This window comes from Onychomys torridus, chromosome 2 (genome assembly GCF_903995425.1).
Source record: "Onychomys torridus chromosome 2, mOncTor1.1, whole genome shotgun sequence".
Taxonomy (NCBI): Eukaryota; Metazoa; Chordata; class Mammalia; order Rodentia; family Cricetidae; genus Onychomys; species Onychomys torridus.
In genome coordinates this window covers 85,996,209-86,068,297 of record NC_050444.1, presented here as the reverse complement: position 1 = coordinate 86,068,297, position 72,089 = coordinate 85,996,209, and positions in this window count along the sequence as shown.

Below are 72,089 nucleotides of genomic sequence, written 5' to 3'. Positions count from 1 at the left end.
AAAGAATAGCTGGTAAATTGTCTCCCTCATTTTATGTATACTGTTTTTTACAGTTTGTTAATTATTTCTTTTTATATATAGATGATTTTTATTGCTAAAATTCCCCAGCAAGGATGAGTTTATGGGAGTGTTTTAAGGGAGGAAAGGGAGTGAGAAACTGCAATTATGTTATAACCTAAAAAATTAAAAGCTAGAAATTTTAAAATCCCATTTGTCAATTCTTAATTCTTTTTCTAATGTTAAACCCTAAATGTGAAAAATGTTACATCTTATATTATGACCATTCATGGATTTTGAATTGCCCATTTCTCCATATTTTAATTTTGATTGTTTCATACACTTACATAATAAATTTCAGGTATTTTTATGTCCCTATTTCTCTTCTTTGTCTAATTTCTTCTCCTCATGGAGTCTTTCTGCTCTATGAGTCTCACTCCCACTCCCATGTCTTTTTTGAGGTGTGGTTTAACACTTTAATTAGAATCACTTGACTGCGGATGACTGGGAAGTCAAGGATTGAGTGTCAGGATTTTTAGTAGACATCTAGTTTTCCCAGAACAATTTCTTAAACGTTTTATCTTTACACCAATAGATGCTTTGGCATCTCTTCTACTTTTTATCGTTCTATTATACTCCATTGGGCTTCAGGTCTAGTTTGGTGCCAGTCCTATGATATTTTTGTTACTATAACTCTATTATATAACTTGAAATAAAGTATTATGTTGCCTTGAACACTGGTCCTTTTACTCAGGATTGCTCTGGCTATCCTTGGATTTGGTGTGTCCCTATGTATTTTAGCATTATTCCTTCCATTTCTGTGAAGAAAAGCAACATTTATTCCATTGTATGAAGTGGTGTTTATTCCTTTATAATATAGCCTTTTTTGTAATATTAATTATACTGATCTATGAACTTGGGACACATTTCAATTGCCTGCTGTCTTTCTCAGTTGCTAGCTTCAGTGGTTCATAGTCTTTTTTTTTTCTTTATTTTATTTGTGTTTTAAATTTACATATCAGCCATGGGTTCCCCTGTCCTACCCCCTTCAACCCCCATCCCCACCTTCCCTCCAGGTCCTCCCCTCCATCCCCATCTCCTCCAGGGTCAAGATTCCCCTGAGGATTTAGCTCAACCTGGTGGATTCATTACAGGCAGGTCCAGTCCCCTCCTTCCAGGCTGAGCAAAGTGTCCCTGTGTAAACCCAAGGTTCCAAACAGCCAGCTCATGCACTAAGGACAGGTCCATGTCCCACTGCCTAGGTGCTTCCCAAACAGTTCAAGCTATTCAATTGTCTCACTTATCCAGAAGGCCTGATCCAGTTGGGGGCTCCCCAGGTTTTGGTTCATAATTCATGTATTTCCATTAGTTTGGCTATTTGTGCCTATGCTTTTCTCGACAATTGGATTCCTGGAGCTCCAACTGGGGCCTGGCTGAGGATCTGGTCATAGATTTTAAAGAAGAGATATTTTATTTCCTTTGTTATCTTTATTTTCTGGTAATTTTGAGAAAATTGTGAGTGAACTATCTTTCTGGTCTTTCCCAGATGTTTCATTATTGATTTGCAAAAACAACAATAAAAAACTACTAATTTTGCTATGCTGACTTTTTATCCTAGTATTTTGTAAAGTGTTTGTCAAGTCTAAAAATATATACAATCTTATTTTTGTGTCTTTTTGGTGTAATATTATATTGAAAAGGAGGAATAATTTGAGTTCTTCCTTTCCTTTATATTTACAGTTTAACTCATTATTATGGCTAATCATTCAAATACTTTGCTCAATTAGAGTGGAGATAATTGTCATTCTTTCTCCTTGAATTTACTGAAGATATTTCGATTTCCTACATTTAGTATAATTTTAACTACACCCTTGTCATATCTTGCCATTATCACCTTAAACAATGATCCTTTGATTCCTGATTTTTTTCATAGTTTTTTTTTTTTTATCAGAAAAAATGAGAAATTTTGTCAAAGACATTTTCTAAGTCCATTGGGTTGATCATGCATTTTTTTAATGTGTTCTAGATTCTTTTTACATGTTGCATTACACTTTCTGATTATAGTTTATTGAGCCATCCTGGTATGTCTGAAGTGAAATAAAATTGACTGTGACATATTACTTTTAAAATCTATGACTGAATTTGTTTGGCAGGTGTTTTATTTTGTACATCTTCATGAGTATCAGCTATAGAATATCTAAGAATCTATAGCAAGATGGGCAAAACATCTAGCCCAAGCCTTGCCATTTTTCACACTTACCTGGGTTAACTGATTTGAAGGTAAGTTTTTTTCTGAATGTGTTTTGTTATATCAAAATTTCATACTTTGAATTAGGTTGGCAATTACAAATCTTGTTCTTTAGATTGAGTATATAAAAATTGTCTTTTAAGTATAAAACACATTAAATGCTACAATGTCTAACCCTGGATTAAATCTTGCAGCAGAAAATTACCAATGAAGGCTATATTAGCAATATATGATTAAAGCCAGTGATTATTTAATAAAAATGTGCTGTGCCAGTCTCAATGTCTTAATTTTATTTCCAGGCATAATGACATAGACCTATGAGCCCAACACTTAGATAACCAAGGCATGATGATGTAGAATTCAAAACTCTTTATCTCTCACCATAAAAAAAGTTTAGTTTCTTAGTTTTATTAAATATTTAGATACAGTTGGGGTAAAGATGAGAATGGAAATCTGTCTGAACACAGTCAAAGTAAGGACGCATGGCAAACAGTGTCCTGGGGAAAGGTGAAAGAGGCTCTAGGACAAAAGGCAGAGGGCCTTTTCCCTGAGGTGCACTTTGTTTGCTTGATTGTTCTTGGACATTATTTCATGCCTACTCTGTTACACATTTACATTCAATTTATAAGACATGTTTATTCTTGTTGGATGTCAGATCAGGAGGATCTCTGAGAGTTTGAGGCCAACCTGGTCTATAAAATGAATTCCAGGACATTCAGAGATGCCACACAGGGACACCCTGTCTCTATAAACAAACAAACAAACAAACAGAAACATTGTGATAAGGAGGCTGAAGTATAGCTCTTCACAGTTGATGGTTTCTGGCAGAGGTGGGAATAGAGAAGAGTTCAGCAATCTTTAAGAGGTTGGCCACTGAGAGTTTGACCATGCTCCAGGATGTATATGGGCAACACAAATTGGAAATGTACTTTTTTTCTTTCTTTTCTGTTTTTGTTTTGGGGGAAGTCATAAAGGTGGAGGTGAACCTGGGAGGCCTGGAAAGTGAATGCGATTGAGGAGCACCATCTGAAATTTTCAAATAATCAATAAAAACATTAAGATAAAAAATGAAATTTGAATTAAATAGTAAAAGGAGAGTTCCAGAAGTCAAGTACTGTGGTTATATGAACACACTCATAGGTTTGAGGCCCTCAGCAACACAGACTCTCAATTACATAAAAGAAAAACAGGCTTCTCACTCCTGGAATAATGATATTTAATATTCATATTACCAAACATTTGTTGTAGACTCAGTGTCCTTTTCCTCATGCTCAACAACGTTTCTGTGTCTTTGATGTGCGGTGCTGATAGTGTAAGATCATCACAGTGAGCTAGGCCAGTGCCAGTGTCATAGATGAAAGGCATTGGCATTCTTTTCATTACCATATTCATGTACTAAGAATGTTTGTAAAATAGGAAAAAAACCTAATTTTATGCAGAAGGGGCTCATCTTTGTGTGTTCAACCTAAATGAATGGAATAGCCAAATTTATTTTTTTTATTTGTCTCTTATTTTCTCTATCCCAGTGTCCAAGCTTGATTTTTCTCATTACTTATGTCTGTCTATGCTTTTCCATGTGTGCTGGTTGGTGTAGGAGGAAGTTTCTGTCCTTTAATATGCTTCCAAGTAACCACACAGAGGCTTAATATTAATTATAAATGCTTGGCCAATAGCTCAAACTTGTTACTAGCTAACTCTTACATTTTCAATTGATGCATATTTGTATCTACACTTTGCTACATGGTTTGGTAACTTTTCTTAGTAAGGCATGTTGATTTTGTGTCTCTCTGAATCTCCTTGGTACTCCTCTTACTCTATCCTTCTTCCCAGCATTCTGTGTTTGGCTCTTCCCTAACCTTATCCTGTCCAGCTATTGGCCAGTCAGATCTTTATTAAACCAATCACAGTGACATATATTCACATAGTGCAAAGGAATATTCCACATTTCCAAATTTTGTCTAATTGAAAAGTAAGGTTTAACTTTAATATAGTAAATTTATGTAAAACAAAACACTTATTAAGCAGGAATTACAGTTACAATAGTCAATCCATTTGTATTTGGCAAATTTAGAGAAAATGCTCTATTATCTTTGTGTCTCTAAAGTTTTATACCTAGTTACCATTTATCATAACTAAGGAAAACTTTAACTGTGGCTATCTAGTCTTCAGCTCTGTCAAAGACCCTCAGAATGGTAAAATGTAGCCTAATGCCAGGCACAGTCTGGCAGTGTTTTCTGGATAACTCTGCTCAGTCTACCTCCAGCATCCAGGTTCCTGGAACCAAGAGAGCACCCACATCTGGAACTCAGGTCTTCAGCATCCTCTCTCAGCCTTGTAGGTGTGACCATTACCAAAGCCTCAATGGGGGTTGGAACTTCCAGGCCAAGGCTGGAATGGCTACCCACTACACATTTATCTATCTAAATATAAATGTTTATGATATTGAAAACATACCTACTGTGAATGTAAGTTTGACTATTAAAGACAGCTGTTAATTTTTATTTCTTGAATTTATATTCTTAAATGAGTTGCATAAACATAATACCCTAAATAAGAGTAGAAACATTCATACAATATAAAAAAAAAATTAACTTTAAATTTATATCAATAAACAAAAATTCCACACCAATATATAATACTTTGAAATTGATTGTTATTTTGGATTAAAGTAGATTTAATAATCTATACTTTCATCTCATCACTTCTATTTTTGTTGTTTGTTTGTTTGTTTGTTTGTTTATTCTTTTTTAAAATCAAGACCAATGACAATTTGTAACCAACCTCACTTAAATGGCAGTAACATCCATAACCTACTTTTGGGATTATGGGTGTTATTCTTTAGAGTACTTCCTGTTGTTTGGGGTCACTGTCATTTTTGGGGAGAACCATGAGAAAAATCAGGATAAATGTTAACTCTTGGCTGAAGTATTTGGTGAGGCTGGATTATCTCACTCAGCAGGCTTGAAGCAGTTCTGGATGCTGGATGAATTGGGCCAAACTTTTTATTGTCTGCTACCCTTATTTTGAAAATACATAAACTTTTAAAGATAACATACATATCTGTATTAATATGACTATAGACTGTGTATTGTATACAAGTCAGCCAATGATGATTTTCTGTAGAATAATTTCTAAACAGTCGTATTAAATAAGAAACACTGAGCCAAGCATAGAGATCAGAGAAATAGGGATAGCCACCAACTAAGCTTAGCTCACCAAGCTGCTATAGTTCCCCAAGTGAACCAGCTTCTTCCTCTGTAACCTGTGCCTTTATTGCCTTGCTGTTCTGCCTTCTCGTTGGCTCTTAGCCCAGCCACCTCATTTCCTCATCACTGACAGTCTGTATGACCTCCAGGTCTCTATGGTTGGCACTGGGATTAAAAGCATATGTCACCATGCAGGGCTGTGTCCTTGAACACACAGAGAGATTCTGCCTGCCATGTGATCAGATTAAAAGTGTGTGCTACCACCACCTGACTTTTATTTATGAATGGCTATCTATGTTCTCTTCTCTTTAGGCAAACTTTATTTATTAACATACAAATAAAATATCACCACTTTTCAGCACAAATAAAATATCACCACAATTTTCTGTTTTATGTTTGAGCAGGTAAAATATACTTCAAGTGTCTTGTAGTTCTTCTATGTTTATTTCTTTATGTTTGTAGGCAGGATTTTCAGGAGGTCTTCCCTAATCAAACTGATGATCTTTAACCTGGAATGAATCCACAGGCCCTCATTTATTTGAAAATCAAGGGATAAACTATATCCCAAAGCAACATATCTTTTGACTTACATTTTGAAGTCAAGACATTTTTAAAATATATAGGTTGGTTTATTCCAGAAGTTTTCATAACCTAATGTGTCTTAGCACCTGTCATTTAATAGCAATCAGAAAATCTAAAGACAACACAATAACATGAAGAATCTGGACTCTTTGGATATTTTCCATATTTATGTGGCTAATTATATATTTTTACTCTATTCCTTTTAAAAATGATTTTATTTTTTAAACTATTTTTTAATCTATGACTGTCCCTACTCATTGTCTTTTCTTTTTTTTAACTGTCAAATTATCTTTATTTGTGAATTATGATTGTATAAATAAGTAATCTTAAAATTTTCACCAGGAAATTACAGTTCATAAACAGTTTCAATTAAGTAATAGAATATAACAATCAATACATAAAAAAATCAGCACCCTTCTAATATGCAAATGACAAATGCATTAAGAAAGAAGTCAAGGAAACAGTATCTTTTACATAGCCTCAAAAATAAAGTAAAATATCTTGGGGTAACTCTAACCAATCAAGTGAAAGACTTATATAATAAAAACTCTAAGACATTGAAAAAATAAATGAAGAAGGTATCAGAAGATGGAAAGATCTCCCATGTTAATCAGGAGGATTAATATACTGAAAAAGACCTCCAAAAGCAATCTACAGATTGAATGCAATCTCCATCAAAATTCTAGCACAATTCTTCATAGAATTTAAAAGGATAATTTTCATATTTGTATGGAAACATAAAACACCTGGGTTAGCTAAAGCAATCCCAAATAATGAAAGAGTGGCTGAATGTAGATGAATGCAAATATATCCATACTTATCACCCTGCATAAAACCCAACTGCAGATAGATCAAAGACCTCAAGATAAGGATAGATACACTAAATCTCACAGAAGAGAAAGTGAGAAAGTCTTTTTTTATTTCAAATTTTATTTTATTTTTATATGGATATAAGAAAGACACAGGGATCACCCAATGACAGAGAAATGGATGAGATCTACATGAACAACCTGGATATGAGTGGGGGTAATAAAGGGCAAGGTTTGAGGGAAAAAGAGTTTAGGGGAGCAGGAGATCCCAGCAGGATCAAGAACAGAAAGGGAGAACAAGGAATAACAGACCACGATAAATGAAGACCACATGAGAACAGGAAGAAGCAAAATGCTAGAGAGGCTCCCCAGAAATCCATAATGACACCTCCACTGTAGACTACTGGCAATGGTCGAGAGCAAGCCCACACTGACCTAGTCAGGTGATGGGATGGCCAAAATCCCTAACTGCTGTCCTAGAACTCTCATCCAATAACTGATGGAAGTGGATGCAGAGATTCTCAGCCTGGCCCCAGGTGGAGCTCCAGGAGTCCAATTGGCGAGAAAGAGAAGGGATTGTATGAATGAGAATTGTTGAAACCAAGATTGGAAAAAGCACAGGGACAAATAGCCAAACTAATGGAAACACATGAATTATAACCAAAAGCTGTGGAGCCCCCAACTGGATCAGGCCTTCTGGATAAGTGAGACAATTGAATAGCTTGAACTGTTAGGGAAACATCCAGGCAGTGGGACCTGGACCTGTCCTTAGTGCATGAGCTGGCTGTTTGGAACCTGGGGCTTATGTGGGGACACTTTGCTCAGTCTGGAAAGAAGGGTCTGGACTTCCCTGCAATGAATCTACCAGGTTGAGCTGAATTCCCAGGTAAGTCTTTGCCCTGGAGGAGATGGAAATGGAGGGGGAGGGCCTGGGGCGAAGACAGGGGTGGGAGTGGGGTGGGGGGGGGGTGGGAACAGGGGAACCCATGGCTGATATATAAAATTGAAACTCATTATCTTTTCTATCACAAGCCTATGTATATTTTTAAAATATACTGTAACTATTCTAGAGGTATTTTCCATCTGGATCTGTCTTTACTGAGTATAGATACCCTTTTCTGTCTGAATGAGGAAAACCCCAACCCCAACATGCAGTGTGCTGGAGGAGCTCATGCTGGCAGCTCAAGTCCATGGGCTGCTGCTACATGGCTTGGTAACTTGGTATGGCATGTCTATCTTATTTCTTTCTGTGTCTTCTCCTTATTCCTCTAACTCTGAACTTCTTCCCAGCATTCTCTGTTTGGCTCTCCCCCCTAACCTCATTCTACCCAGTTATTGGCCAGTCAGCTTTTTTTATTAAACCAAACACAGTGACATATATTCACACAGTGTAAAGGAATATTCCACATGATAGTAATTTCCTTTATGCCAGAGGCAGGTCTAGCATTTCTTCTTTCCTTAGAAGAAAAAAATCTTACTTATCCATGTTATTGTTAAACTATTAACATTAATGCTTCTATGAAGCATTTCCTATCATCATTTTTCTTTTACTTTGAAAAATCTTAACATCATGTTAATGTATCAAAAATTAACAGTTAATTTCAATGTTTCAAATTATTGTTTCTTACCTTTCACATGTTCCAGTAAATAGGAGTATATATAGGCGAGAAAGACACATTATGGTCATAGTCAATCAGATAATTCAGTCTCCAACCAAACTATTTCATTGGTAAAATGGATAGTAACATTTAGTTTGTACAGCTCTACTCTTAATGTGAAGCATACACAAAATTATCTTCCCTATTATTGGTTGGTCCTCAATATTTTTCAGTTTCCTCCTCATGTCTTTCACCATTTTATTTAATAAAATGCTTTAGAAATGATAAATTTAAAATAATGCCTAATGTGTACAGAGCTGTTCTCAGTTAATACACTCTTATAACAGTCTTGTGCAATAAGTATTCAAATTCATTTTTATCCTTTGAAAAGGTGAGGAGATCCCAAAAGGATAAATATCTTACACAGACCTGAGAATTTATCAAAAAGTCTGCTGGCAAAGACAGGAACTTGTAACCAAGTTTCCTCTCTCAAATTTCAATAAGCTTACAATAGGTGTTGTATAGGTTTTTTTTTTTGTCCTCAAATCAAAAGACCTACAACTTAGTAGCAGTGTAGCAATGGAAGAGAGTTAAAATATTTCTTCATGGAACTTAGTGACTAGAGCCTGGGAGGATCACAAAACTAAGCAATTATGAATAGGTCCATTGGTGTTGAGGCCACTCATTCTCACAGGATGAAGTGTTACTATGATTGATGGGCTAAGATGAGTCAGTAGCACCTCTAATAGACATAGCTTTATGATCAGCACTACTCATGGACAGTGTCAGTGGCACGAATGAAATTGACTTACCCTTAAGTCCATCAAACCTGTATCCTTGTCCTCATTAACACATGTCAGAAATTTCCAGAAGCTAAGCTGTTTAAAATTGCTATAATTATAAAATTTGTTATCATCACCTTTGTCTTTCTCTTCAAAGAAAAGTGATTGTTTGGTCCATAATTTTATTTTTCATTAGGCAAATATTTATGCTGACTTAGAAATGTCTCCTCCTGTGTTTGCATTTTGAGATGAAGTAACTATAGAAAATGCATATATGGGTATCTTATACATATATGTCTTCTACCAGAGTAGTACATTACCACCCTTAGAATGTATTCAGAATATTATGAGCTCCAGGTTTTCCTCAGCCTCTTTGAATTTCTGTATTTGGCCCCAATCAAAGAAACCTTACATTCTCACTGACATCCATACCCTGTCTGTGACTCTCAGACCAGCTTCCTCCACTCTTCTGGCAATGCTCCCCAATCCTAGGAGGAGGAGGAGTGAGTCCTCAAAGACGCATGACTTGAGGCAGTTACTGCTTGTTCCCTACTCTCACTTCTTTTTGCTTATATCTACACATGTTAGTTATATGAATTGTGCATGACAATGCTCATTGCCTTTGAAGAAATATGAATTTATTCAATAATTTCCCTACTTAAGATGTATTATATCCATGAAGTAGAATGACCATGGCACTTAGTGTAGCAGAGTTGTTGAAAACAAAATCTAGTATGATGACAGAGTCCATCTAGCTTTAGGATTGCTAACCAATGACCCTAAGCAAAACTTTGAATTCCTTGTAATCTCTAGGAAAAAATGGTGGATTTTAATTTCCATTCTGAATTTCTGGAGCAATTTAACTAATAGTAATTATGAAGAAACAATGACAAAAAGATTGGTAATTTTGTAAGTAAATAAATATTGATAGTTTAGAACTTATCTCCATAATTAGGAGACCCTCTTAGCTTGTTCTTAATTTTTCTGTGGTTTTGCTCTAATTAATTAAAGGATTTCTATGTGTTTTATTGCATACAATTTGATTTCTCTAAGCTCTCTTCTCAATTTAAGTTTTTCAACAGCAGTGTGTCTGTGAATTAATCCCATAATTACCATATAAAATGAAAAACAAACAGCTAGCTATGATTATATTAGTATATCTGGCTCAACTTTATTTAAGATTTATTATTTTAATTTTTGTTTCTCTTATTATTTAGAACCTGAATACGTAGTGAATATTGACACAACTTATTTTGTAAGTTGTCCCAGAACATTTGGATCATTCAAAGAGCAAAATTAAGATGTTCACAAAAGTATCTGATCTCACTCTTGAACCACTACATAATACTGGACAATTTTAGTTAGTTTTATCTTTAGTTGAATATTGACGATGGTGGTTGTATACACATCTAAAACAGGGGAAATGTAAATTAAACTAGGATAGCACTTATCTTTAAAACCAAACATCACTGAGAGTAGTTTAAGAGTGATGGTGTGGGGCTACCAAGAGACTTTAAGCAGCAGTAAAACCTGTTTATGCAACTGAGTCAATGCCACAGCAGAACAGAGCCCCTGGAGATTCCTGAGCCTATGTCTTAATCAGCACACTTGGAGATATGGCACATCATTGGCCCTGCACAGCTGGTGTGTTTTGTACCATGCTGAGAGGGAGAAAAATAATCATTTTGTATCCCACTCAGTTCTTCCTGGCTAGTTTGCCCCATAATAGCCATGTAGATTCACAGAATTTAAAAACAAAAACAAACAAACAAACAAAAACAGGAAATATCCACAAGGATCACAGGGACTTGACAGGTTCCTTCAGGAAAACACTAAAGATAATTTTAGGTATAACAAAGTACCAGTATTAGAGCCCACCCCTGAACTGAAGGAGACTTGTTGTGACTGATTAAATACTTAAGGGGAGTTTTCTTTCACGTCCATTTCTCATTGTTGTCCAGCAAGACTCTTTGAACCTCATATTCACTATCAATTAAATTTAATTCGTAATATTTTATTTTTGCTCCTGTACTCTATTGCATAGCAAAGTCTATCTTTTATATTTCAAAGATGAATTACACCATTAATTTTCATTCACTGTGTAAATTTTATAACTAAACACATTCTTTATTTACAAACATGTAAGAAATCAAAGAGAATATTTTTAGAGTGAATGAAAGGATAATCAGAACATGAAAAGCAATAACAACAATAATATATTTGTATGAGTTTGCTACATATAATTGTATTAAATTCCAAATGTTAAGCTGAAAAGAAACATTTAAGCCTGGTATAGTAAAAATAAAATATGGAAAATAAAGAAGAAACAACATTCTTTTCTCTATGTACTAGGTTCATATTGTTGGTATAACAAGGTAAAATAGGCTTAGTTGCCTGTAACATGTATATAGTAACATAGTTTATGAGAAAAAAAAAGTCATGAAACATTTTGCTAATATAAGATCAATCTGTTATTATGGTTGTATTTCTTTTTAGAACCTCAAAGGGAAAATGCATTCTCTTGCTTGTCAGCTCTGAGAGCTGTCACCTTTTTTGAGTTATGATGTCTTTCTATTTTAAATACAAGTGCTGGACAAATAAGTCATAATCATGTCCTCATCTTTCAGGTTTTGAGGCTCAAACCCCTTTTACCATGGACTGACCATGATCCATACAGCAGTCACTGGATACAACCAACCAAGTCACTAAGGACATTTTCTTTAGATTAACAGATCTTCTTAGAAATATTAGGATGATTCTAAGCTATCTTGTTTGAAAGATATAATTTATTGTTTAGTGATATGTGTATGTATATGTCTGTGTAGGAGTGTATCTACATGAGTTCAGGTAGGCAAGAATGTCAGAGGCATTCGATTTTCCTGAAGCTGGAGGTTCAGGTTGTTGCTAACCACCTGATGTTCATGCTAGAAATGAAACTCATGCCTTAGACAAATGCTCTATCTCCAGCACCATCACAATCTACCTTAACTCTTAAGTCTTTAACAGTTATAAAACCCACAGACATGTTTACAAGATCATTATCCTGTTGGCAACAGCTAATTCAGTGGAAAACTACGCATGTCAAATTGACCATGAGGAAAAAAAAAACTGTATGAAACTTTTGTCCTCAAAAATCCCTCTTTCAATCTGTCATATGGATGATGAACCTCTTTCCCAAGTGTAACATTGAGTGACTGACTCCCTCTCCATAATGCTTGTTGTGATATCCTTGTGGGCATCTGTTTCTTTATTTTTGAGTTTTCATCCAATAGTTTATTTATATATAATATACAATATTATATATAATATACTGGTCACTATAAATATTGTATAATGAATTCATAGGCTTTCATAATATATTTCTTCCTTTAATATCTCAGGCTCTTGATAATAATTCATTTATGAATAAACAATAAGATACATTTTTCATAAATTCTTTCATTTTTGGTAGTCATTGTTTTTCTATAAGTTTTATTCATAGCAAGATCAGGGGGGATCCTCTGAACTTGTATGTGAAAAACATACTCATGCACATATTTACATAAGGAACTGCTGTAGGGCATGCGGTCCACACTTGTATGATTTTTTTTCCAGATTAAAGTATGTTCTCTGAGTATACAAGGACCATGTTCATGTCCATTACTAAATCCCTAGTCCCAATATATTCCTTGACAACAAACACTTATTGAAATAACACTTTGTGTTGTTAGTGGGAATTTGTTTTTATCTTCCATTTATATGTACTAGAAACCAAGTGTCTTGTCAGAATGTTACCTGGTTCATTTGTGTGGGTACAAATTCCTCAACTGTCAGAGCTTGGCACATTGAAAGCATTATAACTAAAAATTCAAATTCTTCCCATCTGTCTGACTTAGGCTTCCACCACTTCTGCCTGCAGACATCATTCCCTCCATCCTCTTTATCGTACTATAAAGACAAAGGGAAGCATAATTCCTGAAATGAGTAATTGGTCTTTGTACAGAGCAGCTTACCCTACTCTACTTGTTCTCTTAATTTTCTCGGTTTACACTAACTGATGACAGAATCCCATTGTTTTGCTGAAACATTAACTTCACAAAGTCATTCTGCTTCCATCTGCAGCACTAAAATTAATGATTCCCTCTGCAGCATCTGTTTAATTAACTATCGGCACCATAGAAGAGGCATCCAAATACCCCTGTGACTAAATCAGGCTCAAATTAGGGAAATACAATGTTAAATTGTATCAAGGAGAAGTGGAGTTTATACTTCCGAGTGCTGGCATTCATTAGCTAGGAACTACCACATGCATCTTTATAATGAAGTAATGTCTGGGGTGCTTGGCTGTAATGTTCTCATTTAGGGGTGGCCCAGCTCCCTTCAGTCATGGTCACCATTGGAGAACAATGAAAAAAGGGCTTAGTGGGTCCAGAGGTGACACATCCTTCTATAATCTTTGTTCCTATAAAGAGCAATAAAGTTTCAGTTGGGCATAGGCTGACTGATAGATACTAGAAAACAGTAGTAGTGTGGTCAAAATGACACTTGTGAATCATTTCTACCATAAAAGTGCTCCTTTGTCTCTGAATCGTTTTTTGTATATTGGCATTACTGTTAGCAGTGTACAGATAAGTTTGTGTGTCCTCATCATACACTCCAGAGATGCCATAATTGATACATCTGAGTGGAATATCATTGTGTTTAAAGCATCATCCCAGGCACCAGAGAATTTCAAAATCCATGCAGATCTTGACCATTAGGATTTAGCCTAGGCAGAGGACCCTTAATATTAATAAAGCTTGCATATGTAAATAAATCATCTCACACCATCCTAGATTTTGGGTTAAGAATGAACAAGCTAATATTATGCTCCTCTAAGTAAGATTAGGATCTAGTTTGTGTACACAGAGAGTGAGAGAGGATGAGAAATTAAAATGGCAACTAAATATAATTATAAATTAAAAAAATTATAAGAACCATAGAGAGCAATGAGTACAGGAAATCAGGAGCAGAGATGCCATGTTTAATTTGGGGTCTATATAAAAGAAATAGTTGGGGTGTTGATTTCTCATGAGTTGCCTTTTAAAGTAAAATGTACATACATATCTACATGAAGAACAGTGAGTTTACAAGCAAGGGCAAAGAAAAAGGGAAGAGTACATATATAGTTTATAGATGACCATGATGTTTGAAGAAAGAAGTTGCTGCTTTCTCTGATCCTGTTACTCTGGCCTGAATTGACACAGAAAAAAAAAAAAAAACAAAAAAAAAAAAAAAACAAGATCAAGTTCACAGAGAGCTTTAATTCTCCAAGTCTACCTGGAGTCCTTATCCTTTATGTGTGTCACCCTGCTATGACATAGCCTTCCTACATTTCAAACATGTGTCTACCTTCCTCTCAACTCTGGACCTCATGTTCCACTTTAGCTGTCCAATAGAAGTTGATCTTGAAAGAAATGCAGCTTCATTAGTTGAATCATAATATCCTCTTTCAGATCTTGCCTGACTAAATTTCATATTTCTGTCTCTCTTCAATTGCAGCAATAAATTTTGGATGAAAAATATTTGAGTAGGAAAGGAGACATTGTTAAACCGATCTTCTTAAAATTTGGTTATTCTCAAAAATTGATTTTATTCACCATAGTATGATATACCAAAAACCATATTTGAAGTGGGGAACTAGAAGTGTTTCCTTCAGCAAGTGCTAAGCTTGGACCAAATGAAAATATTATGAAAAAAAGAGGGACTTGAGATGGGTAAAGGTTAAACAACAATCCTAAGGGACTCGGGTATAAGTTCATTGTGCAATGCACCAAAGACTTGTTGGAATAGATTTGTCCAACAATACATAAATTTGATGGCTGAATCAACAGTTTTCCACTTTGTAGAATATTTTTGTTGCTATGCTGACAAATGTGGCATGAAATTGCAAGTTTGCAAACTGTACTATGAGGGAGCTCTGGGAGTTCCAAGGGGTAGAAAATGGTGAGGTATATGAAGATGGCAGAGGAAATAGTAGAAACAGAATCATCAAAGAAGTCATGTATACGCATAGGAGCACTTGCACTAATGGGCTCCTCTGTGACTGTTATTGGGCACCAAATTGAAATGGGCAGACAGAGTTCTATATATCAAATATACACAGATCTGTCAATTAAGGAACATGGACTAAGAGAAAATTGTCATGCAAGGCTCTAACAGTAATAAAACTGATATGCTAATATCACTAAACCATTGACACTGTATATTTATTAATTTCAGAATTGAGACATTTTTGTTTTTCATTTTTTTTTTACTTATTCTTCTGCTCTGGAAAGCAGTGTGAATCTATGACTCAGTGCATTTGGTATCTGTTACAACTAAGTTGACCATCACACAGGATGTTTGGGGATCTAATGTCAACAGGACCAGGCTCCCAATCTAGGTATGCTGTTTATCCAGAGAATAAATTCTGAGACATTGGCCAATTATTTCTAAGCCTTGAGTTTTGACTGTTAACTTTGTTTTAATCCAAAACAATACTTTTAAAGTACTTGTCTCATAGGATTAGTATATTAAATGAAGTAAGACTCACAAAATATTTAACATTTGTCATTAGACAAGCACTGAATTCATTTTAATTGCTATGGGTAGAATCAAGTAACTTCTATAATCTTTAAGGGCTTGGGTGTTTATTTTCTATCCTTTCTCAATAAAATGAAAAGTCTTTCAGTGATTAATGTGAAGGGATAAATATGGAAAATGTTTAGAAACTAATTTATTTTTACCTTTCATCCATAATTAGGCTTATTTGCATCTCTGGATGGTACATCAGAAGTTCTGCTCTAGGACAATGACAGAAAGAATACTGTGTGGAGCATAAAGATAATCTCTGGTCATGAGAGAGATTGGTGACAATAAGATAATATAGAAGAGATGCAAGTGCCAGGAGGGTTTAGGAAGATTCACAGAGGAGAAAACAGACAGGGAACAAACTTGGAGAGTCTAGAAAATTTACCTGGAAGATTTCAAATTTTAGAATGGAGGGTGATCTTGACCTCCAGGCTGTCTACCTATAGTCAAATTTTACAACACTTTCAGAGCAGGTTTCTAGAAAGAGAGACAAAATTAATAACAAATAATTTGACCTCTCTCTTAGAATGAGAAATAGGCCTGGACTTGAAAGCAAGCAGAAAGGGAAGTCCACTGGTCATCAAATTCTAAAAGGAGATGAACTATGAGCCTTACTGTGAGAATGTTTCAGCAATGTTAAAAATGTTTGATTACCAGTGACTAAATGAAAAGTCTAATCCTACTGTTCTATCACTGTACAACAGACATCAAAAGCACAGACTTCTGACTGCAACCATTGTGCTATTTGGTTGGGGAGTCTCCATATATATGGATAGGTATATATGAATTCCCAGTAGTGTTGACAACACACTTTTTGGTTTAATATTAGGTTAGTAAAAGATAAAGACTAGGCCTCAGTTGCTTTAAAGTCAAGGTTGTCATTCTATAGCACTTTAAGATAGAGGAAGGGGATTTATCTGAATAATAAGGAGGAAACTGCACAAGTGCTATGAGCTCAGGTGTGCTCTTCCAGAAAGTCTGGCTTGACATTGTTTCTAAGAATGCTAGAGATAGTTCTTTTCATATTCCAACAGAGAGTGGGATTGAATCCAAAATCTGCAGTAACATGCCTATTTTGAAGTTCTCAGCAGATTATATAAGGTAAAAAAAAAAAAGACCTAAAGAAAGATATTTTTGCAATGCTATATTTTAAGTGTTTACATTTCATTTTTATGAATAAATTCTATTTGAAACTCACTTATATAAGCATGGGTATAATACCTAAACAGCCTTTATGCCAATATCACATTTTTTTAAATATTATCTATACAAAATTTATTATACTAGACTCTTTGTTACCTGAGATATCCAATGCAATGGTCGTGTATTAAACAGGAACATGGAGGAGCCAGGTATTGCATCTGACCATAAGTTAGAAGCTGTAAAATCACAGAAAGGATCAGAGTTCTATTCTCAGCAACCAAGTCAGATGGCTTATAATTGCTTGCAATTTCAGCTCCAGGGAAACTGACACCACCTTCTTGCCTCTAAGGGTACCCACACACGTGCATATAAACCCAGGCATACAAATAATAACTAATAGAATAAATCTCCAGAAGAAGCTTATTAGTTCTTTGGCTGGATCCTTATGAGGCAGGTAATTCTGAAGTGGTTCAATGCCAGAGTGTGGTCACAATTTTGTATAGCTTCCATCCTAGGACAGAGAGTTTAGAAGCCATGCCTTACTATGGTTTTATAGCTTCTAACTTACCCAATACCTGGCTCCTACATGCACCTGTTTAATGAACCATCCAAAACTAAGTTATGTGGTATGGAACTTCAGCCATATATTTTCTTCATGGATGTCTCTGAAGACTCCTCTGGACCTCCCACAGTCATCCTGTTCATTGTCACCGTGTGTCTTTTATCTTGAGCTATCTGTCTTAGTGAAACCCCATTTCAGGTTTTAAAGAGAAGCTTTTATTTTCTTTTGAGATCCCATCATGTGTCTCTGATATGCATGCTGCCCATTTTAAAGTTTTCCCACTTCAGTGCCTATTGCCCTACTGTCATGAGCCCCTCGGCCCTAACAAAACCTCATTTATGAATTATAACTTTTTGTCAGCACCTTTTCTCAAAGCAGCATCTGGTACACACTTTATTTCTAATAAAGTCTACCAACTTTTTCTCTGATATCTAAAACCCATGTTCCTGTATTCCCATACCTGGAAGAAACAAAGTCAGAGAGTATTGCAAAGGGGTAGAGGAATTTCATAGCATGAAGAAGGAACTGATTTCAACCGCCAATCTCAAGCAACACACACACACACACACACACACACACACACACACACACACACATTCATGCACACACACACCCCTGCATACACATACACACAAGCACAGAGAAGGAGAGAGAGACAGAGAGACAGAGAAGAATGGAGAGAGAGTTAGAGGAAAAAATAGTATAATAGGGAAAGAAAAGAATGTCTGAAATCCCCACTTGTCTTGGCTGCTGAGTGAGAAGTATGATCCTCTGAAAAAGCAATAAACAACTCTTAGCTCAAATTTTCTTCTTGATGAGAGACTTATTTGGCCCAAGCGAACAATACAGGACGTAGACATCAAAACTGGAGCAAACAGAAAACATACATCAATTTAAAGAACTTAAACAGTTATGGATTAGAATACAAATGTGTGCTCACACTCATAAACAAGGGGAAGACACAGGAAAACTGCAGCGATGCCTCAGTTTTTAAGGTTTCTTTTTACCCCTGCAGAGGTACCAGATTGAATTCCCAAAACCCATGTCTACTGGCTCACAACCACCTGTCACTCTACCTACAGGAAGATGAATGGCCATTTGTCTTATGTGACACCTGCACTGCTATGCAAATAACCTCACACAGGTACACATGCTTCCCATAAGTTAAAATAGTATTTAGAAAATAACACAGAAAAAAAAATCTTCTAGAAAACACACAGAATATACACACCAAGCAGAATTGAAAGTAGCATTAGACTACCATCAATCACCAGAGAGACATGTAGGAAAAGTAGCTGTGTTTTGCATCACTTTTTAAAAGTGCAAGTTTTATCTAGGGAAATATAGGGTGATCACTACAGTTTTGGTTCAGTCCAAGCTCATGCTTGAGTTATCATTGGCTAGTTCGTTTTTTCAGTATGAGATATTTTGGTCTGTGTTTTGTTTATGTATTATTTTATTTCTAGGAAAATACACAGAGTTAAATAGAAGATGGAGTTATCTGTTTGTAAATTTCACAGAAAACAGAAGTAGAAAAGCAGAAATAACTGTAGCCAAATCTTCCTAGAGAGATTTTTTTAGCCAGTAAATTAGGAGGTACTGGGTCTGATGTTATATAAAGGCCAATAATTCAATATAATAGGTTGTAAAATAAGCAGAACATCACTAAAAACATTGTTTTTAAGTTTTATTTTGACAGTTCTTATTTGCATTTAATATATTATGATCATTTTCTATCCTACATTATCTTCTCTTAGTCTTCGTTTTGTATCTGTTGTTCCCCATCATCTAAGTAGCTCTGCTCCTATTTTTGTGTACATGTGTGCTTGAGTGCATGTGTGTGTGTGTGTGTGTGTGTGTCTGTGTGTCTGTGTGTCTGTGTGTCTGTGTGTGTCAGTGTGTGCATGTCTACTACAGGTGAATAAATCTTTAGTTAAATACCCAACTTTACAAAGAAACGTTAGTTAAATACTTATATTTATACCCATAGACTTTGGAATTCTCAGCCTTAGTCAGAGAAGCCTGATTTTGAAGGTTGATGGCTAAAGCTTAGTTGGAAGTGGAACATTTGAATCATTCACTCTGAGGCCCATGAAAAATTGTGGAAAGGGAGAAAACTGTAAGAAATGGACATTTGTAGGAATATTAAACACTGTCTCTTGCATCTAATAAAGCATAAAATTTGTTTAGAAATCAGTCACGGTTATGTTTAAGATTAAGATCACAATTATACTGAGGTATTTCTAACAGGCAAATGCTTTTAGACAAACTAATTATCTTAGTTTCATTTCTGTTGCTGTGATAAATTATTCTGATGAGCAATTTAAGCAAGAAAGGTTTAATTTTGTCCACAGTCTCAGGTTATACTACTGTGGCAGGGAAGTCAAAAGATATCAGGAGCTTCAATTATCTGTTCACTTTATGTACACAGTGAGAAAAGAAAGCAATGAATGCATGTGTACTTGTCACTGCTGCCTAATTTCTTTCTTAATTAAAAAACACTTATTTTGTAATAATTACATCATTTCCCACCTTCCCTTTCCTCCCCTCCAACCCCTCTCATATCCACTCCTTGCTCTCCTTCAAATGCACGTCCTCTTTTTTAATTCATGTAATAAAGATAATTCTTTACAAACATTCTCAGAATCCCATTAATATAAACCATCACACTAATACTTGTAAATTTTATTTAATTCCAACTGACTCAATAGCTAATAATGAATTACTAATGGAAATGTTGTTGTCTTCAGATTTAATGGACATAAAGTGACATAATCATTCTGTAATCTGGATTTTGGTTGCACCCCATCTGGGAAAGGAACAATATATCTATATGGTTGATCATCTTTCATGAGATAGACAAATTCAAATAAGGAGAACCCAGGCATTCAACATGTGGTCCATATATTTCAATCATATTTTTCTTTTTAATCATCACAAATATTTTATGTAATATCTATGACTTTCTCCATTTTCTAGATTGACAAACAGTGGCACTGAGAATTATTTTAAGCTACTTGATTAGAAAGTGGAATGGTCTACTTAGTGTTAATATCGATCACTTGATTTTGATTGAGTATACAATATTCTTTAAAGTAACAAATTATTGAGTAATATTATTATGCAATAGAACAATCCCTAAATTGGGTAAGTTTTGTTTAACAAATGTTTAATAAGATCATTAGATAGGATTTTGTTTTTACCACAAGTAGATTAGGAAGACATATGTTAGATCATCAATCAACCAGAATTAAAAATGGTAATTTAAACTATATTCATTTTTCTTATAAACAGGGAACTTGTGGTTATAAAAATATTAAGCCTTACTCTCTGATTATAAAGAAATGAGCACTTTATGAAATGGGGGAGGAATGTTTTGTACCCGAAAGATACTCACTATTGAAACCTACTTGTGAGTGAGTCAAACTTACCAAACCATGGATTGCTTGAGGTCTGGTACTGAAATCTTTCTTGAGCTTTTCACTTCTTTCCTAAGTCAGGATTCACTGTCCCTCTGTGGTGCACATATTATTCAATGATAGGAACATTGTCTGCAAATGTCTTTTTGGACAGAATTTCAGAGTTAATAATCAAATGCCTGTTAAAGGATTTCTTTATTACAAAATGGGTTATTTTATGAAATTTTTCTATTATCCACTGATGTGCTCAAAGTAACAGGTAATACAACAAAACAATCCCTGCTTCATAATCCATTTTTGTAATGTTATAGATGGATTTTCTATAGATTGTATGAATTAGCCAGTTGTCATCTATACTCAAGTATTAATTACTCCAAAGTAGTTAGCTAAATGAGTTTGAATTTGTATGTGTCAAAATGAGGAATATGCCCTGATCTGCCCTCCAGTTTCCCATCCATTCTGTAGTATGCATTGTTAAAAATATCATGACTTCATTTATCATGGTCTGTTATTCCTCGTTCTCCCTTTCTGTTCTTGATCCAGCTGGGATCTCCTGCTCCCCTAAGTATTCTTTCCCTCAAATCTTGCCCTTCATTACTCCCACTGTCATCCAGGTTGTTCATGTAGATCTCATCCATTTCTCTGTCATTGGGTGATCCTTGTGTCTTTCCCAGGGTCCCGTGTTTCTAGGTAGCCTCCCTGGAGTTGTGTAGCAGTCTAGTCATCTTTGTTTTACATCTAGTATCCTATGAGTGAGTACGTACCATATTTGTCCTTCTGAGTCTGGGTTACCTCACTCAGGATGATTTTTTCTAGATCTGTCCATTTGCCTGCAAACCTCATGATGTCATTGTTTTTCTCTGCTGACTAGCACTCCATTGTGTATATGTACCAAATTTTCTTTATCCATTCTTCAGTTGAAGGGCATCTAGGTTGTTTCTAGGTTCTGGCTATTACAAACAAAGCTGATACGAACATAGCTGAGCAAATGCCCTTGTGGTATGATTGAGCATTCCTTGGGTATATGCCCAAGAGTGCTATAGCTGGGTCTTGGGGGAGATGGATTCCCAATTTTCTAAGGAAGTACCATATTGATTTCAAAAGTGGCTGTACAAGCTTGCCTTCCCACCAGCAGTGGAGGAGAGTTCCCCTTGCTCTACATCCTCTCCAGCATAAGCTGTTTTCTGTGTTTTTGATCTGACCTACTCTGACAGGTGCAAGGTAGTGTCTCAGAGTCGTGTTGATTTGCATTTCCTGGATAATTAGGGATGTTGAGCAATTCCTTAAATGTCTTTCAGCCATTTGAACTTCCTCTGTTGAGAATTCTCTGTTTAGTTCTATAGCCCATTTTTTAAATGAAGACCACATGAGAACAGGAATAGGCAGAGTGCTGGAGAGGTCCCCTGAAATCTACAATGATACATCCTCTATAGACTGCTGGCAATGGTCGAGAGAAAGCCTGATCTGACCTAGTGTGGTGATCAGATGGCCAAATACCCAAACAGTCGAGCTGGAACTCTCATCCAAAAACTGATGGAAGTGAATGTAGAGATCCTCAGCCAGACCCCAGGTAGAGCTCCAGGAGTCCAATTGTCGAGAAAGAGGAGGGAATCTAAGAGTGTGAATTGTTGAGACTAAGATTGGAAAAAGCACAGGGACAAATAGCCAAATAAATGGCAGCACATGAATTATGAACCAAAGGCTATGGACCCCCCAGCTGGATCAGGCCCTATGGATAAGTGAGGCAATTGAATAGCTTCAACTGTTTGGGAGGTATTCAGGCTGTGGGTCCGGGACCTGTCCTTAGTGCATGAGCTGGCTGTTTGGAACCTTGGGCTTACACAGGGACACTTTGCTCAGTCTGGAAGGAGGGGACTGGACCTGCCTATACTGAATCCACCAGGTTTAAATGAATCCCCACGGGAGTCTTGACACTGGAGGAGATGGGAATGGAAGGGAGGGGATAGGAGGAAGATGGGGGTGGGGGTGGGAGGGGGAAGGACAGGGGAACCCATGACTGATGTGTAAAATTAAAACACAAATATAATAATAATAATAATAATAATAATAATAATATTTTAAAAAATCGGGGCTAGAGAGATGGCTCAGAGGTTAAGAGCACTGACTGCTCTTCCAGAGGTTCTGAGTTCAATTCCCAGCAACCACATGGTGGCTCACAACCATCTGTAATGAGATCTGGTGTCCTCTTCTGTTTACATAATAAATAAATAAATCTTTAAAAAAATCATGACATGTGGATGTTATCAGAATTATTGGTAATAAAATTACTATAGAACCCCACTATCTAGAATTGACTGAAGTAAAAATATGCATATATAAATATAATATATATAACTATCTGTTAATTATTATTTAAAATATAACTTGGTTAAAATGTACTCACTTTTCTAACACAACATTTAAACTAAAAAAAAAAAAAATTAATTAGCCTTTACTGATACAACACTGAGACAGAATTTTCATTTCTTAAAGAGACATTTTTAATGAATAAGAATAAAACAGCATTAGCTTCTCATCTCTTGCAAAGAATGATGTGAAGTATTGAAGCATGAATGAGAGGGATCTGGGTAGCTGCCCATAGTCTGATGTTTGCTATTGGTCTCTTTTAAACTGTTGGGGACATTTTTCTTCCTGGTGGGAATTATAAAGCTGGCACACACCAGGGGAGTCATAAAATTCCCTCTAGTATCTTTAATCAATCATGACTAGTATATCTACCATACATTCTCCAAGTTTAAAATAGAATGAAGTCACAATAATCTTTCTCTCAGCAGCTAGACTGCTTTGAGCACAATGACCCACACTCTATGGCTGTATTAACAGATATGATCTATTCTTTAATGGAGCTCAGCATGAGGATTAGCTACCTGTAATGCAGTTTGGGCTGTCAAGCACTCTACCAAACTGCTAACACATTACAAGTTACAGGCATCAATTCTTTCTAAGTAAAAAGGCATTTCACATTCAAAACACTTCAAACCTCATAATGGTGAATTATCATGATGGATCCCCTTCACCAAGGGAAGGTAAAGAGATGGAGAGAAAAAGACAAGCACTCAATCAAAAAATTTATATCAATTATTTTTTATCTTCCTGGGGCAGATTAAACTGTAGTAGTGAATAAGGCTATCAGAAGCATCACAGGAGTTCAGTGTGGATCTGTGCTGTTTCTGTTTGATGGCAGGACACAAATCCTAATTGAATAGGAATAAAGTCTCAGAAGGAGATTGGTCTGCCCAGCCTGAGTGGCCTGACTGGCCCAGAATGTCCAGGTAATATACACAAAGCATCAGACTTAATTTCCCTCATGTGCAATGTTTCTTCAGAGCATTGCAAATGCCCAGAGAAATTGACCTGAAACTGATCCTAGAGGAGTTTCAAACTGGTAGGATCAAAGCTGCAACATCCTGTTTTCCCTGTGTGACTTCATCAGGCCTTCTATGTATGTTTAATGTCTCTTGTTGTTGCTTACAGAATAAAGTAGAATTCAGTAATGTTGAAATTATCCCACAGTATTCATATTTGTCTCATATATAGTCATTAGTATGTTTATTAGTCCAATTAACAATGTGTAATTGTATATTTATAGACAGATGTACAGAATGAGATGAGAGATTATTTGAGAGTCATATTGATGGAAATATTATAGGATTTTATCATTTTTGTCATTTGCCTTGATCACCCAACAGAACTTGATATTAACATCCTTTTGCTGAAAATAACATATACATTGGTTATAGCACATAGAGAAACCAAGTTGTTACTGACTAGTAAGGCTCCTTCTAGTGGCTAGATTTCATATTGGATTGTACAATGTAGGCTTTGGGGAATCAAACACATCAACAGTCTTACCTGGCTTTGTACCTTATCTTCTATAATAATGACTGCAATGGCAAGGTATGCCCATGAGTACAATAGTGGCACAAACATTATTGGGTTAATCATTCACTTTTTAATCATATTTACCGTCATCCAGGCAGAAGAAAACACATGTCTATGCATTATGTGTGCTTAAGAACTCATAGGCAGAGAAGACGGGAACCCCAAGTATCAACCGACTACTATTACTGTACTAAAGGAATATATCACCAAACTGCCCTCTAAATTCCTATCTCTCAGACCTTAATAGACCTTTTTTTATTTGTTTTGTTTTGTTTTGTTCAGTGCCTAGTAATTAAATCAGAACTCATAACTACTCAAAGTACATATAATAAATGTCTCTGGAGTACTCAGCTACAGAGGAGCAATTTATATCACCTCTCTATCCAAAATCCAGGTATTACCATAGAAATAATATCAAAAATTATAAAAGCCAGAGTTGGAGTAAAACATTGTCTTTTGGACATTGCAGGACTATTACATTCATGAATTCACAGCAGCTGTGGGTTGACTGCCCCAGATTAAGACAATCAATATTCTAGAATAGAGGTGGAAGGGATTCACTAGCCCAGATCCTAGCAAAAGAGGTATGGGCAGCTGATGGCTCCTGGAGGAAGGAATTGAGTTTCCCAGAAGTGTGTGGCTCCTGATAAGCTGACCAACTCCAGTGGGTGGCCCCACAACTAGAAGTAGAATGTGGCCCCAACAATGTGAGTTCCCTGCAATATTAAATTAAAAAGAAGAACATAGAATTCATGAGTATGTGAAGGTGAACCTGGGAGGAGTGGGGATTAATATGATAAGTATACATTATAAGAAATTCTCATAGTATTAATAAAAATATTTGAAAATAAGAGTTGTATTGAGGGGACTGGCTCAGAGACTAATCTCTGCTTAGTGGTTAAGAAGGTTGGACTGTGTGAAGTATTTGTATAGGAAATAAGAGAATCATGGAGAACTCCTGTCAGCCCTTCATGCCTCTAACTCTGGCATTGGCATGCTTAGTTCTCTCAAACCTTAAAAAGCCACTAAATTTTTGTCTCAGCATGTGATACAGGATGACCTGGGTTAGTCACTTCATCAGTCTTAATCTTAGTTTACAAAGTACTTAAAGGCATCCTACATGTTGTTTCCATATTATTTTATTTTAAAAGAAAGCATTTCATTAGGGATTGCTTACACTTTCAGAATTTTAGTTCATTATCATGGCAGGGAGCATAGCGGCTCACAGGCAGATATGGTGCTGGAGAAGTAGCTAAGAGTTCTACCTCTTGATCCATAAACAGCAAGAAGAAAGAAACATTGAGCCTGGCTTGAGCTTTTGAAACCCCAATGCCAATTCCCAATGACACACTTCCTCCAACAAGGACAAAACTTCCCCAACAAGGACACTCCTCCTAATCTTTCTAAGTACTGCCACTTGCTGATGACTAAGCATCCTTTCTTATATCTTACATGGGCACCAGGCTTGCATGTGGCACACAGAAAGGCATGCAGGCAAGATGCCCAAACTCACACACACACACACACACACACACACACACACACACACACACACACACACACACACGCACACGCATGCACACGCATGCACACACACACACTTAATTAATTAATTAATTAGCGATTGTTTAATTAATTAATTAATTAATTAACGATCAACATGATTAAAGGCCAAATACAGATTCATGAATTAGGGCATCCAATCTCATATTTAAATTTTTTGAAAGTACGATAGTAAAATTTTGAAGGTTGTTAAACAGAGGAGACTTCTTTATAGATAAATGTTTTAAAAACTGTCTTTCACAAGATTATAGCATTCCTATTTAGGACCATATAATAAAGAAGCGATGTAGGACAGCAGCTAATATACTTTCTGCTTTGCTTCTTTCAGGGATACATATAGACAGACATCAAAATATTAGCTTTTAGTTAGGATTAGACATATGGTGAGTTTTAAAGTGTAGAGATAGTTATAAAATTAGTGATGCACACATTTATGATTTTAAATATGGAACAAAACCCATTATTTATTTGTTTCTTACTCAGAGCATAGTGTTTAGCTTTCCTGTGAAGAATCTGAATGTGGGTCTTAATTAACTCTTCCAAACACTGTCAAGCAGTAATTACTATAAACTCTGATTTATCTGAGGGTGGAAAATGTACCCAGACATGCCCCATGGTTAGAAAAAAAAGGATAAGCTTAAGTTTCATGAAACAGAAGGAATAAAACTCAAGAAGGTAAACTGATAACTAAAAGCAGTCTCTTCACTGGCTGATTTATCTTCACACGGGTACTTTGGGATAGCCTCTGCTCTAAAGCTCTACTGTCCATTCTTGCCTACAGAATATCCTCTGTGTCTGCAATCTGCTGCTGAATCTTTCTCTTGATACACTAGCAAACAATGTAGCTGAGAAGAGACACTAGGAAAGAAGTTAATTTTACTTAGATCTCATTTTCTGAAAGGTCTTCATTGCTGAAACAGTGGCTCCATTTACATGTCTTATTCTGCCTGGAGCCTGAGGGGAGGACACATTTTCAGTCCTGTCAAAAGGGACTGAGGAAAGCATGGTTGTTAGTGCAGTTAGAGGATAGGCTAAGAGACACTGTTAAGACTGTCTCATTAGTCAGACAGCATTTGCACATTGATGACTGAAGGCAGAATATGACCTTAATTACATTATCATGCTAAATATGATGTTTTTCTTCAGGGTCAAAGCAACAAGGAGAAGTTATGATTCCACGATGCAAAATGGCAAGATGTTCTGTGACTAATAATTAAGGGAGAATGTGTGGAGTCATGGAAAAGCAAAGACAATAGCATGCCTTAAGAGTATTTTTCTTCTAGGCAAAAAAAAAAAAAAAATGTTAGTAAGATATATACATATATATCTGCACCTGCACATAAATATATACACATATAAATTTGTTCACAAAATTATGTATTTCTACACACATACACACACACACACACACACACACACACACACACACACGTGTGTGTGTGTGTGTGTGTGTGTGTGTGTGTGCAGTCAATTTGTCTGAAAATAGCCAATAAAGCAACAATCCTAATTTTTTGGAGTTTACAATAGACAAAAGAAATAGGAAGGCACCATTCTACTATTGTTTAAGGAAGATGAAAGTCAACCAATTTTGCTTCTTTTAAGTTCTAAAGCAACTGATAAATACAGAAATTAGACTAATAGAAATCATTATATTGCTATAGTTAAAATGCTATGGGGATCTGGACCAGAGGTCAGTGCCTGGGGTCACACCCAGAGAGGCCCAGCACCTAGGTCCCAGCCCTGGGCACCAGTCATTCCAGGGGAAGACCTGCCCAACTTGCCCCCAGTTCTGGCCATTTGGGCAGGAGCCCCCCAACCCCACCAGTAAGGTTCCCTTTCTCCAAGACCCCCAGTGGACACTACAAGCCCCCACACCCATCAGCCTGAGACCCCAGCCACTTCTGGAGACTTATAATCCAGCCCCTAGCTTCCATCCTGCCATGGAACTCCCATCTGGACAAGATACAGAGGTCCCAGCAACTTCCTGAGACTCAGAGACCAGTCCCCAGCTCCCATCCAGGCAGCACTCCCATCTGGACCAGAGCTTCCATCAGGCCCAGAGCTTCCATCTGGACTAGAGAGAGGCTCCCTAAATTGGTCAGCTCTGTCTGGACCAAGTGTGCTGATAAGACCAAAAATGAATCCTCGAGGGGAGATGGTCAGACATCAAGGCAGAAGTACATACAACAAAATAAAGAGCAATACAGCATCACAAGAACCTAGCCCTCATCCAACAGCTAGACCTTAACCTCAAAGAATGGGAGAAGCAGAAGAAAATAACATCATGAGGAAGCTAGAGCCTTATATAGAAGAAATCAAAAATGAAGTAGAGGAACAGACAAACAGAAAATGGGAAGAACTCTATTAAAAAAACTAGAGGAAATGACAAATAAAGCTGAAGAAAACAGTAAGTCCCTGAAAGAAAATCATTAAAAAGCAAAGAAACAGATGAAAGAAACAGTCCAAGACCTGAAAAGGGAACTAGAAAAAATGAAGAAGACACAAGCAGAAGGAATGCTGGAAACAGAAAATCTGAGTAAACAAACAGGAACTTCAGATGCAAGTATAAACAACAGAATGCAAGAGATAGAAGAGAGGATCTCTGGTGTTGATGATTCAGTAGAAGAAATAGATTCATCAGTCAAAGAAAACACTAAAGCCAACAAAGTCATGACCCAAAATGTCCAAGAAATGTAGGACACCATGAAAAGACCAAACATATGAATAATAGGGATAGAGGAAGGAGAAGAATACCAACATGGTCAGCAAGACAAAGTGACAGCATACACAATGGGAAAAGGTCTTCACCAACCCCACATCTGACAGAGGGCTGATATTCAAAATATATAAAGACTCCAGAAATTAGACATCACAATGCCTAACAGTCCAATTAAGAAATGGGCTATAGAACTAAACAGAGTATTTTCCACAGAGGAAGCTCAAATGGCTGAAAGATATTTAAGGAATTGCTCAACATCCCTAATTATCCAGGAAATGTAAATCAAAACAACTCTTAGATACCACCTTACACCTGTGTGAATGGCTAAGATTAAAAACACTGAAGACAGCTTATGCTGGAGAGGATGTGGAGCAAGGGGAACTCTCCTCCACTGCTGGTGGGAATGCAAGCTTGTACAGCCACTTTGGAAATCAATATGGCGCTTCCTTAGAAAACTGGGAATCCATCCCCTCCAAGACCCAGCTATAGCACTCTTGGGGATATAACAAAGGTATGCTCAATCATACCACAAGGGCATTTGCTCAGCTATGTTCATATCAACATTGTTTGTAATAGCCAGAACCTGGAAACAACCTAGATGCCCTTAAACTGAAGAATGGATAAAGAAAATATGGTACATATACACAATGGAGTGCTACCCATCAGAGAAAAACAATGACATCATGAGGTTTGCAGACAAATGGATGGATCTAGAAAAAATCATCCTGAGTGAGGGAACTCAGACTCAAAAAGACAAACATGGTATGTACTCACTCATAGGAGGATACTAGATGTAAAACAAAGATGACTAGACTTCTACTCACAACTCCAGGGAGGCTACCTAGAAAGCAGCGGGGGCTGGGATAGGGTGCCTAAAGGCAGGTTACTCTATGGAATGTTTACATGAAGACCATATACTTTTCCATAATCCAAGATTGACATCTTCTTCTTAAAGGGATTTCAGCTGCACAATGGGGCCTGAAGTTTTCCTCTCAAATGCCTTCCTCAGGAAAAAGCAGCATACAACAAGTTCTCATGATCATATTGGAATCTTCAAAAATCCTGTGCTTAGAAAAAAGATGAGTCACTTCCCATGTTTTTTCCTATATTTCTATTAGTAAATCTGTAATGGTGATAAATTTTACCTCCTTTATTGAGACATAACATAGGTACACTATGTTTGATATATCACATCATTGTAACAAATGTATATAAAATATAATATTCTAATATATCTGGTAACCCTCTTCAAACACTAATTATCCTTATATAATTCTTATATATTGGTGATTTTGTCCTCTCATTCTTTAGTCATTTTGTAATATAGATTTTTTTTTGCCTATAGTCACTCTACAATGCTAAAGATGAATGGGAGGTAATTTTTTGAGACTTTGATTTCTATTTTTAATTATACATATATGTAGGGAGATGGGTGTATGCACTTGAGTAAAGATGCCCTTGGAGGACAGAAAAGGTGTCAACCCTCAGAGTTTGTATTACAGGCAGTTGTGAACAGGCCTATGTGGGTGCTGAGAAATGAATTCTGGTCCTCTGCAAATGTGGAAAATGTTCTTAACCACTATGGCATCTTTCTTGACCCTGAAAATAGTCCTTCCACTTGATTTTCCTTCACTTTATTAAATATCTTTAACCTCTTCTCCTTGTAGCAACCTGGTAACTACAATCCTCTTTGTTACAAGATTTACTCATTGGCTTCCAAAAATAAGGGAGAACATATGGTAATTGTTCTTTTGTGTCTGTATTACTTCACTTCACCTAATGACCTCAAGTCACACAAATGAAGCAAATAATGGAAGACATTTCTTTTGTTTTTCTGAACAATATTTCCTGATATATATAATTTCCTTTACTCACTCATCTAACAAAGGGCATCTGATGATATGAAGTTATACATAGAGAGATAAACATAAATATTCTACCACAAAGCTTTGAGAAGTTATAAACAAACCCAAAACACCATGTGATTCAAAACCAGTACCGACAAAGTATTGTAGCTTAATTTTACAACAATAGTGGTCTTCTTGGAAAGGAAGTTAACATATCATTCCTGTTTACAAAAATTCTAGATACAAACTATTCAAAATTAAATTTAGTGACAGAAGTGAAAGACATCTACAGCAAAACTTAAAGAATACTGTTGGAAGGCCTTGCTGGCTGCTCAGAGGTTGCCATTTATCATGTCCCCGCAGCTTTTTCCAAGAGCTCAGGGACATGGACAATTCCTCCCCAGAGAAATTTCCTAATCTCTACCTGCCCTTATCTGGAGAACATCTCTGGGCCTGAGGACCAAACTTATCTGAAAGCTGTCTCTAAACCTGATGCCTGATTATCTTTAGCTTGACCTTTGGCACAGATCCCTGCTAAAAGCCTTTTCTTGTAGCACATATGATAACTAAGGCTTGTGCTAGAAGCTGTATAATAGGACCATGACACTTAATGCAAAATTCGGTTTGTTCCCCAGGCTCTCTAATCCTGTATATTCCTCATACTATGGAATGAAGTTGAGGTGATTCACTGAAGTCTGGGTATCTCCATCATATTCACAGAGCTTACAAGGATCTCTGTCTTCACTTCTGTGCTTTGCCTACTTGGACTGATAGCCAGCAGACTGTAAAGACAAAGGGGACCCCCATAGCATACTATTGGAAAAACTATGTAAGACAATAAAAATCAAAGTAATTGCATATTCAAACATCAGAAGATTCAGCAATATATAAAAAGTGATCTACAGTGTCAATGCTAATTTCACCAGTGACATTATTTTGAGAAATGAAAAAAAAAATCTACAACTCATTAAGTGGCAATGTCATATATAGTCTCACATATGTACTTATTTAAAATAATTGGTAATGTTTTCATCTTGGATCTTCTGAATTACCTTTATTATCTGTTGGAAATTATATAAAAATATTGTAATAGTTAACATTTATCTCAATTTCTCAGGTTTTGGTGTCCTAGGATGCTATTGGACAACACATGAAAGTTAAACAAATATTGTTTTGCTTTGTGTTGTTCCTGTTGTTTTGTGAAAAAGTCGCTACTGTATGTGAAGACATGCAATGCAAAACAGGATATTTTTGTAAATAATTTTAACAATTTAGTAGGTAGCCCATAAATTACTTTAGTATTATGAATGATTTAAAGATTTAGGAAACATAATCTTTAGCGTATTGATAGCTATGTGTTTGTTCTATAATATATCATATATGCAATATATATACACACATGTATGCATATATAAATATATCAATATGTGTGTTTGTATGTGTATGCATGCATAGTCAGTTAAAACTATGAAATTGTATTAAAAGTTTAGTTTAGTACAATAGCTGAGAGGAAAGCTGAGAAGGAGTTTTAATTTAGTTAAACTAAAGAGTACATGACAGGTAGAAAGTACAGTCTACAGATTGGGTAAACTGTCATAAACAAATGCATAGATAAATGAACATTAGAAACCCCTAATATAATATATAAACATTTTAAAGTCTGTAGAAAGAGCATGGTACGCAGACTATGGTATATGTACAAAACATGAGTAAAAGTAACTGAGTACACAGTAATTCACCCTACTCCCCAACTGATGGACATTTGTGAAGACTTTGAAGTAGAAACAGTAATTGCATGAGATCTTAAAGGCCAAATAAATGTCAAGACACAGAAGTAAGTTAATTTCTAAAGCTCTGAGGTCCAATCCACATGCAGCATTCTATTCTGGGGTCAAAGCCTGTTGCATTATATCTTGCCACATTGCCATGTGTGAAGAGCTGCTTGCATTTCTGGTCCCTGCAAAGAGTTATTTGTTTTACACATTAAGGTCACCTAGCTGACAATAATTTCCCACCTCTCCCTTAATATTGTCTGTCTTCTAAATATATTCATGATGCATTTACAGCCAAGAACTCAATTAAGGGTGTTTATACCCCCCATAAGTGTGATCAGCAGCACCTGAAAACAATAGCAACTTGTTCGCCCACACATGTTCTCCTTGTAAATTTTATATCACAAAATGAAAGCCAGTTATAGATGCATTAAGAGAGGTTCTAATGGGAGGGAGGAGCAGGGAGCTCTATCTGGGTTGAAGCAGATAAGCTGCACTAAGTCAGTGCACCTTGCAGCTGAACATTTCTTTAAATAGCTGAACAGGAGGAGAACACACTTCTTCTATTAATAGCACCAGTATTTGCTCCTGTCTTTGGTAGAAATCTGCACAAAATGTAAGGAAGGGGGAAGTGCAGTAGTTTAGTGATGAGGCTATGTGAATTCAGCCTTGGTTGTGCCTAGTCATTTCTGCTGCATTAAATCATCCTGAGGACAGAATTTCTGTCCCTATCTCATTTATGGTTACTCATTTTGTTCTTCACTCTAGACGTTTTCTTTTCATCTCTTGGAGACACAGAGTTGACAAATCTCAGTGCTGATTTGTTTTTAGTGGAAAGATATTATGTATGTACTGCTAAGGTTGTAACTCTCATTTACAAAATTCCCCTTTCATGATTATAGATTTGTGATGAAAGTTTACTTTACTTTATTATTGTATGTATTACACACCCTCAACAAGAAAATAATGAGGGACTGAAGAGATGTCTCCACTTCTAGGAAAGCTAGCTTTACTTCCATTGGACTGGAGTTCAATTTCCAGCAACCACATGGTGTCTCATAACCATATGTCACTCCAACACCAGTGATTTTAATTCCCTATTCTAGCCTCTGAGCATATCACATGCATATAGTACATACACATACATGCTGGCAAAGGACTCATTAACATAAACAAAGGAGTTAAAACAAAGGATGGTCAAAACTCACTTCCAGCAAAGGCAATCATTTTGATGTGATGATAATTAATAAGTTCATAGTAGCTAGATGAGTTTCAAAACTGGTATTGATTTGAGCATGTTGTTTGGGAATGTACTCATGATCTTCAATGCCACTCACAGCAGATTCTAAGGCAGAATCAGTGGAAATTGTGAATATTCACATTATATGAGCCTTATATTTATAAAGGAGTCCATGCCAGGTCTAATTAGGTTTGATGTTCTGCAATAGTGAATATCAATATGTATCTAATTTGTGGAATGTTTCTGGATTTTCAAATTGAACACTAGGGCTCAAACTATTACTATTGGTCCACACTGCATTTCCCATGAGAAATAACTAAGAACAACTTTCCTTGTAAAAAATAAATAAATACCTGTACCATCACTGAATATCAAGATTCCACTGTTAAAAATTTAATGCAGCCATATTTTTAATGCAAGCTATGTTGAAATCCCAAATGAAGATGCTATGTACTATTTTAAACCACCTCCAGAGATAAACACTATTTACTGGCAATACCTATATATCAGCTTTTATTTTATTTCTATAATAAACTGAAAGCATATACATATAAAGGATATTCAGAATGTGAAAGTTGTATTTATGTAGCTAGAAATACACATATACACACTCACATAGTTAAAGGAAAAGTGGTCAAAAGTTTGAAAGGGTGCCAGGAGGGGAACATGTAAAATTTTGGAGGGAGCAAAGGGAAGGGGAAAATACCAAATAATTATAATCTTAGAAATTAAAATATTAATATTAATTAATTTATATTAATAATATTACAATAAAAAGAATTTAAATAATAAGAACCATAGCTTTCTATTTCTTTCTTCAGTACTGCTAGCTGAATTCAAACAGAGCCTTCCGAAATCAAAAGTAGGACACTGCCAGCTGCTGCCATGAGAAGCAACATGTAAAGACACCGGTAAGGCACAAGCCATGTGGCAAAGTATACACTAACAGAAATGGGTTAATTTAAGATAAAAGAACTAGATAACAAGAAGCCTGCCACGGCCATACAGTTTATAAGTAATATAAGTCTCTGTGTGCTTACTTGGTTGGGTCTGAGCAACTATGGGACTGGTGGGTGAGAGAGATTTGTCCTGATTGTGGACCAGGCAGAAAAACTCTAACTACAAATGGTGCCCAACATGTTGGCAAAGTTTCCACCTAAAACCTGACAAAAAAGATTCTAAAACAGAGCTAAAAACAGCTTCCTAGTTGTCTCTCTCAAGTTAGCAGCAGCCTGCCGGTTTGAGCTACTATGGCGAGTTCCTGGCTTTTGCATCTGACCTGCAGTGTGGCAGGAATGAGAAGTCTACAAGCGGCACTTTACTCTGCTGCGTGGTAGATTTAGACTTTGCTAGCTCTTTTTTTTTTTTTTAATGTTTCTGTGCTATGCACTGCTTTGATAGAACTGCTTCTGATAGTTGATGGTACACAAAGCTCCAGACCCAGAGCTGGCAGTAAACTGTACCACCACCAAGTTGGTAAGCTGAAGAGGGCGGAGCCAGCAGCCACAGCGGCATTTTAGTCTTACAAAGATGGATATTACACAGAGAATCTGGTTTATGTTGTCTTTGGGATTTTTTTTTTTTTTTTGAGCTGTGGATCGAACCCAGGGCCTTGTGCTTGCTAGGCAAGTGCTCTACCACTGAGCTAAATCCCCAACCGTCTTTGGTATTTTTAACTGCAGAAAAAGATTTGATTGTAAAAGCTGTTGAGTTAAACAAATATGTAAATTTTAAAGGTACCTGGACTTCAAACTTTGTATATAAGGATATTTTGCTTTGGAAAAGAGTCTCTGCTTATGTTTCCACAGAAAGCCAGAGGCTGTGGATTTGTTCCAGATTAAGATACATCAGGTTTGATCAGCCAAGACCACCTGAAAGGTCTCCGATGACACCGTGGCCCAGATGATCTGACATCCAGAATGGTTTCAAGGCAACTGGCTCAGAGGTTTACCCTCACGGACTACTCTATAATCCTAAAATTTTCTTTCTGTCCCCATAAGATACAGCGCCCCCTCCAGCAGGAAGTAGTAAGAAAAACTACACCCAAATTCCCAAAATTATCAAGCTGGCTTTAGAGATGGAATTGGCTCACTCCTTCTCTAAACCCAGGCATATTGTTAAAAGAAAAGGTTAAGAGATTCTTGTGTCCCAAATCAGAAGAGCCCTCTGGTGTGGGACAGAGAAAAACCAGTATTTTTCTTTAAATTGGATTGATTATAAATGTGATCTCTTTCTAAACGAAAAAAAGGGTATATGATATAGATATAGGATGAAAGGGTAGATTAATGAACTTTTAAAAAACAACAACTTGTTTAAAATGTCTTACATTGGTATAGATTTTAGTCTATTGATACAAACTTAAAGTTAATTCTGTTATACTGTTTATATATTTCTACTCTCATTTGAGGTATTATGTTTATTCAACTCATTTAGATTGTAATGGATAATTAAGAAATACAGATCAATTAGTCTTCTATGATACTCAAACTTATAGTCATGTTAAGTTTTCTAGGTATACATAGATATATTTCAGATAGACAGTTAATCTTCAAACACTTCAAAGACCTACAGATTATGGCATTTAAAATATTTTTAAAATTTAGACTTTCTGGACAGTGAGACATGTCTGCTCCTGGCAGCACCAATTTACTTCAGTGAGGCATTGAAGACACTTCATATGGAATTTATCTTCACTTTAGCAAAAATAGCCATTTGGGCAAGAAACTGTTCTTGCCTGAATTGCTTGATCAACTGGACATGCAGGACCCATAGAAAGGTGACCACTAAACTTTGCTTGACAAAATGGTCCTTCAGGTTCCTGCTTTGCAGAGAAAACTGCCAGACATTCTACAGGACACTGAAAAAAAAAAAAAGACCAAGAAACTCTAGCCCTGTGGGCTGAAGACAAATGCCCCAATTTTACAAAGGAACATTAGGTGACTGTCCAGGCTGCCAGCTGTCTCTGTCTACCCTGCAAGACTCCCAAAACTTGCTTGCAACCTTCTCCCAGTTCTCAGGTAATATTATATCCTTCTGAGGTCTTTGATGTATTGAAGACTAGAGAGTTATAATTTTCTCATTTATGATAAAAGATAAATTAGATATAAAACCTTGGACTAACAAATATAAGATAGATAGGATATCTTCTTTAATGTTGTAACTGTAATTCTTGCTTGATAATTGTTTTGTTATATGTAATTTTATTAAGTAAAAGTTAAAACCTTCCTTTAAAAAAAAAAAGAATAGAGGAAGTGCTGTGAATATCGCTCAATATAAATAAAATGCTGTTTGGCCAGTGGCCAGGCAGAAGTATAGGCGGGACAAGAGGGAAGAGAATTTTGGGAAGTGGAAGGCTGAAGGAGACACTGCCAGCTGCTGCCATGAGAAGCAACATGTAAAGACACCAGTAAGCCACATGCCATGTGGCAAAGTATAGATGAATAGAAATGGGTTAATTTAAGATGGAAGAAGTAGATAACAAGAAACCTGCCACAGCCATACAGTTTATAAGTATTATAAGTCTCTGTGTGCTTACTTGGTTGGGTCTGAGTGACTGTGGGACTGGCAGGTGAGAGAGATTTGTCCTGACTGTGGACCAGGCAGGAAAACTCTAACTACAGATAACTATCAATTTAGTGCATCTTTGGACTGTATTGTGTTGAAATGTTTGATTTTCAACACTGCTAGTTGAGCTGCTGATTTGAATTTGACTTTTTCAAAATATTATTGAGTAAATTTTGGATTGGGATTACAACAGAATCTTCAAAACTTTTGAAATGGCTGCAAACATACTTCCGCTATTATTGTTATGATGTATCTATGCTTAGGATGGCTGCAAACATATTTCTGCTATCATTATGTATATGTGCTTAGTGAATTCTCAGCATTGAAGATGTACTTCTGCTAGCATTATTATGCGCATATGCTTAGTGAAGTTTTCAGCTGAAGGTTATAAAATCTGAATATCGATCCACTCTGCTAAACACTGAGTATGCTCTGTGTCCTGAAGGATCAAATATTCAACAAAGATGTGACTCTTTATGTAAAACAAATAAGCATATCAGCCCTTAAGCCTGCAAATTTGCCTTTGTCTTTAATAAAGGGTGACATTTATGTGTAAAAAAAAAATCAAAAGTAAAATCAATTTGTGTTGGCATGTGTTTTATAATTAATGTGATACCATTAATATAAGACTAGCTTCCTTCTTAGGAGAATACAGATAATGGTTTAAATATGTGGATTTTTCCCTCTCCCTCACTCCTTTCTTCTATTATTGCATCCTTTATTGCTTTCTTCTTTTTAGGGTGAAAAATGAACATAGTTATCTTAAGTCTTAGGGCTGCAGCAAATAAGAATTCTTGCATTTCAAAAGCAACTATTTCTAGAAAGAAAAGCTATATTCAAGACCAAAAACAAATCTAACAAATTTTACCTTCATTATTTAGGTGAAAGCACTGTTAATGATGTGTCAATGTTGGATGTATAGTTCTGAGCTGTGAGCTATGTGAACACAGTGAGGTCATAATAATGACTCAAGAGGTACATGTGCATTGAATAAGTGAGGGTATGTGGCCAGCCAATAACTGGAAGAACAGCCAAAACAAAGGGATATCAATTTCAAAGATTTTGGTGCATGAAGCAGCCTAGACCTAAGATAAACTACCATGTGGGAACCAAGTGAATAGATGGAAAAACTGAGAATTATTAGGGATGAAGTTTGTGGCTAGAATGCAGGCCCTTTAGGTCATCATAAAACTATGTACAAGGGATTTTCAGAAGAATTTGCAAAGAGAAATGAATTTTATTTTAATAGTACACTTAATGATTATCAAATTTAGAATAAAAGAAGGGTGAATGCATAACGTTTGTAAAACCATTGTCAGTGGCTCCTAAAATGAAAGGGATAGATGAGTGTGGTAGATATTTGCTAGAGAAAGGATCAAATTATAGACATATGTTCACATCCTCAGTAGCAGCAACCATTGTAAAGGGTAAAATAGATGCTAGCTGAGATGTGTAAAATATTTATAGTTCAGGTAGGAATAGGTTTACCTTGGCTATACTAAGACTGGCATATCTAAACACATCAAATGGAGGTGTCAAAACAGTAGTTAGAGGAAGGAAAAATTCCAAAATGGAGGTATAAATATACGTGTTCTCAGTGATTTAAAGAGATGAGATGACACAATCCATAAAGATGGATTCAAAGTTACAAAGAAAGATATTACTAAATTGCCATCCAATTTTTAACATGATTTTTTCCTGAGGTAGAAAATGAAAATCTACTTTATATCTATATGTTGAATATGGGTGTAATTATTTTCTTAGGTCTTTCTTTCTTCTAACATGCTTAGTTGCTTGATCTCAAGCACCTATAAATACATAAATTAAGCATTATTAATGATGCATTGTGGATGGGATAAATTAGGTACTCTGAAAATCAGGAGATGTCATGGAACTAACAAGAGAATCTTGGAAAAATTGATTATGGGATTCCATTTAAACAGAACATAAAGACAAATAATTTTTAGTTACAACAAGGAAGAGCAGATTCAAGGATAACTGAAACACAATATGAATGGATAAGGAAGAATGAGAAATACATGACGTTTTTTAAATATCTCATTGTCCACATTAAGGAAGCAGCTTATAATGTCAACACTGGCATTACAGAGACAATGAGTTACTTTGGAATCAGATACTCCAGGCTAGACTACCAAGCTGGAATTTGCCTGTCCCATGTCTTTGACTTAGAACTTCTCAGACCCAAGGCAGACATCACAATTAAGTAACATTTTCCCCCAACAAGGTTTAATTGCCAGCCAGTGGTGGTAGCACATATCTTTAATCCCAGCACTCGGGAGGCAGAGCCAGGTAGCTCTTTGTGAGTTCAAGGCTGGTCTGGTCTACAGAGCAAGATGCAGGAAAGGCGCAAAGCTACACAGAGAAACTCTGTCTCAAAAAAACAAAACAAAACAAACAACAACAACAAAAAACAAAAACAAAAACAAAAAGAAGATTTAATTGTCATAGTCACTCTGGAAGAGTTGGAGCTTCATAGGAACCCCCTTTCAACCATCATTAATTGTCGAAGCTTTTAATCAGGTGCAGGTCTCATGCAGAGAGCTACAGCTGCAGTGGAATCATGATTGTAATAGCTTTGTCTTCCTCAGGATGAATATTTTGATGCATATCTCACCATTCTGGGGTTTTACATTTTTTTCCACACAATGTTCTGCAGCTATATTTCCTAAGCATTGGAGGAAGGGATATAGTTGTCTTACTTAGGGCTGAGTGTTCCATAAATATTATTCTTTGTTTGGGCCAGTTCTATGTTTCGTTCTTAATTACTGATTGTTTCACTGAGGAGTAATAGAAGCTTCTGACTACAGCAGATAGTGGCTGATGCAGGTTTTGCTTTGCAACTCAGAATTTTATTTGTTTTCAATCATTTTAGATCTTTATGAGAGACAACCTGTTCAATGAACATGATTCCTAACTGTGATATGTGCCAGGACATGTCCTTTATCTCCCATTTACCAACTATATGACTTGTTCCTACAATTTATTGATACTATCTGACCCTCTGTGCCATGACTTAGGAAATTAACTCTACCAGCTTTCTCCTGTCCATTTCAGGTGGCTATTGCTATATTCAATGTATATACTGAATAGAGATATACACAGAGATGTTATTTGAAATGAATTTTATACCTAGGGAGTGTTACACTGAATTATACTCTAAAATTATTTTGTTTCTAAATTCATTTGATGTCCATGGAATGTATGCATGTATCAACAGCTATATAAGGGTTTATTATTAGAGATTTTGACACATCTAATTCAAATAATTAATCACTTGCTGGTTGCTCATGGTTATTGAGATTAATAACTGAAAGCAGCTTCTATTCAATTTTAACTCTATTGATAACATAGAACTCTTGCTAATCCATGTCTTTATATGTAAGAGAAAGCAAATTTCATTTTAGCCTAGATTAAATTCAAACAAAATTTGAGTTTGTGACCTTTTACTCTTTTCTCAGACAATTTTGTAGATGGCTATTTTCATGTTTGTTAAAATCTTGTCCTGCCTGGAAAACATGCTACAGTGATGGTTACACAAGCCTTTTGGGAACAACCAACTGATATTTGATTTGAATTAAGGCTCATTCCATGAGATGGAGGCCATTACACTGTTTGTGTAACCAAGAGAATAGATAGCTCAGGGACCTAGATTAAAAAAAAAAATACTACTGGTCTGGAAAAAAAGTAATGAATTGATTTCTAATGATATTATGTTATAGTTATACTCATAGATTATTGCTTTATTCAGCCTTCATGAGAGAGGATTCCTCCTGCAACAGACAGGAACAAACACAGAGTCTTACAGGCAGATATTACACAAAGACACACAGAATGAGAGACTTTGAAATACACACCTCTAAATGAAATATGTCCATCAGATTGCTCCCCTCAGAGCTCAAGGGATCCTGCAGAATAGGACGACAAAGGAGTTGGGAAGCAGAAAAGGAGGCAGAAGGGATTGAAGAGACAGAGCAGATGGAGGACATCAGGAAAACAAGGCCCTCTAAAGCAATGAGCACAGCTCATATGAACTCAGACACTGAAGTGGCAATCACAGGGCCTACCCAGGTCTGCATCAGGTCCTCTGCATACACACTAGGACTTTCAGTTTCATAATCTTATGACACTGCTGAAATCTGTTCATATCCTGGTGTGAACAAATGGGTCTCTGATTCTAAAGCCTTTTCCTAGAGCACTTTTATTTTTCTGTTGACTTCATTTGTCCAACTTTGACATGATGGTTTTGTTTTATCTTATATTTTATTTTGTTATGTTTTGTTTTTATCTCTTAGAAGCCAGTTCTTTTATAATAAAAGGTAGAAAAGGAGTGGAAACAAATTTGAGAGTAGGTGGAAAAGATCTGGAAGAAGTAGAAGAAGGGAAAACAGTATTCAGATTATATTATATGGAATCTATCTTTAATAAAAGGGAATATAAAGAAAAAAATTAAAGATAAATAAAATAAAATTCTCTAAGATTCTTATTTTTTATTTGTTAATTTTTGGAAAGTCACTGATCTTTTGAATAGAATCCAACTCTAGGAATAGAAGACTTTCAAGTCTAATACAATGAACTATCTAACTTAGAGAAATAAATTCCAGTAATTCAGATGGGACAGAAAGGGACATAATGGACCAAGGCTTGAGCTGGGTTTTCTATGTATTGCAACCTCTGACAGTAATATTTTAGGAAGATTCTGTTTCTAAAAGGCCTCAAACTTGGATGCTACTAGTACATAGACTTTAGCAGGTACCCAGTTAACATATTTTATCTGTTTGTTTTTTTCTTTCATTCAACTCACTTCTAACCAACATTTTCTGCATAATTTTCATACATAATCACTCTGAAGAAATATATCTATACTACCTCAATCCTCCATGAGGTTCAAATGTCTTCTTTGTCAGTTATAAACTATTTTAGAGGAAAAACTAATTCTCCCAATGCATAGCAAAGTAATGGGATAATATTCCATGCTTGATAAACCCCTCCTGTTCTTTATTCATACTATATACTATGACACATTTCAAATTGTTAATCAAGACTTTTCTCTAACTAACCCATGATCATAATAAATTTATTACATATTGTCTTCAACATTTTCGAACTGCCATATCTATTTCTTCATCTTCTCTAGATACTCAAGTATTTCTGAACTCAATAAATACTTGATTTGAATTAGGCCTAAATAAGCTTTTCTGAAGTGGTGGTTTAAAGAACAAAATTACACATTGCCATTCTTCCTTTTAAAATGGAAAGCCTTGGGGCAGGAATTTTGGCGCATCAGTCAAGAACACTTGCTGCCATTTCAGAGGACCAGTGTTCAATATCCAACATGCATGTGATGTCTCATAACTATCAGTAACTCTATCTCCAGGGTATCTGATACCTTCTTCTGGACAGTCATGCATATGGCACCTACATGGTACAGGTAAAATATTTATACACACAAATAGGGATTGTTTTAATAAAAAAGAGGGCTCTAAGACATAAACAACAATTTGGATTTTAAATATTCTAACATCCAGGACAGGTATTCTAGGAGCAAAGAGTGTAGGGACATTTAAATAAGGCCAAAGCTAGGAAAGCAGCTCCTGTGTAAGACACTGACTATAAAATCTGCACTGAAAACAACAATGGGGGGAGTAGGTTTATACATTAGACTTATAGGATGTTCTGGGATTGGCTTTAAATTCCTGCTCAATGTTCAGTATGTCTGAGTAAAGCCATCAATCTCTAGACCTGTTTCCTCACCCAGCACACATAAATTGTAAGTTTTTATAGCTGTCCTCCTGTTAAAAATAAAAACCTATCTTAAATGCTTATCACATTACCTAGTGTATACTGAAAACTAAATAAATAGAGATTTTTTTAATATTGCCATAAATTGAGACATCTTAGCAGTTGGTTTGTCTTATATTTCCCCATTGAATGTTGCCAGACCTTTGCCCTTCCAGCACTGTGTTTGGATCAGAGAAGAAAATATCAGACAAAGGCCATTTATCTTACATTGTTGAGCCAATGCAGAAGAGAAGAGTTAAGAAAATGACCCAAGGAAACCTCTCCACAGGAGATTCCCAACACAGTTTGAGGGTCTTGTGGATGTTCAGAACACACCTCAAAGTTTAAGTTGTAAAGATTTGCCTTCCTTGAATCAAAGCCACATTCTGAAACTGTTTAGCATTCAGAAACCAGCTCCAGCTGTTTCCTCTTGGAGCAAGTTATTCACCTTCTCCTTCTGTTATCATGATGCCCTTTGGCCCACTTTGAAGGTGTATCTATGAGCCTGGGTTATGGCTCTGTTGCATTCTCCACAATGCCTGAAAGATTTTAAATGCAATTCATTAAAAGTTGAAGCAATAGTGATTCCAGTTATTTAAAATCTCTAAAAGTTTGAATAACCTTATTGAACTTTCATGTAGTATTTAGTGCAGAAATAATGCACATTCATTCATTAATTCTTTATTTAGTGCACTGGATCTCAAATTGAACAATGATTTGTTACAATATCATGGTTTGATATAGCTGGAGATTGAAACAAGTGCATATTCATCCATTCACTCATTCACTCACTAACTCCATTTATTCATGAGCCTCAGATATAACCAAACTCCCTGATATTTGTACAGCATAGCAGATTTTCACAAACGCTTCATAGATGTAAACTAAAGTCACTGACCACAGTTCATCATCCTATTCCCAAATGTGCCCAGCTCTGATGGGGGGATTTCTTTTTGTATGCTTTGAAAATATGGTGCTCTGATTGGTTGATAAATAAATAGTTTAGCAAATGGTGAGACAGAATACGGTTAGGTGGGACATTCTAACTAGAGAGGAGGAAGGAGAAAGGCAGAACTGAGAGGAAGCTGCCAGCAGCCTCCACGAGAAGCAAGATATAAAGATATCAGTAAGCTATGAGCTATGTGCAAAGTATGGACTTATAGAAATTGTTAATTTATAACATAAGATCTAGCTAGCAAGAAGCCTGAGCCAGTAGGCCATAGAGTTTGTAATTAATATAAGCCTCTGTGTGTTCATTAGGGTTTGAGTGGCTGCAGGACTGTGAGGCTGCAGGAGCCAGGTGGGCACAGGAAATCTTTCAGCTACACAGCACATCATAAATGGTTCTTATACAACTGTCAACTCATAGTAGAAGAATCATGTAAAATCTCTAGACTATAATTTTTATGTCTATAATATGAAAATAGTGGCAACATAAAATTCTGAAAATAATTCTGATAATTCATTGAGAAGTTACTAGACATTCTAAGAACTGTGAGTTACTTACAATCAAATCTTAACACAACTACCCCAACTGAAATGGAAACACTGAATGGAGGTTAAACAATTTATTAATATATTGGTCATTAACTGGATAATGTATCTGAACTGGAAAATGCTCAGGTACCTTAAAAATATGAAGTTAACCTGATTAAGTCCAGTACTCCACAGGAAAGTAGAAATCTAGCTACAGAAAGGACATTTAAAATGTAGGTTGGAAGTATCCTCAAATGGAAGTACAGAGCTGTCATTAGACTTATTCTGCCTTATAAAGAACATTAATATCCTAAAAATATCAACTATCTGTCTCTGATTTCTGAAGTATTCCTATTCTGGAGATGGTCAAGTCAAAGTCTATTAACTTGAAGTAATGGTTTTTCTGTGATAAAAACTCACTTGACTTGCTCCTGGACTTATACCTATCCTATTCTGATCAGGCACGCCTTCTGCTCATTTATCTTTCCACAGAACTGGTCTAGGCTGACATAAAACTCAATCTACACTGACTTTATACTTTGGGGCATAAATTACCACAGTGTTCTGGTTCCATTACCCAATCTTTTGTGGACTTCCTTAGTATGAATTTGGTAAACTCAGAAACATTTTTAAACAATTGATATCTAAGATAATCAGTCAGTACAAGGTCACTCTTGGCCTTAGATCAAGTAAGATAATTATACCCATGGGGAGGATGGAAATAATTGAACTTTGCCCACTAAACTCTTTTTGTGATTTAGTTTTAAACTCCACAGCACAAACATCTTCTTTATAGTTACTTCTATTTTGTGTGTATGGATGTTTTGCCCAAATATATGTGCTTATACCACATATATGCAGCAATCACAGAGTGCAGAAGGGAGTATTGAACCCTTAGAACTAGAATGATAGATAGTTATGAGCTGCCATATGTATGCTGGCTATCAAAACTAGGTCCTCTAGAAAGGCAGCCTGTGCCCTTGACCATTGTGATAATTTTCCAGCTGAACATACATATTTTCTATGGCCATACTATATTGTGCTGTCACTTTGTACATTAATTCAGTAAAAATAAATTCATTAGAGCTAGGAAAGACAAGAAATATGGCTAGCTTTCAGAGATTCAGAAGTAGAAGAAAAAGGTCATGAACATGCTACACTTTTCTTTGATTGAATTTTAAGATGTGGAGATGTCAGATTACTTACAAAAGGGGAGAAATAATTAAATTTATGTCCATCTATTATTGCTAATTTTTCCAGTGTTATCCAATATAGCATGAAATGAAAGAGTAAATTCAATTACAAAATAAAAAGAAGCTGAACTCAGATCCTGTCCCAAATAACCTTAAGTTCTACTTGCTATTTTTTTCAGTGTGTTCAGTGAGGAATTTCTGTTGAGGCCACAGATTACATTTCATCACATGGAATGACCCTAGTCATATGATGTACTTATTTACATAGACATTCTCAGAGTTGGAAAAAATAGCCAGTAGAAACAAGTATGTGAAAATTACAAGATTTAGGACAAAACTAATAATACAGAATTTATGAAATAATTACAAAAAAGGAAATTAAAATAAACAATTATAATTTAAAAATAAGAATTTTGTAAAATTAATAAGAGAAAATTAAAGAACAGATTTACTAAATGAAAACTTCAAAACTGAGTGTTTTGCCTGTCATCTTTCAGGGTTGAAGGAGTCAAATTTTACTCTTACTTTTTCTTTTGAGACATTCGATTTTTTTTTTCATCCTCAATACTCTTCTTGGATTTATTTCATGACTATGAATGAAGTCCATTTCTCTCTTTGTGTTACATGGCCTTTCAGTTCTAGTGCCATCTGTCAAGTCCAAATCCCGTTACCCCTAACAGTGAAAATGCACCCCATACTAGATGTCTTCATGGTTTTTATGAGTTAGCACCTTATGTTGGTCAGTTTTATTACAAATGTCACTAAGTACTGTGCAGAAGAGGAAAGGCTCAATTTGATTCACATCCTTTGTGATTTCAGTGCACTGTCCTTGGCTCCAGCAATTCCCATCGCATGGTGAGGTAGAATACTATGATGGTATGTGAGTTTGAAGAAGCTGTTCATTTCATGGCAGACAAGAAGAATAGATATAACGGAGAAAATATGTAGACAGAGATAGATAGATAGATAGATAGATAGATAGATAGATAGATAGGTAGATAGATAGATAGATAGATGAAAGAAAGATGATAGATAGATAGATAGATAGATAGATAAATATGTACATACATACATGCATACATACATAAGTTCATAGATAGATAGATAAAATATAGATAGATGATAGAGAGATTACATAGATAGATTGAGAGAGAGAGAGATAGATAGAGAGAGAGAGAGAGAGAGAGAGACTGATGGATAGACAGACAACAGACAGAACACAAAAATATCAGGTGAGGCATTCTTAATGCATACATATTTCTCCATATAGGTCTTACTTCCTTAAAGTTCACAAACATAACAAAAATTACAAAGTAGAATCACCAACTAGGAACGAGTTGTGGGATGAGTGTCTCTTGGGAAGTTTGGATACTCAAAAATTGACATTTCCTTGCCTGGAACAGTTATCTCTATTTCTTCCTTCTATAATCCTTTACTTGTTATATAAAATCTTCCTTATGCAGTTCAAGCTACACAACTGTCTCATGGAAGGCCTTGCGATTGAAGAGGTTGGAATAGGGGGTAGATTGGAGGGAGGGCTGGGGGGCAGGAGAAGGGAAGAGAGGGGAATCTGTGGTTGGTATGTAAAATGAATAGCAAATTTCTTAATAACAAAAAATAAAAAAGAGGAGATGGTATCCTCATTCTTTATGAAAAAATAACCTTCCTTATGTACAGGATCTTTCTGAACTTTGACTTTGGTTCAAGGAATGTAATTGTGTTAGCAGTTTTTGGTCACTTTACTGCAAGGGACTGGAATTTATGGGAAAATGATTTGCAAAATAACAATACAGCTATTTTTGTTGGTTTTTGTTTGTTTGTTTGTTTGTTTGTTTTTGGAGCTTATCCAGAGGGCCTGATCCAGTTGGGGGATCCACAGCTTTTGGTTCATAGTTCATGTGTTCCCATTAGTTTGGCTATTTGTCCCTGTGCTTTTTCCAATCATGGTCTCACACTTCACACTCTTACAATCCCTCCTCTTTCTCGACAATTGGACTCCTGGAGCTCCACTTGGGCCTGGCCAAGGATCTCTGCATCCACTTCCATCAGTTATTGGATGAGAGTTCTAGCATGACAGTTAGGGTGTTTGGCCATCCAATCACCAGACTAGGTCAGTTTGGGCTTTCTCTCCACCATTCTACAGTGGAGGTATCATTGTGGATTTCTGGGGACCTGTCTAACATTTTGCTTCTTCCTGTTCTCATGTGGTCTTCATTTATCATGGTCTGCTATTCCTTGTTCTCCCTTTCTGTTCTTGATCCAGCTGGGATCTCCTGCTCCCCAAAGCTCTCTTTCCCTCGAACCTTGCCTTTCATTACCCCCAATCACATCCAGGTTGTTCATGTAGAGCTCATCCATTTCTCTGTCATTGGGTAATCCTTGTGTCTTTCTTAGGGTCCTGTTTTCTAGGTAGCCTCCCTGAAATTGTGACTAGCAGTCTAGTCATCTTTGTTTTACAACTATTATCCTCCTATGAGTGAGTACATACCACGTTTGTCTTTCTGAGTCTGGGTTGCCTCACTCAGGGTGATTTTTTCTAGATCCATCCATTGGAGGAGATGGGAATGGGGGGAAGGTGTGAGCTGGGGCAGAAGAGGGGAGGACAGGGGAACCCATGGCTGATATGTAAAAATAAAACACAAATATCCACATGAAAAAATAAAATAAATATATATTAAATAAAAGAGTAAGCTAATGAGAATACATAAAAAGAATCATAAAGACTACATATACCTTAGTAACTTTGAACACATAGACTCTAATAATACCTGTAAAATGCTTAGAGCTGCATAAATTATTAAAAGGGTTAATATGTACCTATCTATTCTTCTAGCACAACTCTAGAGAGAAGACATCAAAAGTTATCACTTTACTTGGTAAAAGTTCCCAGGATCAATTTTATTGCAGCTCCAATAATAACAATATCCTTGCATTACTAAAATCTGTCCTTGAATATCTCTTGCCATCATACATCTTTTCATTTGTATTTTAGCATACTTTTTAACGTACTCTTTTCATACCTAGATATTAGCATTCTCCTTTTTATTATAGTCATCTATGTAATTTGAGGTTTGACTACTATAGTATATGTATTAGCCACATTCATATGTCACATCTTTTTTCTGTTTTTCTGAGTGAAACTGTAATTTTTAAAAATTTTATAATTTAATTTAATTTTACATATCAGCAACAGATTCCCCTGTCCTCCCTCCTCTTGCCCCCACCTACCACCCTCCCTTCAATACACCCCCATGTCACATTTTTGTCTCAAAAATTTTTCCTAGAAACTACAATTGTTTTTTCATAATTCATTGTAAGTAGCAATGTTACCCAAGAGCTTTTATAGTCTTTCAAAGCCAAATGGCTGTATTATATCAACTACTGCATGAATTTTCAAAATCTATTCACATGTTTTTCTTCAACACACATAACTTTTACATACATAATTACCACATCTACTAAACTATAAGGCTCTTTAAAAAGTTTATTTAATGTAAAGCATCTATGCAAGCATAGATGAATAATGTCAAACACTTTATTTTAAAAAGGTGTATTGGTTATTCAAATTAAAGTCTAATAGCTAATCCAGAAAAATATGGAAGAGGGATGAGATGAACTTAAACATCCCAGAAATCCAGAAAATTTTTGTAGTCCTTAAAAAATCATAAAAACATCTTTAAACTAAAATTCTCTAATGTCAATAGCTGTTCACGGTTTACAAAAAACAAATAAGCTTTCTAGTAAGTTAAATTTAAAAGGAACCACACAAATCTGATGAGGAAAAAGCACCTCCAGAAACTCCTCAATGAACCTCATAAACAGTCATAAAAGCCTGAATGCTTTCTCTTTGAAGCACTACACTCTTACCAACAGATCATTGAAAGCTCCCAACACTGAGCTTTTTTAGTACAAATGAGGCCCATTGAGGAAGTGAAAGGCATGCACATTTGAAAGGAAAGCAATCCTTATTTGCAGAAGGCTGTGTAAGTTGGATAGTTAATGGGGTACATACACCTCGAGGAACTAAAATTCCCCAAGCAAAGTCACATGATGGATACAAATAAATCACAGTAAGTCTTATTTATGTACACTAACAGTGAATGGATGTAAAGAATTAAAAACAGTATTATTTACCTAGATTTATCAAATCTGTACATGTTTATATTGAGATACAGCTATTGAACTGGTGTTGTATTCATAATCTATCTGCAAAAACTATAAAATATCAATGAAAGATATTAGAGAAACCAAAATGAATATTAATGCATATGATCTCTACAAATTGAAGTGAAATAAAAAATAATACGATATTTTTTGAGTTTAGGATCAATTTCTTATTTCTAATTTAATGTAATTATCACCAAAATCTCAACAAAGTATTTTGGGAAACATTGAATAATTTAAATAAAGTTTTAAATGTAAATTTAAAAAGATTCATCAAAGAATATGTTCCCCACCTGATTTTAGGAATCAGCATATAGATATAATAATCACAATAGCATAATATTTTTATTAAGAAAAATTTTTAATGGCAACCATTTCATCCTAAGGGAAATTGAATAGTGAGTCATAACTTCCAGCCTCAGCAGACCCAAATCCATGCACATATATGATGGAAACACAACCCAATGCACAATTCATCTTTACACATCCACTTGTGCTGTCCAACAGAAAACCAGGGGTCAGCATTTCTGGACACCATTACTGATAAGTTCCTGTAGCATCAAGGATCTGTGTCTCACTGTGTGGCCTGTGTGTTTCTCCATCTTTATAATAGCAATTTGTTGGTTAATTTTTGTCAACTTGATACAAACTAGAGGTACCTGAGAAGAGACAACATCAAGTAAGGAATTGCCTCCATCACATTGGCTTGTAAATTTGTGTCTGATGGACATTTTTTTGAGTAATCATTGATGTAGGAGGGCCCTGCCCAATGGGCAGTGCCACCCTTGGGCAGGTAGGGTTGAGTTGTAAAAGAGAGAGGATTAGCAGAGCAAGCCATGGGGAACAGGCCACTAAGCAGTGTCCCCAATGGTCTCTGCTTCAGTACCTGACATGAGTTCTTGCCCTGACTTCCAACAATGAACTGTAACCTGTGAGCAAAATAAACCCTTTCCTCCTCAAGATGCTCTTAGTTAGAGTTTTATCACAGCAACAGAATATTAACTAGGATGGTGATAATGATGTATACACCTCCTAGGCCTGTGGAGAGTACTAGACATGTGTGTTCTGACAGGAATGCACTAAATCTTTTAGCCCAACTCACCTTTCCCAACAGCTGGACATATGCTGCTGTAGAAAGATACTAAATTACCTCTCTACATTTAAAAAAATAAAATGAGTCCAGTCACACAGTGCCCAAGGTTTCCCTAATTGTTTGTCTCCACTTCCAGATGTGAATCTCACCTGTTCCACCATGGCAGTGTTTATCACATCCACAATCTATTACTGACTAAATGTTTTTTCTTCCAATTCCTTCCACTGGTCATCAAACACTCATTTTAAAGGACAGATGCTTTATACCAGGATCAAAAACTCATTATCCATTAGTTCATAAGGATAGATATAAAATAAACATAGATGATATTCCAATGGCAGGTAGCACCCAGGGCAGAGTTTCTGAATATCATTCTCCACTGAATCAGGAGCCAGTCTTGCAAAGGTTATATGAGTTCAAAATTATTCCAGAATAAACAGTTTAAAATGAAGAGAGGAGAGGGTAAAGGGGAGAGAAGGAGACACAACTCCTTAGAGAGATGTCCAATGGCTGATTCCAGCAAAGGCAGATAAGCAACAAGGAGCAAGTGCCAGGAGGGGAAAAGGCAGCCATGGGGGCATATCAAAGGCTGTAAGAGCCAACTGAGAGTAGCCATATCCACAACTGGGTCTTTCTGAACCTCAAAACAAAATACAGCATCAATGGATTATAATCTACCAAATAACATAAGATGCTATGAGTCCATTCTGATGTAAGTACTCAAATAATAGATCCAGCTCCTCCTTCCAGTAAATGCCAATAAACGTGAATGATAGAGTCAAAGGATGCTTTTGCAGGCACCATGGTTATAATGGACTTAGGGGGAAAAAGCATCAATGAAAGTTAAAACAGGGCTGGAGAGGTGGCTCAGAGGTTAAGAGAACTGACTGCTCTTCCAGAGGTCCTGAGTTCAATTTCCAGCAACACTATGGTGGGCTCACAACCATCTGTAATGAGATCTGGTGCCCTCTTCTGGCCTGCAGTGCTGTATGCATAATAAATAAATAAATTTTTTTTTAAAAAAAAGAAAGTTAAAACAGTGATTAAAAGTCTGATAAGGAACAAAATATTCATCTACTTAAACAAAAAATTCTCACATGTCACCTGCTAAGACCAGAGAGGACAAAAATTGCTGCTGCTGAAGGAGTCTTAAGAATTTTTTTTATTCATTTTTATATACCAATCACAGATATACCTCTTCCCTCCTGCCATCCCTCCAGCCTTCCCCCCCAACCCACGCACCATTCCCTCCTACAAGAAGGTAAGCCTCCCATGGGGAGTCAGCAGAGCCTGGTACATTCAGAAGAGGCGTGTCCAACCCCCACCCATGCATCAAGGCTGTGTGAGGTGTCCCATCTTAGGCATGGCTCCAAAAAGCCAGTTCATACACCAGGGGTGGATCTTGATTCTACTGCCAGGGGGCCCCTTAAACAGATCAAGCTACACAATTGTCTCACTTATGCAGAGGGTCTAGTCTAGTACCATGGAGGGTCCACAGATTTTGGGCTTAATTTCCTGAGTTTCCACTAGTTTGGCTTGGTATGGTTGTCTCTGTAGGATTCCCCATCATGATCTTGGTGCTCCTTGCACATAGAATCCCTCTTTTCTCTCTCCAACTGGACTCCTGGAGCTCGGCCTGGTGTTTAACTGTGGATCTCTGCATCTGCTTCTATCAGTTAATGGAGAAAGGCTCTATGATGACAGGATATTCACCCATGTGATTACTGGGGAAAACCAGTTCAGGCATCCTCTCAACTATTGCTAGTAGTCTAAGCTGGAGTCATCCTTGTGGAATCCTGTGAACTTTCTTAGCATCTGGTTTCTCCCTATCCCCATGATGTCTCCCTCTATCATGGTATCTCTTTCATTGCTCTCCCACTCCATCCATGTTTCAGTCTGACCATCCCATTTTCTTATGTTCTCATCCCCCATCCCATACCCTCCATTGCTGCCCTATCCCCAGTTTACTTATGGAGATCTCATCTATATCCCCTTCCCAGTGTGATCCATGCATCCTGCTTTTGGTCCTCCTTGTTAGGTATCTTCTCTGGAACTGTGAGTTTTAGTTTGGATAAACTTTGCTTCACATCTTTAAAGCCATGCTTTACATAAGTATCCAGTCATGAAGGAGTACATACCATGTTTTTCCTTCTGAGTCTGGGTTACCTCATTCAGGATGATATTATCTAGTTTTCTCCATTTGTCTACAAATTTCATTATGTCATTTTTTTTTACTGCTGAATAATACTCCATTGTGTATATGTACCACATTTTCTTAATCCATTCTTTGGTTGAAGGCAATCTAGATTGTTTCCAGGTTCTGGCTATTATAAATAATGCTGCTATGAACATAGTTGATCAAGTGTCATTGTGGTGTGATTGAGCATTCCTTAGGTTTATGCCCAAGAGTGGTATAGCTGGGTCTTGAGGTACATTGATTCCCAATTTTCCGAGAAACTATCATACTGATTTCCAAAGTAGTTGTGCAAGTTTGCACTCCCACCAATAATGGAGGAATGTTCCCCTTTCTACATACACAAACTTATGGGACATTATGAAAGTCGTGCTAATAGAAAAATTCATAACACTAAATGCCCACATAAAGAAGGTGGAGAAATCTCACACTAATGACAGCCAACTACGTTCACTTAAATTTCCAACATAGTGTTTATTTGACTGTCCTTTCTCTGAGCCTCAGATTGTCAGATATGGCAAAAGAATTGTGGAAAGAAATACAGTAAGTAGAGCTGAGGAAGATTTGCATTGGCACTAACATGAACAGGATATTCCATTAGTTAAATATGGTTGGAAACAAACTGTTTAGGTTAGTTAATGTGATTAAAATATCCAGAAAAGAATTTGATCCTATTTTATTCAGTGAGTCTATATTTTAGTTTCTTCTTAGTGGCAAAAGCAAGGAAATCTTGCTAATCTAATTAAAATAGAATTATGGGGAAATTTATTAAGATACCATGAATATCTGCAGGTCCAGTATGTGGACTTGATATAGCCAGTGGCAGACAGCTAGCAAAAATCATACTTCCATGTTTACTTTCAGGAATAGGATGGTGTGAATTTTTGGTGTGTAATCCCAATATTGAAGTCATGTTCTCAAGTGCAAATACAGAAGAGAGAATTCTATGATTTGGGGTCTTATATTCACAGATCCTTTTATGAGTATGGAGAAAGTGCACCTGTTCTGTTTTGTTTATGTGAAGGAAGATTGTCATCCTGGAATACTCTCTGAAGTCATTTTCTATTGGTATATAACAATTAAAAATTACTTCATGATTAACAATGAGAACATATGCTTATTAGCTATGTAGGTCAGAGATTTTATCAAGCTTACTTTGATATTCTACTTAAAGTGTCTAAAGGCCAAAATCAGACTTTGCCTTCATTGAACTATCATCTGGAATTTCTGGGGATGAACTTCTTCCCAGCTCATCAGATTGTTTACAAAGTCCTGATCTTGAAACTCAATAGTCTGGGCTCATCATTTTCTGGGTGGCTTTGAATCAGAGATCACTTTAATCTCCTGGAGAATCTGTACTTCTTATATTTTAGCTTTACAATTCGTAGGCACAACATTTCAATACCAAAATCATGGTCATTCTCTGTGAATGCCTCTTCCACTAACAATTAAGAGAGGATCTTGTAAAACTTGCTGTATGTTCAAGGTACAAGGTGTGGATTTCACGAGGACATTTATTCTCAAGTGAATCCAGTGCTTTGATCATATTTACTCCACATCATGCTGTCATAAACATCCTCTCCTCTCACTGGTTAAATTCACAAACAATTATTTTATGTCATATGCATGTGCATATAAAACTATGTTCCACATGAGAGAAGTCATAAGGCTTAATGTTATGATTTCCAATTGTATCCATTGTTTTTTTTTTTTTACAAATGACCTATTCCAGGCTACTTTTGGTTGAATATATTTCCGTTGTTTCTACATATGACATTTTCTTCCTTCATTGGGATGCTGAAGAACATACAGGCTGATTCTATAACTTGACTGTGGTGAGTAGCACCATAGTAAACATGACTGAGTACTTGTCCCTGTGGTAGGATGGCTTCTCAATATAAACATAATATTTCCTCTACATCCTTAAAAAGTATTTGTGTGTGTGTGTGTGTGTGTGTGTGTGTGTGTGTGTGTGTGTGTGTGCATGTATTCATATGTGTGCATGCGCATGTGCAAGCATGAGTGTGCTTATCCATAATCACTTTCAGTGGTAGGAGTGAAATTTAACACCAGTGTACTCTCAACTTGCATCTTCCTGAAGATTGAAGAAGCTGAGCGTGTTTTCTGTACTCTGTCTCTACATGGTTTTCCCAGAGGTTTTTTTATATTCTACTTTCTTTTCATTAATAGAATTTTTCTTCTGCCTTTAATTTTTGGTTAATATTAGACTATAAATATAAATGTGTTCTGTCTATATCTGGCAAAGATTTTCTATTCTGTATGCCCTCACTTTAGTGTTGATTATTTCCTTTCTGCTACAGAAACTGTTCAAGTTAATATAGTCCAATTTGCCAAAACTGCTTTCCTGAGCTATTGGAGTCCTTCACACACTCCATACCCATGTGAATTGTTCTACTTTCCTTTCCTAAAATGATAAACAACTTTTATCAAACCAACTTGTGGAAGAAAAGGTTTATTTGGCTTATACTCTAAGGTCACATCACAGTACATCACTGAAGGAGATCAGAGTTGGAACCCAAGTAGGAATTTGAAGTAGAAGAAGAATCCTGAAGAAATGCTTTTAGATGTCTCCCTTACAGACTCATTCTTAGGTAGCTTTCTTTTACTCCTCAAAACCATCTGCCCTGTGGGTTCTATCATCTAACAGTAGCCTGCAATCAAGACAAGCCCAAGGATCAAATGTGATCTGGTCAATCCTTCAATTGAGATTCCATTGTCAAATAACAAGGTTATGTCAAATTGACAATGCTAGCTACATCACATATATTTTGAAATAATGTCAAAATGTAGCTTTTTAAGGGCTGGTATAGTTCAAATAACTCCAAGTACATAATCTACCTGACTCAAATCAGTGTATTAATTACTTAATTATATCTGCAAAAAACCACACCACTATATAAGTTCTGTATTTCTTCAGGAAGCCATTTAGAATTCTGCCTAAAATATTCTCCACAACAAAGAAATATGGTGATGAAAAAATAATGATATCAAAGAATATAGAGGTCTTAGCATCACAAACTAACAAAGTTCTTCAGAACAACTCAAGGGTATAAATCTTATTCTTAAAAAATGACAATACATGTTTGACATAAATATATACGTGTATACATTCATTTTATAATACTAACAATAAAATATTTATAACTAATATTTTGAGTTATACTCATCCTTGTGGATATGAAGCTCAAGGGACTCTGATGTGATATAATGAAACACTGAATGTGTTGGAAGGTCAAGACTCAATTATCTTCTTCAACACAATGTACTTAAATCATCTTGAATAAATCATTGACTTTCTCTAGGTCTCAATTACTTGAGTTGTAAAATAAGTGGGTTGAGCCTGGCTGTGAAATGTTTTTATGGTGAACCCTAAACTATAAAATCATTGTAAGTAAACTAGTAGAAATATCCTTTTGATATCATACCCAAATAAATGGGTTGAGTACTTATACTCTTCACTTTCAAAACCATGTACATAGTATAGATTTTTTTGATAGAGTTATAGGAAAATGTTGTGAATAAATATCTTCTAAAAGGACAGGGCTGACTAACTTATAAAATATTTAAAAAATAACTTAGAGCTGTTGATTTTTGTTTATAGGTTTTCACAGAATTTCTGATCTACATAGGTAAGAAGTTTTTATTGGTCCTCAGAAATTACATCTAACTAAAACAATCATTTCTAGCAGCTATATTCTCTCATTCCTCTAACCTCACTAGAACAAGGTGGAAAAAACAATCATTATAAATTAAGCATTCTAGGATAATATCTATTTCTTATGGACAAAAGGAGACAGAAATTTAGCTAATTAGTACCTTATATCTTTAAACAAAGTTTTACTGGTAACAATTTAAGATCTTATCTCCATTCATGTCCACAGCTATCACTTAGTTTCTGCCATGGACAGATGGTCCCTTAAGTAAATATACTGTGGTACCTATTTCTACTCACCTCCTTCCAATTATAGGTCTTAAACACTGAAGTTCTTTCAATATGCAATTATATTCTGACTACATAATTAGGACCGCTTTATTTATTTATTAATAATAAATTGTTTATTTTTTCCATATTACAGACTGTTACTAGTATGTTATTACCAGATCACCAGATCCAGGGTCTAGACTTCAGATCTAAAGGTAAATAGAATAAATTAAGTAACATCTGTCAAGACTACAAGGCTAATAGGAGTATGCGTTAGTTTGTTTGATAAATGCCCACAAGTTGCTCTTGGTTATTTTATTTTATTTCAGCAACAAGAAGCAATTAATACAGAGGAAGGTAGAAAATAGCCAAGAGTCCCGTGCTGAGAATGAAACCAAGAAAAGAAAGGAATAGAGAGAGCTTAGACTAATACTTTGCTTTGGTGGTATTATCTTAATAGCTGACACTTGATCAATATAGAGCCAATATATGAGAGAGAGAGAGACAAAGAGACAGAGAGAGAGAGAGAGACTGTTAAAAGAACAAATGAGACCATTGGAGTAAAGCACAAAACTCTAGGAAGTAAATTCTTTGCAAATACTCCCTAAAAACAAATAAACACCTCAAATGTTAGTACATCTGACTTACAGTAATTTTCATAACTAAACACAATCACCCACTAAATACTTGTATCCCAAATTCATTCTCCAGGAAACAAAACCTACCAGAATTAAAATGTATTAGCACATGTTGTGTTGTGATTATGGCTTTTAAATTGATTCACACATGACATGTAAAATGCACAAATGTATTTCACCATTGCAGAATGCATAACATTTTAATCATACATAATGACAGATTTTTATGTAACATGAGATGCTGCCTTTTTTATTGCTCCCTACAGAGAAAATGCTTGGAATGCTATTATTGGTTTAATATAATACTAAAATAAAATTGTACCAAACATGGAAGACAGAAGGACATTCATATTGAAGAAAGCAGATTGATTTCTCTGAGGACGTAACTATCTTTGTGAAGTTAAGAATAAGGGTTGTTTGAATAATTGTGTTTTTAGTTGTCTGTTATCCAAATGCAGTTTCTGATGTAAATGAAAAATATTTTACTCAACAAATGGAAAAATTTTATGTGTTTATGTGAAGCCCTGTGATTTCCAAGGTGACCCACACTTAGTAGACGAGGCTGTAAAAACTGTGAATTGAAAATTCTCAGAGAATAGTCTTGGATTAAACTAATATTTGAGTTTCATAAAGACTTATTCCCATTTGTTCATCAGCAAATAAATCAATAGAAGATGTGAATCTGTAGTGATATAGACTACTCAGTGCTTTGTATCTCGCTTAAGGGATTATAACTGAAGGATACAATGAGTTTCACTAAAATGAAATAATAGTATGTTTTCTATGAAATTCAAGTGAATAAGAAATGAAGAAAAAGATCCAAGTGGCAATACAATACATCTCAATCTCTCAGCAAATGATTGATATGTGGATGAATGAATCAATGAATGCGTGTTTATCATGTGGTAAGAACACAGTGAGGATTTATATTGGTGCATCTACAAGATAGATATCTTAATCCTGAAATAATGTACCAAGATAGCATAATGACATTATGTATAGTTCATGCATGAACATGGAGGAATAGAAGTCACCATTTCTTCAGCACATTAATTCTCTACCTGTAGACAGGGTATTTAACCTTGCTATGCTTCTCTTTTCTTAATGAAAAAGAGTGGTAGAGATTAATACTAGCTACTGTCTACACTGTGGTGGTGATTATGAGTCAGTAAAACTTAGGTACTTTGACTGTCACTCGATACATAACTAAGATTCTGGCCAACTTTTTATATTAATTTTATATAAAATCATTGCAATATAAACTGAGTTTTCATCTATTTCTTAATTCTCTTTCTTCTGTCCCATTATCTGAATGTAATAAGACACAGTAAGTAACTACTCAAATTATTCTTGAAAATTCCAATATATGGGAATTTGAAATGGGGATTTTACATAGAGGTATAGAGGGGATGCATAGAATTTTCCATGTAAATGACTTTCAAAATAATAAGCATCAATAATAAATTTTAGAGACTTTGAAGAGAAACTAACATCTTAAATATAAACCTGAACTTCCCAACTTCAAAAAGAAACAAAGGACTAAGGATTCCATTTTAATTAGTTTCAGCTTTGTTTCTTTGAATAATCCCAGAAATTTCTTTCACAGAAATTTCTATTAAAAAATACATAATCAATCCCTCCAGTTAAGAATTGAAGGTAAAAATGATATAATTCACCAGAGTAAGAACTATAAAACAAAAATGCTGTGGGATAATGTTTTTGTACACTGGTTTAATGAAAGGCTGCTAGGCTGATAGCCAGGCAGGAAGTATAGGTGGTTTAAACAGACAAATAGAATTCTGGGAAGAGGAAGGCTGAGTCAGGAAACGCCAGCCCACTGGCCAGCATGTAATAACACACAAGTAAAAATGTGGCGACATATAGATTAACAAAAATGGTCTGAGTTTAAGTGTAAGAGCTAGTCAGGAGGAAGCTTGAGCCAGTGGCTGAGCAGTTTTAAAAATGCCTCTGTGTGTTTACTTGCTGGAAAGGCAGGTGAGACAGATTTGTCTGAACGTGGGCCAGGCAAGACAAAGGAAAACTTCCAGCTACATAAAACTGTACATATATATATATATATATATATATATATATTGGTTGATTTCAGGAATCCGAAATATTTTTCCCTGGATGCAGGGCTTCTCTGTGTAGCTTTAGCTGGCCTGAAAATCACAATGTACAGCAGATTCATCTTGAACTCATAGAGATACATCTACATCTGCCTCCCAAGTACAGGTTTAAAAGAGAGCACCACCATGCATGGGCAGCCCTAGAAATATTCTTAGTGATGAATTTCTTCCTGGGTTTATGGAAATACTATGTTTTTATAAAAAGAAGAAAAAAACAACCTTAGACTTAGTACAACTGTGTACTGTAAGGTGATTGTTGTCAGAAAAAAAGACTTCAACATATTTTAAAATACTGAAAGTATTAATACATTTACCTTAAAAATGATGCATATTTATGATGGTATTGTGTTCCCAAAAATATCATGAACCCTAATAAACTTATTTGGGGTCAGAGAACAGAACAGCCACTAGATACAGATGCTAGAAAATGGTGGCACTCACACCTTTAATCCTAGCCTTCTGGAGGCATGGATCTCTGTGAGATCAAAGCCACACTGGAAAGAGCCAGGCATGATGACTCACACCATTAATCCCAGGAAGAGAGCCTTTAATCCCAGGAATTGGAGTCAGAAAGCAGAAATATATATAAGGCATGAAGAACAGAAACTAGAAGCATTTGGCTGGTTAAGCATTCAGGCTTTCAAGAAGCAGTTCAACTGAGATTCATTTCGATAAGGACTCAGAGGCTTCCAGTCTGAGGAAACAGGATCAGCTGAGGAACTGGCAAGGTGAGGTAGCTGTGGCTTGTTCTGCTTCTCTGATATTCCAGCACTCACCCAAATAGCTGGCCTCAGGTTTGATTTTATTAATAAGTACCTTTAAGATTCATGCTACACATGTTTTAGGAGATACATGCATTTAACCTTACATAAACATCACTTAATACATGTGTACATGTGTAGAAGTATCATGTTTATATTACATGCATAATTATATTTTTAAAGATACAATTAACATTTTCAAAAGAATAATAAATAAATGACAAAAATAATGAATAAAGACAGACCTGGTTGCTTGTGACTGAGAGACTATAGCTTCTCCCCAATGAACTAGCACCCTCTCTGTCTCTTGTCAGTTCCCATGCCTTCTGTGACCAAAACTATAGGTCTTTATGGACTTTAATATCTGTTATTTTGTCACAAAACTCTAGACTGTGTGATCAGTTCTGTGGATGGTGCCTATTTGAGATTCCTTTCCTGTGCTCTGTTGACATATGGGATCCCCTACAGTGGATATAGAATCAGACTTGTGTTTGTCAGGAAAGTAACATACTTTGTTCATATCCCTCCTAGACATTTCTTTCAGCAGACAGACTTTCTTCTGGATGTTCTGTAGAGCTAGGTTTATTCTTCCCAATTCTTGGGATATTGACAACCTTCAATATCCCAAGGTCAGAACATTTTCTCTGCTAAGGTCCATATTTTCTAGCCCTACATATATCATGGACCAAGTTACATCTGCGATGTTACAAGGTGATAAAAGTAGTGACCATGTCCTGGGTATTTCCTTATTTTTTTTTTTTTTTTACAAAACAAAACTCATTTAATAGTTTTCCCATGAGTTTGATTACATATTATTCATTGGTTAGTTATCTTGCTGAGTTTATAGGGTGTCACTCCTGAATCACTGTTTTCTGTTCCATCACTGGAACAGCCCAAGTAAATGCAGGAAAACACAATCATACTTACACACACACACACACACACACACACACACACAAACACACACACACTTAAATAAGATACACTGTGTATTTTTACCTCAACCTATGTTCAGGAATTTATAGAATGAAGACAGCAGAGGACTTTCAACACTTACAGACTGAACAAAATGACGTCATTTCACCTCACTGAGGCTCAATTAGCACTATAATGTTTATTATGTGCTTTCAGTCTGTGATGCCATCATTTCCTGAGAAGGTGTGATGTCCCAAGAGAACAGCAACAGTTTCTGTCAACGCTTCCCAAGTATATAAAAGTCAAACACACAATCCCTAACATTCATACTTTTAGTCTATTTCAACTAAAATTTCAAAATGAAGACTGTTCCAAATTACCAGCTATGAACTGTTACAACTGTGCAGTCTACCCATCGGTATTATTTGTAGAGATGTAAAGGATACTGAAGAGCAGAATGGTTCAGGCTAGGACACTGAAGCTGTCATCTAATCCTTCGACTTTCTACTTAATGTTGTCTTTTCAAAGTCAATATATGAACATTTTCATGCTTCCAGTATCTTGAAACATATGGTTGCATGTACTGTAATTGGGACATATAATGAAGGGTAAAGGGGAGATTCTGTCCCTATGAGGCTCATAATGTATGAAGTTCATTAGTGAGTCCTCTAAGGCCAGTATCTATGGAAACCTTTCAAACATGGAAGTAGATACCACCATTTTAGGTTTTCTAAGGCCAGAATTAAAAGGTATAATCTACTCTACTATAGTACATTTTGAATTAACAAGTATCATAGGTGGAAATATATGTCCTCTCTTAAAGATATACTTGATTTTTTATGTTAGCCTCATGATTACAATGATGCATTTCATTGCCTGGTTACATTCTACATTGCAAGTTCCATGCTTATGTAAGAGACTGGGTTTTTCTTATTCTTCAATATACCACATCTGTCTATCAGATTATATGATATAAAATAAAATATTAATAAATTTTACTTGTCCTAATAAAATTACAGAAATTACTGAAAGCATAATGACATTTTTTTGGGAAACATGACCGAAGAATTAGTAAGTAAATGACATGAACAGAAAAGCAAATAATAATAATCTCTACATTTCAATTCAAACATAAATTTGAGGTATCACTTTGAGAACACTATATATCAATAATCACAAAGGGAAACTTTTATTTATGTATGGGTCACCAATGAAACAAAAATTATAAGTTGATGACATCAAGGAACATTATTTGTTCACTCATATACTTGAAAGACAAGCCCAGACTGAAGTTTAGAGGCTAGAGAGATAGGTCAGAAGTTAGGAGTGCTTGTTCCTCTTGCAGGAGTCTGACACATGTATGTTTATAACTATCTATATCTTTACTTTCAAGTAATCTAATGCTCTCACTGGCTTCCATGGGCACAAAACATGCATGTGGTACATAGACATTTATATATATATATAAATCTTTTAAAACATCCAATATTCTTATATTCTTAATTTCAAATTCATAATGTTTTATTAATATTACAAGAATTTCAGAGCCATATACAGTGACATAATTTAAAAGACTAAACCTGAATATAAATAATATAGGAGTTGTAAATGATGTAATACTTAGATGCAAATGAAAAAAGACTAACAGAAAATTATACATTAGATAAATAATTTTGTCAGAAGCATCATAAATCATTGTGATGCATAAACTATATCTTTACACAAGACAAAAGAAAATAGATAGTTAATTAATTAATTGATAAGAACAGTTATAAGCATATTCTCTTAGAACACCACTGGATAATTACACTAACTCTGGGGATTCCATTTATAATGGAAATGTATCCAAATAAAATTTGTTTGTCTTGGGTAAAAAGACCACCACTGAGAAAGAATGACTTTTCTATAAAGAATAGAAAGGTTTATCAAGAGGTATAGTGGGCACAGCTGGAATTGTTTAGTCACAACCTTACAGTGACTGATTATGAGCATGTAATACAATACTGCCTTATTCAATCTTAAGAATAATATGTTGATTAGTATTTTAAATTGAGGAGAATATTACAAATGGGGGCTTTAGTAAAAATAGGTAACTGCCATGAATATGTGGTCTATGCTATATTGGATATATACAGAGGAATCACCAAATATGGGGCTTCCATGCCCTGTCAGCTCTGTTAACAGTCTCAATATTTTCCATGATGCCCACTAAGAATTTGTGTGTACAGAGCAGCAAGAATCCATTTCCAGTGGATCATATTCAGAATGAGTAATTGGTCTTCTGCTCATTGTAAACCTGGATAACATGAAACAGATTCCATAGCTACATTGCACAATAAAATCAGCTGTTGAATTTCAGAACCATTCAGATTTCTAGACATCAACCGAGGTCTACCGAAAAATATCTTAGTGCAGGAATCTCTTTATGAAAACTCAGCTCAAATGACTCAATATAGCCAAGTTAATACAGATTTAAAGCTACTATTTATCAGCAAATGATCCACTATAAATATTTGCATCTGTGACTTTAGAAAGCTAAATGATTAAGAATAAACATGCATATATACCCTTGAATATATGGGCTTACTTTGCTTTTGTTTATGTATGCATGTTTATCCATGCATGCAACAGTCATGTGTGCCACATGAGTAAAATAATCTGTGCATTTCATCCTACTGTGCAGATTTATGTGTGTTTCAGACTCCTGACTTGTATGGACTGGATGAATCATTCTACCTGTTAGAGTATGAAAGAGCAAACATTAGTAAAACTGATAATACGCCTTGTGTTGGTAACTCAACCAAAGCCAGCACATCTGTCACAGAGGAGCAACCTGCCAGCTTTTCACCAGGGGAAATGCAATTGAATGATAATGTACCACACATAAAGGCACTTCAATAATGCTTTCCACCTATTGAAATTCTCCTGTTTGGAAACATGTGCACAGATGGGACAAATGCTAAGTCACATAATATAAACAGGCTAAAAAGCAAGTGTCAGGCATAGAATTCAGAATTGAGGGGAAAAAGGTGAATACAACATAGTCCCTACACCCTAGGTCTTCCCAGTACAGTAGGAAACATTGAGTGTTATGTTTGGAAGTGTGTTGGTTTGAATAAATGTGTCCTCCAAAGCCCCATAGGGAATGACACTATCAGGAGGTGTGGCCTTGCTAGAGTAAGTGTGGCCTTGTTGGAGTAAGTGTGTGACTGGAGATTTGTCTTAAGGTTTCAGAAGCTCAAGCCAGATCTAGTTGCTGTCTGTCACTTCCTGTTGCCTGTGGATCCAGATGTGGAATTTTCAGCTACCTCTCCAGCACCATGCCTGCCTGCATTCCACCATGCTTCCTGCCATAGGAACTAACAGACTAAATCTCTGAATCATAATCCAGCTCCAATTAAGTTTTCTCTTCTATAAATGTTTCCATGGTCATGATGTCTTTTCATAGCAATAGAAATCCTAAAGCAGGAAACAATAGATGAAACTGAAGCAGAAACAGGGCTAACTGCATAGAGCCTTCTCAGATGAGATACATTATGAAGTTTAACCTTTACATGGCAATTGGGAGGGGTGGCAAGTGTAGAAACTTTTCAAAACAATTAGTGTAGTTTCCATCTTACACAGAACACTTGAAGGGCTAAGGATGTAGCTGAATGGATAGAGTGCCTATATTGCACAGACAAAGTCATGGGTTTAATCCTTTGCCCTGCACAAACTGAATTTCTGGAGTTCTGTAGATGGAAGTTTCTGTCCTGCCTGATCCTGCAGCCATTCAGTCCCAAATAAACACACATAGACTTATATTAATTATAAACTGTTATGCCTATTGCTCAGGCTTATGACTAACTTCCTCTTATGCTTAAATTAATCCATATTTCTTGTCTATGTTTAGCCACATGGCTTGATACGTTTTTCTCAGTCCAGCATTCACATCTTACTTCCTCTGTTTCTGACTGGTGACTCCATCTCTGCCTTTCCTCTTCACAGTCTTCTCCTAATCTTGTCACCCTGCCCACTGGACAATCAGTGTTTCATTAAACCAATATGCATGACAAATCTTTATAGTATAAAAGAGCATTACCCCACAGCAGAGTGTACTTGGAACACCAGCACTCTAAAAAGAAGGAAACTTAGAAGTTCAAGATCATTTTAGACTAAGCTATATTATGAAAACCACCTATATTAAAAGAGAAAGATAAAAAAACATCATAAACAACAGGAGAAAATGTACTAAGCTATGATTTAGTAACAGAAGACCAGCAATGATGTATGAAATAAAACAATTAAGAAATAGATGTCTTTGTTCCCTTGATTACATGGGCTATGTTTCTATGTTTATATGTCATCCATGTTTGACATATATACATATATATATATATATATATATATATATATATATATATATATACATATATATATATATTCCCATGAAAGGATGGTGCATTAGACCACTAGACCACTTCTTCTGGATTAGAAGATATTATCTCACAATTTACATTCAATCTGAATTCAGTGACTTCATCTTTGTGATTTAAAATTTGTGTGTCACAAGATATTTGCCAATGCTACAGAATCTGATTAAAAAAGATACTGGATAAAGTCTTATCTGCATGCTCATTAACGTCAGATATATTTTTGTTCTTCCCATAGTATAAAATAAAACACTCGCAAAAATCTGACTCCAAGGACTAATTCATTGGAAAGGGCATCTCATGAGGGAAGAGCATTACTGAACAAAACCATTATTATTCAAATATTTTTGCTTACAAAATAATTTCACATTGTTCTTCTATTTACATTTCTTCTTTTGTGAAAGGAATATAATTATATTTTAGAGACAAAGAAGGAAAGTTTAGCAGAGAAATTGAAATTTTGAGAAAAGTGAATGAGACATCCATATAAGACATTACATAAAATATCAGGAAACCCTGTCCCAAAGAACAAAAGAAAAAAGAAAAAAGAAACAGACAAACCAAAAAGGTCAGGTACATAGTAAGTACCAATAAAATTTAGCTTTCATTTTAAAATATATTTTATTGTGAAAACCCTTCTGTAACCAGGTTTAAGAGGCTTAACTGTATTTCCTGGGTAATGGATACTGAGCTCAAAAAGCTGAAAGGAAGTGACGGAGCCCTGGCAGAAATGACAGGATACTGATTAAGAGACATAATTGGTTTTTACTTCTCTCCCAAGAGATGTACACATTGCATGCTCAAGCTTAGTATTTATTAATACATCTGGAAATATATACAGTACATCTAATAATGGTTCTAAAAACAATTACTTTTGCTTCCATGAGAAAATATGAAAGTAAACCACTAAATACATAAGATTAGGTGACTATAAGAACAGTCAAGTAGAAAATGTCTGTCTGAACTAAGGACTGACAAGGGTGCTGTTGCCTTAGGTAAGATGCTCCTCAGAAGCTTTTCAACTGTCTCAAGGAAGAGAGAGTGTATTGGAAAGAACACTCGGAAAAGAGAAGGACAGTTAATGAAAAGGTCCTGAGATACCAGATAATTTAGTAACTTAAAAAAATCATGGAAAGCACAGTAAATACAGTAAAATGAGCATGGGTGAGTGAGTGGGCAAAGAAAAAAAGCAGAAAGCACATGTTGAAGCTAGATTACAGAAGCATAATCAGGTCAATTTGTTGCATCCATTATTGAAATGTGTGCACAGCAGTAAGCATGGACTGATTTGAGTAATGGGGGGTGTCTCCTCTAACATTGTCAAAGTTTTCCTGGCAAGCTAATAGAATTTTTTCCACCACAATTCAGAAGTTGGTTAATCTATATGACTTACATTAATTTCTCAGTTCTGTTTTATATTGATGTGTTTGTGTGTGTGTGTGTGTGTGTGTGTGTGTGTGTGTGTACATGTGTGTATATAGGTCTATATGTGAACTCTGCTCAGGATGTCTTTCTGTATACTTTGAATGTGTTGCTCTTACTGATTGAGAAATAAAATGCTGATTGGCCAGTAGCCAGGCAGGAAGTATAGTATAGGTGGGATACGCAGAGAGGAGAATGCTGAAAAGTGGAAAGCTGAGTTGAGAGAAACTGCCAGTTGCCACCTTGAGAAGCAAGATGTATAGATACCTGTAAGCCATGAGCCAAGTGGCAAGGTATAGATTTATAGAAAAGTATTAATTTAAAATGTAAGATCTAGCTAGAAAGAAGTTTGCCATGGCCATACAGTTTATAAGGCATATAAGTCTCTGTTTGTTTACTTGGGTCTGAGTAGCTGTAGGCCTGAGCAGGACAGGAGAAAACTCCAGTGACACAACTCCCATGCATATATGCTGCCATGTTTTTTTTTTGTTTTTGTTTTTTTTTTTTGTGGTGGTCAGAGAATAACTTTCAGGAGTTGGTTATCTACTACCATTGGTTTCTGGGGATTGAACTCAGATCAATAGGATAGTGACAGTGCCTTTATTACATCTTACTGACGGGAGTAAACAGTTTTAGGTAATGAATTAACTTTTATTTAGAATGTTACCACTATATTCAAGTCATGGGGTAAAACTCTGTTAGAAATAAGTGATCTAGACAAGAAAAACTGATGTTTTGAGGCACTGACAACTCAGTAGGAAATGCATGCATTATCATAAAAATACAGTCCAGAGTGAAAAGTGCTATATGTACAAAAAGCTCAGAGAACATTGCATGATTCTGCTACTGTTCATGCTCATAACTACCCTGGTGCTGGCAATTTTAAAATGCAGTTCTATGGTACAAAGGGTGACAGAAGTCTTTGAGTGAATAAAGTATGCAGTGGTTTTTTTTTTTATTTTTTCTAGTCTGGAGAAAATAGCAATAAAGACAGGAAAACATTATTTTGTTGTTGTTTTTAACTAAACTCAATAATTTGAATAATATTCCCCTAAATGAGGCTGGGGAACTTCCTCTGAGAAGTCTAAAGCTCTTTCCTGATGCTTTTCCATTAATTCTCCCTGTATCTAGAACTTGGCATCTGAAGCACGTTGCATTATGCATAACCAAAGTACACTTTGCACAGAGAAAGGATTGCATTTCAATGTTTCCCTAGTGCTTAACTTCAAAATACCAGCAGGTCTGACATCAGGACTGTGCCTTTACCCATGCTCTTGATAGTGAAGCCATCCTAAGTGGCACATATAATCAAGATTTTTTATATGCATTATAAATATAAATGCAGGCACACTTATAAAGAGAGAGAACAAGACAGAGATAGACAGATGGATACAAGATTTTACTTGGCACCCATGGGAAAAAGATTATATCTCTAATCCTATATGACATTAAAGGATAGAACTGTAGGCAGTATCTAACCTAACAGCACTGTTTGTGAAGTTTTGTGAAAACCTGAGTGCTTAAAAAGCTAAGTTTACATCTGAGATGACTCTGTTTACAAAGCAAGCATGAGAATCTCAGTTCAGATCCCATCCACATAAGAAACCAGGTATAGTGGCATGCCTGTAATCCCATTACTGGGAGAAGGAAACCAGGAAAATTCTAGGAGATTACAGGCCAGTCAGTCTGAATTAGTTGATGAGCTTTGGATTCAGTGAGACTTTCACAAAGTAAGATTGAGAGTGATTGAGAAAGACACTCAATATCAACCTCTTGCCTCAATTTTAAACATGCATGTCTATGTGTGCATGTCAACTTTGTACACAGATGTGTATAAAAGCACAGGAGCATATATACACACAAATATAACACACATATACACAAAAAGCAATGGGATGAATATGTGAGCAAGTAAATTTTGATACAAATATCATGTGCTTTGATACTTGATATTTTAAATACAGAAAATAAGATTAAGAGAAGCTGTATATTTCAAACTGGAAGAAATAAATGCTTTTCAAAATGGAAGTACTTCACAATGCAAAATAGAAAAGGATAGAGTGGATGGCTTAGTCTCTAAGTGCTTCTTGGAGTTCAAAGACAGTAGAGATCAATGTCATCTGAAAGAATGAGAAGATATTTATGATGAACAATAGACTTGAACTGAACTTTGAAGATTGCAAAAGGTTCAAAGGGGCTTTTGCAATACCTTTCTAGGGAAAGAGATGTTGTCTGAAATGTAGACAATCTTAAATCTGAAAGTAGCCACAAGACATCCACTGATAGACAGAGGGGTATTCAACAACATGAAAATTATTTCTTGTACTAAGAAGTCCCTAAACAGTGGTATCATTTCACTAATCTTGTAGACTCCTTCTCTGCTTCTCACCTACACTCCTTTTTGGTACATTTTCTTCCCACATTGCATTTCCTTTGTCCCATACTTCTTCACACATACTATGCCACTTTTTGTCATCATATCTGCATCTTCTTCCTGTTTCTTCTCCCTAATAATTCACTTAAGTCCATACGTACATGATGTAATCTCCAGTACTTCACTTCCCAAACACCTGTAGCCTCTATTCCTCATACTGTGTTGCCTTACCCAGCCTTAATACAAGGCAAGGTGCAAAGTCTTACTATAACTCAAAATGCCATGTTTTGTCAATGGGAGACAAGGGAGGCATGACCATGTCAATGTCCATGAGGTTGTGCCCTATTCTGAATAGAAATGGAGGAGGACTGGATGGGAGGGGCAGAGGGGGCTATGGGGAAAGAGTAGGATGGAAAGAGGTTCAGTTAACTTTGGTTGGGATGTAAAATAAATACAATTAAAAAAAGACAATAAAAACATTTTTTTTGCAAACTGAAACAAAAGTGTATATATATAAGAAAATAGTATAAGAAACCATCACAACTTAAGACAATGAGCGTATCATTTCCTACCCCCTCCATAGGAGTGTCTTACTACATACCTTCAATTTACTGTTAGACAAAATACCTAAGGTTGCATGTCAGTACCTTCACATTAGTATTATGAGAATGTGAGCAGTCCCATCGCATGTAAGATAGAAAAAACAGCACTTATACATGGATTTATTCTAGGGACTTAACAGGTTTGTGTAAAGCACTTGTTGCTTAGGTAGTTTCAAGACTATCTGATCACTATTACCTATGAACATAATAATGAACCCATGCAAACGAAGAGTCCTTAATATGTATATGTGTGTATGTTTATTTTCCAAGAGACCAAAGAGGAACATGTAATCTGTTATTTGAAGACTCGTAAGAATTAGGCTTCCTATATGTTATCCCCTCCTGCTTTGTGATATTCATCCCTCCCTTTGAGAGTCTTTCCTATTGTGCATTTAAGAAACTTCGAAAGGAAAGAGATTGTGTCCCTAAAATCAGCTATCTTCTTTAAGTGTATTGGTTTTCCTTACCAGAGTTATGAAGAATTATATAATCATATAAGAACTAGAGATCTGAAATGGTCCTTAGGGATTCATAGAGACCAGCTGCCTCATTTTTCAGATGAAACTGATACTCAGAACATAAATACAAGTTTTCAAAATTACTTTCCCAATTAATATCAAACAAAATTGAAGCTCTGATTTCTTCCATCTCTCTTCATATATGTATATATCTATATCTATGTCTTCCTGGGGATGCATCACTGTCAAACTCTTTTCGTGAATGAAAATACACCTGCTCAATTTGAAAACAAAGCAGGCTATATTCAAACTATGATCAATCCAAACATTTGAATTTTTTTTTAATATTTGAAGACCACCAATCAAATTCACCTTAATCTTTCCCTCATCTTAAATCTATACAAGTTTTCTCCTGTTTATAAGGTCTTGACTTTACTTTTCCTAGAACCTTAATTTGGAGGAGTTATAACTTTAAATTATTTCCCTGACCCTTTGAAAAACAAACTTCTTGGAGAACCTGAGAGCATGGGATCATTAAAATATATCCCATTCCCATTTTTATTTTTTGTGGGAGTATAGGAGTCAGGGCCCTTTAAGGAAAAATTAGCAAATGCAAATGGCCTCACTTTGACCCAACTCCCCACCAGTTTTTGTTGCAATTATACACTCTCTTTTTACAATGTTAAAGAAAGACCAAGCTTTTAATTTTTTCTTCAGTAGAGCTGACCTTAATTTCCTGAAGATCTCTTTCTTCTGTCACAGTAGCCTGAGCAAGAACAACAAAAATATGTATTGCCATTTTTAACAAGTGTCCGTGCAATTTTATTTTGATACCACATAGTTTAGGACAAAAGGTTGCTCCAGTTTGGTTTGCCCTGTCTTTTGGGAAAGTGAATGCAAGTTAACTGGAAGCAGACCAAATATTGCCAATTCATTTGCATTTAAATTGTCCAAATGGCATTTGGTAGGAG